Source organism: Schistosoma mansoni, chromosome 4 (assembly GCF_000237925.1).
Source record: "Schistosoma mansoni strain Puerto Rico chromosome 4, complete genome".
Taxonomy (NCBI): domain Eukaryota; kingdom Metazoa; phylum Platyhelminthes; class Trematoda; order Strigeidida; family Schistosomatidae; genus Schistosoma; species Schistosoma mansoni.
In genome coordinates, this window is record NC_031498.1 from 26172219 (window position 1) to 26238711 (window position 66493).

The 66493-nt window shown below is 40.0% G+C and overlaps 5 non-coding genes across 5 annotated transcripts; 1 reads left to right on the forward strand and 4 right to left on the reverse strand.

The window, feature by feature from the left end:
* Positions 1–1545: 1545 nt before the first annotated feature.
* Positions 1546–1625, reverse strand: Smp_tRNA_00823_Ser_CGA.1.1. Its single transcript has one exon. It is a non-coding gene (tRNA).
* Positions 1626–14509: 12884 nt separating this feature from the next.
* On the reverse strand, positions 14510–14590 carry Smp_tRNA_00811_Ser_CGA.1.1. Its single transcript has one exon. It is a non-coding gene (tRNA).
* A 14203-nt stretch (positions 14591–28793) lies between these two features.
* Positions 28794–28875, forward strand: Smp_tRNA_00803_Leu_CAG.1.1. The gene has a single exon. It is a non-coding gene (tRNA).
* A 2194-nt stretch (positions 28876–31069) lies between these two features.
* Positions 31070–31150, reverse strand: Smp_tRNA_01201_Ser_CGA.1.1. The gene has a single exon. It is a non-coding gene (tRNA).
* Positions 31151–34782: 3632 nt separating this feature from the next.
* Smp_tRNA_00217_Ser_CGA.1.1 lies at positions 34783–34863 on the reverse strand. The gene has a single exon. It is a non-coding gene (tRNA).
* Positions 34864–66493: the final 31630 nt, after the last annotated feature.

Here is a 66493-nt window from a genome sequence, read left to right on the forward strand (position 1 = left end):
AGTTTGAGGTAGTCAATAGGAAACCTTGTCTGACCAAGTTTTCGTGCCAGTTGGAACTCGTTAACAAGGCATTCTGAAGAGTTAGCGAAACTTATGTTCTCCGTGTAACTCGAACCAACACCATGCAGCTTCACAGCCTGAAACATCACCGCCGAGTTGTTTAGACCCAACCTATACCCTGTAGATCGGGCAAACCATTACACACAGCCTCCACAATCTCACTCCAACTAATCACCTATTCCACACTACCAAATATATTGCACTTTGATTCTTCTAACTAAACTAAGCAAAACAACACTACACTACACTACACTACACTACACCACACTAAACGAGCCTTCCGATTTCCCCATTTATTGTCCGTAATTACTTACAGACCAGATGAGGCACTGGACATAATTACACTGAGGCACAGTGAGTTTCATGAGACTGACTGTGTCAGTTGTAGATAGCACGACCAGATGAATATGTTGTAGTGGACATGGCCAACATGTCCTTATTGTTTAGTGGTGAGTGTGTTTTATGCGTTGTGTTCTCCATGTGCCAACATATGAGGAACATCTCTCTCGAGCAGAGCATTCAGACAACATCAATCTGTGACTGGTGACTAACCTCATCAATTTGTTTGTCGACAGAGAGTGGTCATCGGTTGTTGTTGTTGTTGTCGTGGTGGTGGTGGTGGTGGTGTGGGTGGTGTTGGTCGTCGTCGTCGTCGTAGTCGTCGTGATCGTCGTCAGCACCGACTGGCAGTTAGTGCCCAATCGATTGGAGGTGGATTATGGTGGAAATTCGATGAGGAAGTCTACAAGTGAAACACTGAGTGACTAAGAATGATCACGTCGAACTGAATGGTGTGTGCTGACTGATGTGAACTGAAGGCAGTTAGGTGGAGTGGTTTCTGTGCATGGAGGTGGTGATCGATTAGTTGGAACCAGTTGTGCAGAGTGGTGTGAACATGTGAGAGATCTTCCACACTGATGTGTTTGAATGAAGCTGATTTGTGACTGTTTCATCTGGTAAGAGGTTGGTTTGAATTGTGTTTGATATGGCTGGTTGTTTGAAGTGTTTAATAATGGAGTGGTGTGTGTGAGTTGAGAGGATCACATGGTGGTCAGGATGGCCGAGCGGTCCAAGGCGCTGCGTTCAGGTCGCAGTCCACTCTGTGGGCGTGGGTTCGAATCCCACTCCTGACACTAGACTTATGCACACGAACACAAACTCAATCACGCTCATCTAAACACGCACACACCAGTACAAACGGAAACACCCACTGGTCAATGTATGCATCAGATATGACAATGTGCATATTCAGCACATCGTGTACAACATAACATACATGCAGAGGAAGCGCATAGTAAACAGGACAACTGACCGCATCCTTATGACTAACATTAGTAGCAGATGTAGATCTAGTTGTTGTAGTAGCAGGCGGATCAGTGTGAAGTAATTTGCACGTGAACACATGACTAATCGACAATCTTAATCAAGAGTTATGCGTTGACAGAGTTGATCTATGCAATGGAGTGGAGTAGACTGGTAAAAGTTCGTCGCGAGCAGGATTTGAACCTGCGCGGGGAAACCCCATTGGATTTCGAGTCCAACGCCTTAACCACTCGGCCATCGCGACCATTCTCTCCACTATCAACAAGCGTCATCCACCCGTCAGTGAGAACACCGTCCATCTCTCGCATACTCACTACTTTCACAATACTCGCATAACATTGTCACTGACATCTAGCGTTCTAAACAACGACTAATCGCTCTGCTCCGACTACCAATCAGTCCGATTTCCACACCCCAATTTTCACTTGGTCATTGACAAATGCAGATTTGGTATGGTGCGTCTTTATGATACTAAAATAACACTGAAATTTGAATATTTAACATGTTAACTGAAACAAAAACTTGGTCGTCAACTGATGTTCTGAGTCTATCAGGCATTGTTCTGTCGACTGTAAATTCACACACGATTTGGTGCAATTCGCACTTCCTTTGTACAAGTTTACAAAACTCCAACTCCACCTTCAAGACTCGTGTCCATAGATCGGGCAAACCATTACACACAGCCTCCACAATCTCACTCCAACTAATCACCTATTCCACACTACCAAATATATTGCACTTTGATTCTTCTAACTAAACTAAGCAAAACAACACTACACTACACCACACTAAACGAGCCTTCCGATTTCCCCATTTATTGTCCGTAATTACTTACAGACCAGATGAGGCACTGGACATAATTACACTGAGGCACAGTGAGTTTCATGAGACTGACTGTGTCAGTTGTAGATAGCACGACCAGATGAATATGTTGTAGTGGACATGGCCAACATGTCCTTATTGTTTAGTGGTGAGTGTGTTTTATGCGTTGTGTTCTCCATGTGCCAACATATGAGGAACATCTCTCTCGAGCAGAGCATTCAGACAACATCAATCTGTGACTGGTGACTAACCTCATCAATTTGTTTGTCGACAGAGAGTGGTCATCGGTTGTTGTTGTTGTTGTTGTCGTGGTGGTGGTGGTGGTGGTGGTGTTGGTCGTCGTCGTCGTAGTCGTCGTCGTGATCGTCGTCAGCACCGACTGGCAGTTAGTGCCCAATCGATTGGAGGTGGATTATGGTGGAAATTCGATGAGGAAGTCTACAAGTGAAACACTGAGTGACTAAGAATGATCACGTCGAACTGAATGGTGTGTGCTGACTGATGTGAACTGAAGGCAGTTAGGTGGAGTGGTTTCTGTGCATGGAGGTGGTGATCGATTAGTTGGAACCAGTTGTGCAGAGTGGTGTGAACATGTGAGAGATCTTCCACACTGATGTGTTTGAATGAAGCTGATTTGTGACTGTTTCATCTGGTAAGAGGTTGATTTGAATTGTGTTTGATATGGCTGGTTGTTTGAAGTGTTTAATAATGGAGTGGTGTGTGTGGGTTGAGAGGATCACATGGTGGTCAGGATGGCCGAGCGGTCCAAGGCGCTGCGTTCAGGTCGCAGTCCACTCTGTGGGCGTGGGTTCGAATCCCACTCCTGACACTAGACTTATGCACACGAACACAAACTCAATCACGCTCATCTAAACACGCACACACCAGTACAAACGGAAACACCCACTGGTCAATGTATGCATCAGATATGACAATGTGCATATTCAGCACATCGTGTACAACATAACATACATGCAGAGGAAGCGCATAGTAAACAGGACAACTGACCGCATCCTTATGACTAACATTAGTAGTAGATGTAGATCTAGTTGTTGTAGTAGCAGGCGAATCAGTGTGAAGTAATTTGCACGTGAACACATGACTAATCGACAATCTTAATCAAGAGTTATGCGTTGACAGAGTTGATCTATGCAATGGAGTGGAGTAGACTGGTAAAAGTTCGTCGCGAGCAGGATTTGAACCTGCGCGGGGAAACCCCATTGGATTTCGAGTCCAACGCCTTAACCACTCGGCCATCGCGACCATTCTCTCCACTATCAACAAGCGTCATCCACCCGTCAGTGAGAACACCGTCCATCTCTCGCATACTCACTACTTTCACAATACTCGCATAACATTGTCACTGACATCTAGCGTTCTAAACAACGACTAATCGCTCTGCTTCGACTACCAATCAGTCCGATTTCCACACCCCAATTTTCACTTGGTCATTGACAAATGCAGATTTGGTATGGTGCGTCTTTATGATACTAAAATAACACTGAAATTTGAATATTTAACATGTTAACTGAAACAAAAACTTGGTCGTCAACTGATGTTCTGAGTCTATCAGGCATTGTTCTGTCGACTGTAAATTCACACACGATTTGGTGCAATTCGCACTTCCTTTGTACAAGTTTACAAAACTCCAACTCCACCTTCAAGACTCGTGTCCATAGATCGGGCAAACCATTACACACAGCCTCCACAATCTCACTCCAACTAATCACCTATTCCACACTACCAAATATATTGCACTTTGATTCTTCTAACTAAACTAAGCAAAACAACACTACACTACACTACACTACACTACACCACACTAAACGAGCCTTCCGATTTCCCCATTTATTGTCCGTAATTACTTACAGACCAGATGAGGCACTGGACATAATTACACTGAGGCACAGTGAGTTTCATGAGACTGACTGTGTCAGTTGTAGATAGCACGACCAGATGAATATGTTGTAGTGGACATGGCCAACATGTCCTTATTGTTTAGTGGTGAGTGTGTTTTATGCGTTGTGTTCTCCATGTGCCAACATATGAGGAACATCTCTCTCGAGCAGAGCATTCAGACAACATCAATCTGTGACTGGTGACTAACCTCATCAATTTGTTTGTCGACAGAGAGTGGTCATCGGTTGTTGTTGTTGTTGTTGTCGTGGTGGTGGTGGTGGTGGTGGTGGTGGTGGTGTTGGTCGTCGTCGTCGTCGTAGTCGTCGTGATCGTCGTCAGCACCGACTGGCAGTTAGTGCCCAATCGATTGGAGGTGGATTATGGTGGAAATTCGATGAGGAAGTCTACAAGTGAAACACTGAGTGACTAAGAATGATCACGTCGAACTGAATGGTGTGTGCTGACTGATGTGAACTGAAGGCAGTTAGGTGGAGTGGTTTCTGTGCATGGAGGTGGTGATCGATTAGTTGGAACCAGTTGTGCAGAGTGGTGTGAACATGTGAGAGATCTTCCACACTGATGTGTTTGAATGAAGCTGATTTGTGACTGTTTCATCTGGTAAGAGGTTGGTTTGAATTGTGTTTGATATGGCTGGTTGTTTGAAGTGTTTAATAATGGAGTGGTGTGTGTGGGTTGAGAGGATCACATGGTGGTCAGGATGGCCGAGCGGTCCAAGGCGCTGCGTTCAGGTCGCAGTCCACTCTGTGGGCGTGGGTTCGAATCCCACTCCTGACACTAGACTTATGCACACGAACACAAACTCAATCACGCTCATCTAAACACGCACACACCAGTACAAACGGAAACACCCACTGGTCAATGTATGCATCAGATATGACAATGTGCATATTCAGCACATCGTGTACAACATAACATACATGCAGAGGAAGCGCATAGTAAACAGGACAACTGACCGCATCCTTATGACTAACATTAGTAGTAGATGTAGATCTAGTTGTTGTAGTAGCAGGCGGATCAGTGTGAAGTAATTTGCACGTGAACACATGACTAATCGACAATCTTAATCAAGAGTTATGCGTTGACAGAGTTGATCTATGCAATGGAGTGGAGTAGACTGGTAAAAGTTCGTCGCGAGCAGGATTTGAACCTGCGCGGGGAAACCCCATTGGATTTCGAGTCCAACGCCTTAACCACTCGGCCATCGCGACCATTCTCTCCACTATCAACAAGCGTCATCCACCCGTCAGTGAGAACACCGTCCATCTCTCGCATACTCACTACTTTCACAATACTCGCATAACATTGTCACTGACATCTAGCGTTCTAAACAACGACTAATCGCTCTGCTTCGACTACCAATCAGTCCGATTTCCACACCCCAATTTTCACTTGGTCATTGACAAATGCAGATTTGGTATGGTGCGTCTTTATGATACTAAAATAACACTGAAATTTGAATATTTAACATGTTAACTGAAACAAAAACTTGGTCGTCAACTGATGTTCTGAGTCTATCAGGCATTGTTCTGTCGACTGTAAATTCACACACGATTTGGTGCAATTCGCACTTCCTTTGTACAAGTTTACAAAACTCCAACTCCACCTTCAAGACTCGTGTCCATAGATCGGGCAAACCATTACACACAGCCTCCACAATCTCACTCCAACTAATCACCTATTCCACACTACCAAATATATTGCACTTTGATTCTTCTAACTAAACTAAGCAAAACAACACTACACTACACTACACTACACTACACCACACTAAACGAGCCTTCCGATTTCCCCATTTATTGTCCGTAATTACTTACAGACCAGATGAGGCACTGGACATAATTACACTGAGGCACAGTGAGTTTCATGAGACTGACTGTGTCAGTTGTAGATAGCACGACCAGATGAATATGTTGTAGTGGACATGGCCAACATGTCCTTATTGTTTAGTGGTGAGTGTGTTTTATGCGTTGTGTTCTCCATGTGCCAACATATGAGGAACATCTCTCTCGAGCAGAGCATTCAGACAACATCAATCTGTGACTGGTGACTAACCTCATCAATTTGTTTGTCGACAGAGAGTGGTCATCGGTTGTTGTTGTTGTTGTTGTCGTGGTGGTGGTGGTGGTGGTGGTGTTGGTCGTCGTCGTCGTGATCGTCGTCAGCACCGACTGGCAGTTAGTGCCCAATCGATTGGAGGTGGATTATGGTGGAAATTCGATGAGGAAGTCTACAAGTGAAACACTGAGTGACTAAGAATGATCACGTCGAACTGAATGGTGTGTGCTGACTGATGTGAACTGAAGGCAGTTAGGTGGAGTGGTTTCTGTGCATGGAGGTGGTGATCGATTAGTTGGAACCAGTTGTGCAGAGTGGTGTGAACATGTGAGAGATCTTCCACACTGATGTGTTTGAATGAAGCTGATTTGTGACTGTTTCATCTGGTAAGAGGTTGGTTTGAATTGTGTTTGATATGGCTGGTTGTTTGAAGTGTTTAATAATGGAGTGGTGTGTGTGAGTTGAGAGGATCACATGGTGGTCAGGATGGCCGAGCGGTCCAAGGCGCTGCGTTCAGGTCGCAGTCCACTCTGTGGGCGTGGGTTCGAATCCCACTCCTGACACTAGACTTATGCACACGAACACAAACTCAATCACGCTCATCTAAACACGCACACACCAGTACAAACGGAAACACCCACTGGTCAATGTATGCATCAGATATGACAATGTGCATATTCAGCACATCGTGTACAACATAACATACATGCAGAGGAAGCGCATAGTAAACAGGACAACTGACCGCATCCTTATGACTAACATTAGTAGTAGATGTAGATCTAGTTGTTATAGTAGCAGGCGGATCAGTGTGAAGTAATTTGCACGTGAACACATGACTAATCGACAATCTTAATCAAGAGTTATGCGTTGACAGAGTTGATCTATGCAATGGAGTGGAGTAGACTGGTAAAAGTTCGTCGCGAGCAGGATTTGAACCTGCGCGGGGAAACCCCAATGGATTTCGAGTCCAACACCTTAACCACTCGGCCATCGCGACCATTCTCTCCACTATCAACAAGCGTCATCCACCCGTCAGTGAGAACACCGTCCATCTCTCGCATACTCACTACTTTCACAATACTCGCATAACATTGTCACTGACATCTAGCGTTCTAAACAACGACTAATCGCTCTGCTTCGACTACCAATCAGTCCGATTTCCACACCCCAATTTTCACTTGGTCATTGACAAATGCAGATTTGGTATGGTGCGTCTTTATGATACTAAAATAACACTGAAATTTGAATATTTAACATGTTAACTGAAACAAAAACTTGGTCGTCAACTGATGTTCTGAGTCTATCAGGCATTGTTCTGTCGACTGTAAATTCACACACGATTTGGTGCAATTCGCACTTCCTTTGTACAAGTTTACAAAACTCCAACTCCACCTTCAAGACTCGTGTCCATAGATCGGGCAAACCATTACACACAGCCTCCACAATCTCACTCCAACTAATCACCTATTCCACACTACCAAATATATTGCACTTTGATTCTTCTAACTAAACTAAGCAAAACAACACTACACTACACTACACTACACTACACCACACTAAACGAGCCTTCCGATTTCCCCATTTATTGTCCGTAATTACTTACAGACCAGATGAGGCACTGGACATAATTACACTGAGGCACAGTGAGTTTCATGAGACTGACTGTGTCAGTTGTAGATAGCACGACCAGATGAATATGTTGTAGTGGACATGGCCAACATGTCCTTATTGTTTAGTGGTGAGTGTGTTTTATGCGTTGTGTTCTCCATGTGCCAACATATGAGGAACATCTCTCTCGAGCAGAGCATTCAGACAACATCAATCTGTGACTGGTGACTAACCTCATCAATTTGTTTGTCGACAGAGAGTGGTCATCGGTTGTTGTTGTTGTTGTTGTCGTGGTGGTGGTGGTGGTGGTGGTGTTGGTCGTCGTCGTCGTAGTCGTCGTCGTGATCGTCGTCAGCACCGACTGGCAGTTAGTGCCCAATCGATTGGAGGTGGATTATGGTGGAAATTCGATGAGGAAGTCTACAAGTGAAACACTGAGTGACTAAGAATGATCACGTCGAACTGAATGGTGTGTGCTGACTGATGTGAACTGAAGGCAGTTAGGTGGAGTGGTTTCTGTGCATGGAGGTGGTGATCGATTAGTTGGAACCAGTTGTGCAGAGTGGTGTGAACATGTGAGAGATCTTCCACACTGATGTGTTTGAATGAAGCTGATTTGTGACTGTTTCATCTGGTAAGAGGTTGATTTGAATTGTGTTTGATATGGCTGGTTGTTTGAAGTGTTTAATAATGGAGTGGTGTGTGTGGGTTGAGAGGATCACATGGTGGTCAGGATGGCCGAGCGGTCCAAGGCGCTGCGTTCAGGTCGCAGTCCACTCTGTGGGCGTGGGTTCGAATCCCACTCCTGACACTAGACTTATGCACACGAACACAAACTCAATCACGCTCATCTAAACACGCACACACCAGTACAAACGGAAACACCCACTGGTCAATGTATGCATCAGATATGACAATGTGCATATTCAGCACATCGTGTACAACATAACATACATGCAGAGGAAGCGCATAGTAAACAGGACAACTGACCGCATCCTTATGACTAACATTAGTAGTAGATGTAGATCTAGTTGTTGTAGTAGCAGGCGAATCAGTGTGAAGTAATTTGCACGTGAACACATGACTAATCGACAATCTTAATCAAGAGTTATGCGTTGACAGAGTTGATCTATGCAATGGAGTGGAGTAGACTGGTAAAAGTTCGTCGCGAGCAGGATTTGAACCTGCGCGGGGAAACCCCATTGGATTTCGAGTCCAACGCCTTAACCACTCGGCCATCGCGACCATTCTCTCCACTATCAACAAGCGTCATCCACCCGTCAGTGAGAACACCGTCCATCTCTCGCATACTCACTACTTTCACAATACTCGCATAACATTGTCACTGACATCTAGCGTTCTAAACAACGACTAATCGCTCTGCTTCGACTACCAATCAGTCCGATTTCCACACCCCAATTTTCACTTGGTCATTGACAAATGCAGATTTGGTATGGTGCGTCTTTATGATACTAAAATAACACTGAAATTTGAATATTTAACATGTTAACTGAAACAAAAACTTGGTCGTCAACTGATGTTCTGAGTCTATCAGGCATTGTTCTGTCGACTGTAAATTCACACACGATTTGGTGCAATTCGCACTTCCTTTGTACAAGTTTACAAAACTCCAACTCCACCTTCAAGACTCGTGTCCATAGATCGGGCAAACCATTACACACAGCCTCCACAATCTCACTCCAACTAATCACCTATTCCACACTACCAAATATATTGCACTTTGATTCTTCTAACTAAACTAAGCAAAACAACACTACACTACACTACACTACACTACACCACACTAAACGAGCCTTCCGATTTCCCCATTTATTGTCCGTAATTACTTACAGACCAGATGAGGCACTGGACATAATTACACTGAGGCACAGTGAGTTTCATGAGACTGACTGTGTCAGTTGTAGATAGCACGACCAGATGAATATGTTGTAGTGGACATGGCCAACATGTCCTTATTGTTTAGTGGTGAGTGTGTTTTATGCGTTGTGTTCTCCATGTGCCAACATATGAGGAACATCTCTCTCGAGCAGAGCATTCAGACAACATCAATCTGTGACTGGTGACTAACCTCATCAATTTGTTTGTCGACAGAGAGTGGTCATCGGTTGTTGTTGTTGTTGTTGTCGTGGTGGTGGTGGTGGTGGTGGTGTTGGTCGTCGTCGTCGTAGTCGTCGTCGTGATCGTCGTCAGCACCGACTGGCAGTTAGTGCCCAATCGATTGGAGGTGGATTATGGTGGAAATTCGATGAGGAAGTCTACAAGTGAAACACTGAGTGACTAAGAATGATCACGTCGAACTGAATGGTGTGTGCTGACTGATGTGAACTGAAGGCAGTTAGGTGGAGTGGTTTCTGTGCATGGAGGTGGTGATCGATTAGTTGGAACCAGTTGTGCAGAGTGGTGTGAACATGTGAGAGATCTTCCACACTGATGTGTTTGAATGAAGCTGATTTGTGACTGTTTCATCTGGTAAGAGGTTGGTTTGAATTGTGTTTGATATGGCTGGTTGTTTGAAGTGTTTAATAATGGAGTGGTGTGTGTGGGTTGAGAGGATCACATGGTGGTCAGGATGGCCGAGCGGTCCAAGGCGCTGCGTTCAGGTCGCAGTCCACTCTGTGGGCGTGGGTTCGAATCCCACTCCTGACACTAGACTTATGCACACGAACACAAACTCAATCACGCTCATCTAAACACGCACACACCAGTACAAACGGAAACACCCACTGGTCAATGTATGCATCAGATATGACAATGTGCATATTCAGCACATCGTGTACAACATAACATACATGCAGAGGAAGCGCATAGTAAACAGGACAACTGACCGCATCCTTATGACTAACATTAGTAGTAGATGTAGATCTAGTTGTTGTAGTAGCAGGCGAATCAGTGTGAAGTAATTTGCACGTGAACACATGACTAATCGACAATCTTAATCAAGAGTTATGCGTTGACAGAGTTGATCTATGCAATGGAGTGGAGTAGACTGGTAAAAGTTCGTCGCGAGCAGGATTTGAACCTGCGCGGGGAAACCCCATTGGATTTCGAGTCCAACGCCTTAACCACTCGGCCATCGCGACCATTCTCTCCACTATCAACAAGCGTCATCCACCCGTCAGTGAGAACACCGTCCATCTCTCGCATACTCACTACTTTCACAATACTCGCATAACATTGTCACTGACATCTAGCGTTCTAAACAACGACTAATCGCTCTGCTCCGACTACCAATCAGTCCGATTTCCACACCCCAATTTTCACTTGGTCATTGACAAATGCAGATTTGGTATGGTGCGTCTTTATGATACTAAAATAACACTGAAATTTGAATATTTAACATGTTAACTGAAACAAAAACTTGGTCGTCAACTGATGTTCTGAGTCTATCAGGCATTGTTCTGTCGACTGTAAATTCACACACGATTTGGTGCAATTCGCACTTCCTTTGTACAAGTTTACAAAACTCCAACTCCACCTTCAAGACTCGTGTCCATAGATCGGGCAAACCATTACACACAGCCTCCACAATCTCACTCCAACTAATCACCTATTCCACACTACCAAATATATTGCACTTTGATTCTTCTAACTAAACTAAGCAAAACAACACTACACTACACTACACTACACTACACTACACCACACTAAACGAGCCTTCCGATTTCCCCATTACTTACAGACCAGATGAGGCACTGGACATAATTACACTGAGGCACAGTGAGTTTCATGAGACTGACTGTGTCAGTTGTAGATAGCACGACCAGATGAATATGTTGTAGTGGACATGGCCAACATGTCCTTATTGTTTAGTGGTGAGTGTGTTTTATGCGTTGTGTTCTCCATGTGCCAACATATGAGGAACATCTCTCTCGAGCAGAGCATTCAGACAACATCAATCTGTGACTGGTGACTAACCTCATCAATTTGTTTGTCGACAGAGAGTGGTCATCGGTTGTTGTTGTTGTTGTTGTCGTGGTGGTGGTGGTGGTGGTGTTGGTCGTCGTCGTCGTCGTAGTCGTCGTGATCGTCGTCAGCACCGACTGGCAGTTAGTGCCCAATCGATTGGAGGTGGATTATGGTGGAAATTCGATGAGGAAGTCTACAAGTGAAACACTGAGTGACTAAGAATGATCACGTCGAACTGAATGGTGTGTGCTGACTGATGTGAACTGAAGGCAGTTAGGTGGAGTGGTTTCTGTGCATGGAGGTGGTGATCGATTAGTTGGAACCAGTTGTGCAGAGTGGTGTGAACATGTGAGAGATCTTCCACACTGATGTGTTTGAATGAAGCTGATTTGTGACTGTTTCATCTGGTAAGAGGTTGATTTGAATTGTGTTTGATATGGCTGGTTGTTTGAAGTGTTTAATAATGGAGTGGTATGTGTGGGTTGAGAGGATCACATGGTGGTCAGGATGGCCGAGCGGTCCAAGGCGCTGCGTTCAGGTCGCAGTCCACTCTGTGGGCGTGGGTTCGAATCCCACTCCTGACACTAGACTTATGCACACGAACACAAACTCAATCACGCTCATCTAAACACGCACACACCAGTACAAACGGAAACACCCACTGGTCAATGTATGCATCAGATATGACAATGTGCATATTCAGCACATCGTGTACAACATAACATACATGCAGAGGAAGCGCATAGTAAACAGGACAACTGACCGCATCCTTATGACTAACATTAGTAGTAGATGTAGATCTAGTTGTTGTAGTAGCAGGCGGATCAGTGTGAAGTAATTTGCACGTGAACACATGACTAATCGACAATCTTAATCAAGAGTTATGCGTTGACAGAGTTGATCTATGCAATGGAGTGGAGTAGACTGGTAAAAGTTCGTCGCGAGCAGGATTTGAACCTGCGCGGGGAAACCCCATTGGATTTCGAGTCCAACGCCTTAACCACTCGGCCATCGCGACCATTCTCTCCACTATCAACAAGCGTCATCCACCCGTCAGTGAGAACACCGTCCATCTCTCGCATACTCACTACTTTCACAATACTCGCATAACATTGTCACTGACATCTAGCGTTCTAAACAACGACTAATCGCTCTGCTCCGACTACCAATCAGTCCGATTTCCACACCCCAATTTTCACTTGGTCATTGACAAATGCAGATTTGGTATGGTGCGTCTTTATGATACTAAAATAACACTGAAATTTGAATATTTAACATGTTAACTGAAACAAAAACTTGGTCGTCAACTGATGTTCTGAGTCTATCAGGCATTGTTCTGTCGACTGTAAATTCACACACGATTTGGTGCAATTCGCACTTCCTTTGTACAAGTTTACAAAACTCCAACTCCACCTTCAAGACTCGTGTCCATAGATCGGGCAAACCATTACACACAGCCTCCACAATCTCACTCCAACTAATCACCTATTCCACACTACCAAATATATTGCACTTTGATTCTTCTAACTAAACTAAGCAAAACAACACTACACTACACTACACTACACTACACCACACTAAACGAGCCTTCCGATTTCCCCATTTATTGTCCGTAATTACTTACAGACCAGATGAGGCACTGGACATAATTACACTGAGGCACAGTGAGTTTCATGAGACTGACTGTGTCAGTTGTAGATAGCACGACCACAGATGAATATGTTGTAGTGGACATGGCCAACATGTCCTTATTGTTTAGTGGTGAGTGTGTTTTATGCGTTGTGTTCTCCATGTGCCAACATATGAGGAACATCTCTCTCGAGCAGAGCATTCAGACAACATCAATCTGTGACTGGTGACTAACCTCATCAATTTGTTTGTCGACAGAGAGTGGTCATCGGTTGTTGTTGTTGTTGTTGTCGTGGTGGTGGTGGTGGTGGTGGTGTTGGTCGTCGTCGTCGTAGTCGTCGTCGTGATCGTCGTCAGCACCGACTGGCAGTTAGTGCCCAATCGATTGGAGGTGGATTATGGTGGAAATTCGATGAGGAAGTCTACAAGTGAAACACTGAGTGACTAAGAATGATCACGTCGAACTGAATGGTGTGTGCTGACTGATGTGAACTGAAGGCAGTTAGGTGGAGTGGTTTCTGTGCATGGAGGTGGTGATCGATTAGTTGGAACCAGTTGTGCAGAGTGGTGTGAACATGTGAGAGATCTTCCACACTGATGTGTTTGAATGAAGCTGATTTGTGACTGTTTCATCTGGTAAGAGGTTGGTTTGAATTGTGTTTGATATGGCTGGTTGTTTGAAGTGTTTAATAATGGAGTGGTGTGTGTGAGTTGAGAGGATCACATGGTGGTCAGGATGGCCGAGCGGTCCAAGGCGCTGCGTTCAGGTCGCAGTCCACTCTGTGGGCGTGGGTTCGAATCCCACTCCTGACACTAGACTTATGCACACGAACACAAACTCAATCACGCTCATCTAAACACGCACACACCAGTACAAACGGAAACACCCACTGGTCAATGTATGCATCAGATATGACAATGTGCATATTCAGCACATCGTGTACAACATAACATACATGCAGAGGAAGCGCATAGTAAACAGGACAACTGACCGCATCCTTATGACTAACATTAGTAGTAGATGTAGATCTAGTTGTTATAGTAGCAGGCGGATCAGTGTGAAGTAATTTGCACGTGAACACATGACTAATCGACAATCTTAATCAAGAGTTATGCGTTGACAGAGTTGATCTATGCAATGGAGTGGAGTAGACTGGTAAAAGTTCGTCGCGAGCAGGATTTGAACCTGCGCGGGGAAACCCCATTGGATTTCGAGTCCAACGCCTTAACCACTCGGCCATCGCGACCATTCTCTCCACTATCAACAAGCGTCATCCACCCGTCAGTGAGAACACCGTCCATCTCTCGCATACTCACTACTTTCACAATACTCGCATAACATTGTCACTGACATCTAGCGTTCTAAACAACGACTAATCGCTCTGCTCCGACTACCAATCAGTCCGATTTCCACACCCCAATTTTCACTTGGTCATTGACAAATGCAGATTTGGTATGGTGCGTCTTTATGATACTAAAATAACACTGAAATTTGAATATTTAACATGTTAACTGAAACAAAAACTTGGTCGTCAACTGATGTTCTGAGTCTATCAGGCATTGTTCTGTCGACTGTAAATTCACACACGATTTGGTGCAATTCGCACTTCCTTTGTACAAGTTTACAAAACTCCAACTCCACCTTCAAGACTCGTGTCCATAGATCGGGCAAACCATTACACACAGCCTCCACAATCTCACTCCAACTAATCACCTATTCCACACTACCAAATATATTGCACTTTGATTCTTCTAACTAAACTAAGCAAAACAACACTACACTACACTACACTACACTACACCACACTAAACGAGCCTTCCGATTTCCCCATTTATTGTCCGTAATTACTTACAGACCAGATGAGGCACTGGACATAATTACACTGAGGCACAGTGAGTTTCATGAGACTGACTGTGTCAGTTGTAGATAGCACGACCAGATGAATATGTTGTAGTGGACATGGCCAACATGTCCTTATTGTTTAGTGGTGAGTGTGTTTTATGCGTTGTGTTCTCCATGTGCCAACATATGAGGAACATCTCTCTCGAGCAGAGCATTCAGACAACATCAATCTGTGACTGGTGACTAACCTCATCAATTTGTTTGTCGACAGAGAGTGGTCATCGGTTGTTGTTGTTGTTGTTGTCGTGGTGGTGGTGGTGGTGGTGGTGTTGGTCGTCGTCGTCGTAGTCGTCGTCGTGATCGTCGTCAGCACCGACTGGCAGTTAGTGCCCAATCGATTGGAGGTGGATTATGGTGGAAATTCGATGAGGAAGTCTACAAGTGAAACACTGAGTGACTAAGAATGATCACGTCGAACTGAATGGTGTGTGCTGACTGATGTGAACTGAAGGCAGTTAGGTGGAGTGGTTTCTGTGCATGGAGGTGGTGATCGATTAGTTGGAACCAGTTGTGCAGAGTGGTGTGAACATGTGAGAGATCTTCCACACTGATGTGTTTGAATGAAGCTGATTTGTGACTGTTTCATCTGGTAAGAGGTTGATTTGAATTGTGTTTGATATGGCTGGTTGTTTGAAGTGTTTAATAATGGAGTGGTGTGTGTGGGTTGAGAGGATCACATGGTGGTCAGGATGGCCGAGCGGTCCAAGGCGCTGCGTTCAGGTCGCAGTCCACTCTGTGGGCGTGGGTTCGAATCCCACTCCTGACACTAGACTTATGCACACGAACACAAACTCAATCACGCTCATCTAAACACGCACACACCAGTACAAACGGAAACACCCACTGGTCAATGTATGCATCAGATATGACAATGTGCATATTCAGCACATCGTGTACAACATAACATACATGCAGAGGAAGCGCATAGTAAACAGGACAACTGACCGCATCCTTATGACTAACATTAGTAGTAGATGTAGATCTAGTTGTTGTAGTAGCAGGCGAATCAGTGTGAAGTAATTTGCACGTGAACACATGACTAATCGACAATCTTAATCAAGAGTTATGCGTTGACAGAGTTGATCTATGCAATGGAGTGGAGTAGACTGGTAAAAGTTCGTCGCGAGCAGGATTTGAACCTGCGCGGGGAAACCCCATTGGATTTCGAGTCCAACGCCTTAACCACTCGGCCATCGCGACCATTCTCTCCACTATCAACAAGCGTCATCCACCCGTCAGTGAGAACACCGTCCATCTCTCGCATACTCACTACTTTCACAATACTCGCATAACATTGTCACTGACATCTAGCGTTCTAAACAACGACTAATCGCTCTGCTTCGACTACCAATCAGTCCGATTTCCACACCCCAATTTTCACTTGGTCATTGACAAATGCAGATTTGGTATGGTGCGTCTTTATGATACTAAAATAACACTGAAATTTGAATATTTAACATGTTAACTGAAACAAAAACTTGGTCGTCAACTGATGTTCTGAGTCTATCAGGCATTGTTCTGTCGACTGTAAATTCACACACGATTTGGTGCAATTCGCACTTCCTTTGTACAAGTTTACAAAACTCCAACTCCACCTTCAAGACTCGTGTCCATAGATCGGGCAAACCATTACACACAGCCTCCACAATCTCACTCCAACTAATCACCTATTCCACACTACCAAATATATTGCACTTTGATTCTTCTAACTAAACTAAGCAAAACAACACTACACTACACTACACTACACTACACCACACTAAACGAGCCTTCCGATTTCACCATTTATTGTCCGTAATTACTTACAGACCAGATGAGGCACTGGACATAATTACACTGAGGCACAGTGAGTTTCATGAGACTGACTGTGTCAGTTGTAGATAGCACGACCAGATGAATATGTTGTAGTGGACATGGCCAACATGTCCTTATTGTTTAGTGGTGAGTGTGTTTTATGCGTTGTGTTCTCCATGTGCCAACATATGAGGAACATCTCTCTCGAGCAGAGCATTCAGACAACATCAATCTGTGACTGGTGACTAACCTCATCAATTTGTTTGTCGACAGAGAGTGGTCATCGGTTGTTGTTGTTGTTGTTGTCGTGGTGGTGGTGGTGGTGGTGGTGTTGGTCGTCGTCGTCGTAGTCGTCGTCGTGATCGTCGTCAGCACCGACTGGCAGTTAGTGCCCAATCGATTGGAGGTGGATTATGGTGGAAATTCGATGAGGAAGTCTACAAGTGAAACACTGAGTGACTAAGAATGATCACGTCGAACTGAATGGTGTGTGCTGACTGATGTGAACTGAAGGCAGTTAGGTGGAGTGGTTTCTGTGCATGGAGGTGGTGATCGATTAGTTGGAACCAGTTGTGCAGAGTGGTGTGAACATGTGAGAGATCTTCCACACTGATGTGTTTGAATGAAGCTGATTTGTGACTGTTTCATCTGGTAAGAGGTTGGTTTGAATTGTGTTTGATATGGCTGGTTGTTTGAAGTGTTTAATAATGGAGTGGTGTGTGTGAGTTGAGAGGATCACATGGTGGTCAGGATGGCCGAGCGGTCCAAGGCGCTGCGTTCAGGTCGCAGTCCACTCTGTGGGCGTGGGTTCGAATCCCACTCCTGACACTAGACTTATGCACACGAACACAAACTCAATCACGCTCATCTAAACACGCACACACCAGTACAAACGGAAACACCCACTGGTCAATGTATGCATCAGATATGACAATGTGCATATTCAGCACATCGTGTACAACATAACATACATGCAGAGGAAGCGCATAGTAAACAGGACAACTGACCGCATCCTTATGACTAACATTAGTAGTAGATGTAGATCTAGTTGTTGTAGTAGCAGGCGGATCAGTGTGAAGTAATTTGCACGTGAACACATGACTAATCGACAATCTTAATCAAGAGTTATGCGTTGACAGAGTTGATCTATGCAATGGAGTGGAGTAGACTGGTAAAAGTTCGTCGCGAGCAGGATTTGAACCTGCGCGGGGAAACCCCATTGGATTTCGAGTCCAACGCCTTAACCACTCGGCCATCGCGACCATTCTCTCCACTATCAACAAGCGTCATCCACCCGTCAGTGAGAACACCGTCCATCTCTCGCATACTCACTACTTTCACAATACTCGCATAACATTGTCACTGACATCTAGCGTTCTAAACAACGACTAATCGCTCTGCTCCGACTACCAATCAGTCCGATTTCCACACCCCAATTTTCACTTGGTCATTGACAAATGCAGATTTGGTATGGTGCGTCTTTATGATACTAAAATAACACTGAAATTTGAATATTTAACATGTTAACTGAAACAAAAACTTGGTCGTCAACTGATGTTCTGAGTCTATCAGGCATTGTTCTGTCGACTGTAAATTCACACACGATTTGGTGCAATTCGCACTTCCTTTGTACAAGTTTACAAAACTCCAACTCCACCTTCAAGACTCGTGTCCATAGATCGGGCAAACCATTACACACAGCCTCCACAATCTCACTCCAACTAATCACCTATTCCACACTACCAAATATATTGCACTTTGATTCTTCTAACTAAACTAAGCAAAACAACACTACACTACACCACACTAAACGAGCCTTCCGATTTCCCCATTTATTGTCCGTAATTACTTACAGACCAGATGAGGCACTGGACATAATTACACTGAGGCACAGTGAGTTTCATGAGACTGACTGTGTCAGTTGTAGATAGCACGACCAGATGAATATGTTGTAGTGGACATGGCCAACATGTCCTTATTGTTTAGTGGTGAGTGTGTTTTATGCGTTGTGTTCTCCATGTGCCAACATATGAGGAACATCTCTCTCGAGCAGAGCATTCAGACAACATCAATCTGTGACTGGTGACTAACCTCATCAATTTGTTTGTCGACAGAGAGTGGTCATCGGTTGTTGTTGTTGTTGTTGTCGTGGTGGTGGTGGTGGTGGTGGTGTTGGTCGTCGTCGTCGTAGTCGTCGTCGTGATCGTCGTCAGCACCGACTGGCAGTTAGTGCCCAATCGATTGGAGGTGGATTATGGTGGAAATTCGATGAGGAAGTCTACAAGTGAAACACTGAGTGACTAAGAATGATCACGTCGAACTGAATGGTGTGTGCTGACTGATGTGAACTGAAGGCAGTTAGGTGGAGTGGTTTCTGTGCATGGAGGTGGTGATCGATTAGTTGGAACCAGTTGTGCAGAGTGGTGTGAACATGTGAGAGATCTTCCACACTGATGTGTTTGAATGAAGCTGATTTGTGACTGTTTCATCTGGTAAGAGGTTGGTTTGAATTGTGTTTGATATGGCTGGTTGTTTGAAGTGTTTAATAATGGAGTGGTGTGTGTGAGTTGAGAGGATCACATGGTGGTCAGGATGGCCGAGCGGTCCAAGGCGCTGCGTTCAGGTCGCAGTCCACTCTGTGGGCGTGGGTTCGAATCCCACTCCTGACACTAGACTTATGCACACGAACACAAACTCAATCACGCTCATCTAAACACGCACACACCAGTACAAACGGAAACACCCACTGGTCAATGTATGCATCAGATATGACAATGTGCATATTCAGCACATCGTGTACAACATAACATACATGCAGAGGAAGCGCATAGTAAACAGGACAACTGACCGCATCCTTATGACTAACATTAGTAGTAGATGTAGATCTAGTTGTTGTAGTAGCAGGCGGATCAGTGTGAAGTAATTTGCACGTGAACACATGACTAATCGACAATCTTAATCAAGAGTTATGCGTTGACAGAGTTGATCTATGCAATGGAGTGGAGTAGACTGGTAAAAGTTCGTCGCGAGCAGGATTTGAACCTGCGCGGGGAAACCCCATTGGATTTCGAGTCCAACGCCTTAACCACTCGGCCATCGCGACCATTCTCTCCACTATCAACAAGCGTCATCCACCCGTCAGTGAGAACACCGTCCATCTCTCGCATACTCACTACTTTCACAATACTCGCATAACATTGTCACTGACATCTAGCGTTCTAAACAACGACTAATCGCTCTGCTTCGACTACCAATCAGTCCGATTTCCACACCCCAATTTTCACTTGGTCATTGACAAATGCAGATTTGGTATGGTGCGTCTTTATGATACTAAAATAACACTGAAATTTGAATATTTAACATGTTAACTGAAACAAAAACTTGGTCGTCAACTGATGTTCTGAGTCTATCAGGCATTGTTCTGTCGACTGTAAATTCACACACGATTTGGTGCAATTCGCACTTCCTTTGTACAAGTTTACAAAACTCCAACTCCACCTTCAAGACTCGTGTCCATAGATCGGGCAAACCATTACACACAGCCTCCACAATCTCACTCCAACTAATCACCTATTCCACACTACCAAATATATTGCACTTTGATTCTTCTAACTAAACTAAGCAAAACAACACTACACTACACTACACTACACTACACCACACTAAACGAGCCTTCCGATTTCCCCATTTATTGTCCGTAATTACTTACAGACCAGATGAGGCACTGGACATAATTACACTGAGGCACAGTGAGTTTCATGAGACTGACTGTGTCAGTTGTAGATAGCACGACCAGATGAATATGTTGTAGTGGACATGGCCAACATGTCCTTATTGTTTAGTGGTGAGTGTGTTTTATGCGTTGTGTTCTCCATGTGCCAACATATGAGGAACATCTCTCTCGAGCAGAGCATTCAGACAACATCAATCTGTGACTGGTGACTAACCTCATCAATTTGTTTGTCGACAGAGAGTGGTCATCGGTTGTTGTTGTTGTTGTTGTCGTGGTGGTGGTGGTGGTGGTGTTGGTCGTCGTCGTCGTCGTAGTCGTCGTGATCGTCGTCAGCACCGACTGGCAGTTAGTGCCCAATCGATTGGAGGTGGATTATGGTGGAAATTCGATGAGGAAGTCTACAAGTGAAACACTGAGTGACTAAGAATGATCACGTCGAACTGAATGGTGTGTGCTGACTGATGTGAACTGAAGGCAGTTAGGTGGAGTGGTTTCTGTGCATGGAGGTGGTGATCGATTAGTTGGAACCAGTTGTGCAGAGTGGTGTGAACATGTGAGAGATCTTCCACACTGATGTGTTTGAATGAAGCTGATTTGTGACTGTTTCATCTGGTAAGAGGTTGGTTTGAATTGTGTTTGATATGGCTGGTTGTTTGAAGTGTTTAATAATGGAGTGGTGTGTGTGGGTTGAGAGGATCACATGGTGGTCAGGATGGCCGAGCGGTCCAAGGCGCTGCGTTCAGGTCGCAGTCCACTCTGTGGGCGTGGGTTCGAATCCCACTCCTGACACTAGACTTATGCACACGAGCACAAACTCAATCACGCTCATCTAAACACGCACACACCAGTACAAACGGAAACACCCACTGGTCAATGTATGCATCAGATATGACAATGTGCATATTCAGCACATCGTGTACAACATAACATACATGCAGAGGAAGCGCATAGTAAACAGGACAACTGACCGCATCCTTATGACTAACATTAGTAGTAGATGTAGATCTAGTTGTTGTAGTAGCAGGCGGATCAGTGTGAAGTAATTTGCACGTGAACACATGACTAATCGACAATCTTAATCAAGAGTTATGCGTTGACAGAGTTGATCTATGCAATGGAGTGGAGTAGACTGGTAAAAGTTCGTCGCGAGCAGGATTTGAACCTGCGCGGGGAAACCCCATTGGATTTCGAGTCCAACGCCTTAACCACTCGGCCATCGCGACCATTCTCTCCACTATCAACAAGCGTCATCCACCCGTCAGTGAGAACACCGTCCATCTCTCGCATACTCACTACTTTCACAATACTCGCATAACATTGTCACTGACATCTAGCGTTCTAAACAACGACTAATCGCTCTGCTCCGACTACCAATCAGTCCGATTTCCACACCCCAATTTTCACTTGGTCATTGACAAATGCAGATTTGGTATGGTGCGTCTTTATGATACTAAAATAACACTGAAATTTGAATATTTAACATGTTAACTGAAACAACAACTTGGTCGTCAACTGATGTTCTGAGTCTATCAGGCATTGTTCTGTCGACCGTAAATTCACACACGATTTGGTGCAATTAGCACTTCCTTTGTACAAGTTTACAAAACTCCAACTCCACCTTCAAGACTCGTGTCCATAGATCGGGCAAACCATTACACACAGCCTCCACAATCTCACTCCAACTAATCACCTATTTCACACTGCCAAATATATTGCACTTTGACTCTTCTAACTAAACTAAGCAAAACAATACTACACTACACCACACCACACTAAACGAGCCTTCCGATTTCACCATTTATTGTCCGTAATTACTTACAGACCAGATGAGGCACTGGACATAATTACACTGAGGCACAGTGAGTTTCATGAAACTGACTGTGTCAGTTGTAGATAGCACGACCAGATGAATATGTTGTAGTGGACATGGCCAACATGTCCTTATTGTTTAGTGGTGAGTGTGTTTTACGTGTTGTGTTCTCCATGTGTCAACACATGAGGAACATCTCTCTCGAGCAGAGCATTCAGACAACATCAATCTGTGACTGGTGACTAACCTCATCAATTTGTTTGTCAACAGAGAGTGGTCATCGGTTGTTGTTGTTGTCGTGGTGGTGTTGGTCGTCGTCGTCCACATAGTCGTCGTCGTGATCGTCGTCAGCACCGACTGTCAGTTAGTGCCCAATCGATTGGAGGTGGATTATGGTGAAAATTCGATGAGGAAGTCTACAAGTGAAACACTGAGTGACTAAGAATGATCACGTTGAACTGAATGGTGTGTGCTGACTGATGTGAACTGAAGGCAGTTAGGTGGAGTGGTTTCTGTGCATGGAGGTGGTGATCGATTAGTTGGAACCAGTTGTGCAGAGTGGTGTGAACATGTGAGAGATCTTCCACACTGATGTGTTTGAATGAAGCTGATTTGTGACTGTTTCATCTGGTAAGAGGTTGGTTTGAATTGTGTTTGATATGGCTGGTTGTTTGAAATGTTTAATAATGGAGTGGTGTGTGTGAGTTGAGAGGGTCACATGGTGGTCAGGATGGCCGAGCGGTCCAAGGCGCTGCGTTCAGGTCGCAGTCCACTCTGTGGGCGTGGGTTCGAATCCCACTCCTGACACTAGACTTATGCACACGAACACGAACTCAATCACGCTCATCTAAACACGCACACACCAGTACAAACGGAAACACCCACTGGTCAATGTATGCATCAGATATGACAATGTGCATATTCAGCACATCGTGTACAACATAACATACGTGCAGAGGAAGCGCATAGTGAACAGGACAACTGACCGCATCCTTATGACTAACATTAGTAGTAGATGTAGATCTAGTTGTTGTAGTAGCAGGCGGATCAGTGTGAAGTAATTTGCACGTGAACACATGACCAATCGACAATCTTAATCAAGAGTTATGCGTTGACAGAGTTGATCTATGCAATGGAGTGGAGTAGACTGGTAAAAGTTCGTCGCGAGCAGGATTTGAACCTGCGCGGGGAAACCCCATTGGATTTCGAGTCCAACGCCTTAACCACTCGGCCATCGCGACCATTCTCTCCACTATCAACAAGCGTCATCCACCCGTCAGTGAGAACACCGTCCATCTCTCGCATACTCACTACTTTCACAATACTCGTATAACATTGTCACTGACATCTAGCGTTCTAAACAACGTCTAATCGCTCTGCTCCGACTACCAATCAGTCCGATTTCCACACCCCAATTTTCACTTGGTCATTGACAAATGCAGATTTGGTATGGTGCGTCTTTATGATACTAAAATAACACTGAAATTTGAATATTTAACATGTTAACTGAAACAACAACTTGGTCGTCAACTGATGTTCTGAGTCTATCAGGCATTGTTCTGTCGACCGTAAATTCACACACGATTTGGTGCAATTAGCACTTCCTTTGTACAAGTTTACAAAACTCCAACTCCACCTTCAAGACTCGTGTCCATAGATCGGGCAAACCATTACACACAGCCTCCACAATCTCACTCCAACTTATCACCTATTCCACACTGCCAAATATATTGCACTTTGACTCTTCTAACTAAACTAAGCAAAACAATACTACACTACACCACACCACACTAAACGAGCCTTCCGATTTCACCATTTATTGTCCGTAATTACTTACAGACCAGATGAGGCACTGGACATAATTACACTGAGGCACAGTGAGTTTCATGAAACTGACTGTGTCAGTTGTAGATAGCACGACCAGATGAATATGTTGTAGTGGACATGGCCAACATGTCCTTATTGTTTAGTGGTGAGTGTGTTTTACGTGTTGTGTTCTCCATGTGTCAACACATGAGGAACATCTCTCTCGAGCAGAGCATTCAGACAACATCAATCTGTGACTGGTGACTAACCTCATCAATTTGTTTGTCAACAGAGAGTGGTCATCGGTTGTTGTTGTTGTCGTGGTGGTGTTGGTCGTCGTCGTCCACATAGTCGTCGTCGTGATCGTCGTCAGCACCGATTGTCAGTTAGTGCCCAATCGATTGGAGGTGGATTATGGTGAAAATTCGATGAGGAAGTCTACAAGTGAAACACTGAGTGACTAAGAATGATCACGTTGAACTGAATGGTGTGTGCTGACTGATGTGAACTGAAGGCAGTTAGGTGGAGTGGTTTCTGTGCATGGAGGTGGTGATCGATTAGTTGGAACCAGTTGTGCAGAGTGGTGTGAACATGTGAGAGATCTTCCACACTGATGTGTTTGAATGAAGCTGATTTGTGACTGTTTCATCTGGTAAGAGGTTGGTTTGAATTGTGTTTGATATGGCTGGTTGTTTGAAATGTTTAATAATGGAGTGGTGTGTGTGAGTTGAGAGGGTCACATGGTGGTCAGGATGGCCGAGCGGTCCAAGGCGCTGCGTTCAGGTCGCAGTCCACTCTGTGGGCGTGGGTTCGAATCCCACTCCTGACACTAGACTTATGCACACAAACACGAACTCAATCACGCTCATCTAAACACGCACACACCAGTACAAACGGAAACACCCACTGGTCAATGTATGCATCAGATATGACAATGTGCATATTCAGCACATCGTGTACAACATAACATACATGCAGAGGAAGCGCATAGTGAACAGGACAACTGACCGCATCCTTATGACTAACATTAGTAGTAGATGTAGATCTAGTTGTTGTAGTAGCAGGCGGATCAGTGTGAAGTAATTTGCACGTGAACACATGACCAATCGACAATCTTAATCAAGAGTTATGCGTTGACAGAGTTGATCTATGCAATGGAGTGGAGTAGACTGGTAAAAGTTCGTCGCGAGCAGGATTTGAACCTGCGCGGGGAAACCCCATTGGATTTCGAGTCCAACGCCTTAACCACTCGGCCATCGCGACCATTCTCTCCACTATCAACAAGCGTCATCCACCCGTCAGTGAGAACACCGTCCATCTCTCGCATACTCACTACTTTCACAATACTCGTATAACATTGTCACTGACATCTAGCGTTCTAAACAACGTCTAATCGCTCTGCTCCGACTACCAATCAGTCCGATTTCCACACCCCAATTTTCACTTGGTCATTGACAAATGCAGATTTGGTATGGTGCGTCTTTATGATACTAAAATAACACTGAAATTTGAATATTTAACATGTTAACTGAAACAACAACTTGGTCGTCAACTGATGTTCTGAGTCTATCAGGCATTGTTCTGTCGACCGTAAATTCACACACGATTTGGTGCAATTAGCACTTCCTTTGTACAAGTTTACAAAACTCCAACTCCACCTTCAAGACTCGTGTCCATAGATCGGGCAAACCATTACACACAGCCTCCACAATCTCACTCCAACTAATCACCTATTCCACACTGCCAAATATATTGCACTTTGACTCTTCTAACTAAACTAAGCAAAACAATACTACACTACACCACACCACACTAAACGAGCCTTCCGATTTCACCATTTATTGTCCGTAATTACTTACAGACCAGATGAGGCACTGGACATAATTACACTGAGGCACAGTGAGTTTCATGAAACTGACTGTGTCAGTTGTAGATAGCACGACCAGATGAATATGTTGTAGTGGACATGGCCAACATGTCCTTATTGTTTAGTGGTGAGTGTGTTTTACGTGTTGTGTTCTCCATGTGTCAACACATGAGGAACATCTCTCTCGAGCAGAGCATTCAGACAACATCAATCTGTGACTGGTGACTAACCTCATCAATTTGTTTGTCAACAGAGAGTGGTCATCGGTTGTTGTTGTTGTCGTGGTGGTGTTGGTCGTCGTCGTCCACATAGTCGTCGTCGTGATCGTCGTCAGCACCGACTGTCAGTTAGTGCCCAATCGATTGGAGGTGGATTATGGTGAAAATTCGATGAGGAAGTCTACAAGTGAAACACTGAGTGACTAAGAATGATCACGTTGAACTGAATGGTGTGTGCTGACTGATGTGAACTGATGGCAGTTAGGTGGAGTGGTTTCTGTGCATGGAGGTGGTGATCGATTAGTTGGAACCAGTTGTGCAGAGTGGTGTGAACATGTGAGAGATCTTCCACACTGATGTGTTTGAATGAAGCTGATTTGTGACTGTTTCATCTGGTAAGAGGTTGGTTTGAATTGTGTTTGATATGGCTGGTTGTTTGAAATGTTTAATAATGGAGTGGTGTGTGTGAGTTGAGAGGGTCACATGGTGGTCAGGATGGCCGAGCGGTCCAAGGCGCTGCGTTCAGGTCGCAGTCCACTCTGTGGGCGTGGGTTCGAATCCCACTCCTGACACTAGACTTATGCACACAAACACGAACTCAATCACGCTCATCTAAACACGCACACACCAGTACAAACGGAAACACCCACTGGTCAATGTATGCATCAGATATGACAATGTGCATATTCAGCACATCGTGTACAACATAACATACATGCAGAGGAAGCGCATAGTGAACAGGACAACTGACCGCATCCTTATGACTAACATTAGTAGTAGATGTAGATCTAGTTGTTGTAGTAGCAGGCGGATCAGTGTGAAGTAATTTGCACGTGAACACATGACCAATCGACAATCTTAATCAAGAGTTATGCGTTGACAGAGTTGATCTATGCAATGGAGTGGAGTAGACTGGTAAAAGTTCGTCGCGAGCAGGATTTGAACCTGCGCGGGGAAACCCCATTGGATTTCGAGTCCAACGCCTTAACCACTCGGCCATCGCGACCATTTTCTCCACTATCAACAAGCGTCATCCACCCGTCAGTGAGAACACCGTCCATCTCTCGCATACTCACTACTTTCACAATACTCGTATAACATTGTCACTGACATCTAGCGTTCTAAACAACGTCTAATCGCTCTGCTCCGACTACCAATCAGTCCGATTTCCACACCCCAATTTTCACTTGGTCATTGACAAATGCAGATTTGGTATGGTGCGTCTTTATGATACTAAAATAACACTGAAATTTGAATATTTAACATGTTAACTGAAACAACAACTTGGTCGTCAACTGATGTTCTGAGTCTATCAGGCATTGTTCTGTCGACCGTAAATTCACACACGATTTGGTGCAATTAGCACTTCCTTTGTACAAGTTTACAAAACTCCAACTCCACCTTCAAGACTCGTGTCCATAGATCGGGCAAACCATTACACACAGCCTCCACAATCTCACTCCAACTTATCACCTATTCCACACTGCCAAATATATTGCACTTTGACTCTTCTAACTAAACTAAGCAAAACAATACTACACTACACCACACCACACTAAACGAGCCTTCCGATTTCACCATTTATTGTCCGTAATTACTTACAGACCAGATGAGGCACTGGACATAATTACACTGAGGCACAGTGAGTTTCATGAAACTGACTGTGTCAGTTGTAGATAGCACGACCAGATGAATATGTTGTAGTGGACATGGCCAACATGTCCTTATTGTTTAGTGGTGAGTGTGTTTTACGTGTTGTGTTCTCCATGTGTCAACACATGAGGAACATCTCTCTCGAGCAGAGCATTCAGACAACATCAATCTGTGACTGGTGACTAACCTCATCAATTTGTTTGTCAACAGAGAGTGGTCATCGGTTGTTGTTGTTGTCGTGGTGGTGTTGGTCGTCGTCGTCCACATAGTCGTCGTCGTGATCGTCGTCAGCACCGACTGTCAGTTAGTGCCCAATCGATTGGAGGTGGATTATGGTGAAAATTCGATGAGGAAGTCTACAAGTGAAACACTGAGTGACTAAGAATGATCACGTTGAACTGAATGGTGTGTGCTGACTGATGTGAACTGAAGGCAGTTAGGTGGAGTGGTTTCTGTGCATGGAGGTGGTGATCGATTAGTTGGAACCAGTTGTGCAGAGTGGTGTGAACATGTGAGAGATCTTCCACACTGATGTGTTTGAATGAAGCTGATTTGTGACTGTTTCATCTGGTAAGAGGTTGGTTTGAATTGTGTTTGATATGGCTGGTTGTTTGAAATGTTTAATTATGGAGTGGTGTGTGTGAGTTGAGAGGGTCACATGGTGGTCAGGATGGCCGAGCGGTCCAAGGCGCTGCGTTCAGGTCGCAGTCCACTCTGTGGGCGTGGGTTCGAATCCCACTCCTGACACTAGACTTATGCACACAAACACGAACTCAATCACGCTCATCTAAACACGCACACACCAGTACAAACGGAAACACCCACTGGTCAATGTATGCATCAGATATGACAATGTGCATATTCAGCACATCGTGTACAACATAACATACATGCAGAGGAAGCGCATAGTGAACAGGACAACTGACCGCATCCTTATGACTAACATTAGTAGTAGATGTAGATCTAGTTGTTGTAGTAGCAGGCGGATCAGTGTGAAGTAATTTGCACGTGAACACATGACCAATCGACAATCTTAATCAAGAGTTATGCGTTGACAGAGTTGATCTATGCAATGGAGTGGAGTAGACTGGTAAAAGTTCGTCGCGAGCAGGATTTGAACCTGCGCGGGGAAACCCCATTGGATTTCGAGTCCAACGCCTTAACCACTCGGCCATCGCGACCATTCTCTCCACTATCAACAAGCGTCATCCACCCGTCAGTGAGAACACCGTCCATCTCTCGCATACTCACTACTTTCACAATACTCGCATAACATTGTCACTGACATCTAGCGTTCTAAACAACGACTAATCGCTCTGCTTCGACTACCAATCAGTCCGATTTCCACACCCCAATTTTCACTTGGTCATTGACAAATGCAGATTTGGTATGGTGCGTCTTTATGATACTAAAATAACACTGAAATTTGAATATTTAACATGTTAACTGAAACAAAAACTTGGTCGTCAACTGATGTTCTGAGTCTATCAGGCATTGTTCTGTCGACTGTAAATTCACACACGATTTGGTGCAATTCGCACTTCCTTTGTACAAGTTTACAAAACTCCAACTCCACCTTCAAGACTCGTGTCCATAGATCGGGCAAACCATTACACACAGCCTCCACAATCTCACTCCAACTAATCACCTATTCCACACTACCAAATATATTGCACTTTGATTCTTCTAACTAAACTAAGCAAAACAACACTACACTACACTACACTAAACGAGCCTTCCGATTTCCCCATTTATTGTCCGTAATTACTTACAGACCAGATGAGGCACTGGACATAATTACACTGAGGCACAGTGAGTTTCATGAGACTGACTGTGTCAGTTGTAGATAGCACGACCAGATGAATATGTTGTAGTGGACATGGCCAACATGTCCTTATTGTTTAGTGGTGAGTGTGTTTTATGCGTTGTGTTCTCCATGTGCCAACATATGAGGAACATCTCTCTCGAGCAGAGCATTCAGACAACATCAATCTGTGACTGGTGACTAACCTCATCAATTTGTTTGTCGACAGAGAGTGGTCATCGGTTGTTGTTGTTGTTGTTGTCGTGGTGGTGGTGGTGGTGGTGGTGTTGGTCGTCGTCGTCGTAGTCGTCGTCGTGATCGTCGTCAGCACCGACTGGCAGTTAGTGCCCAATCGATTGGAGGTGGATTATGGTGGAAATTCGATGAGGAAGTCTACAAGTGAAACACTGAGTGACTAAGAATGATCACGTCGAACTGAATGGTGTGTGCTGACTGATGTGAACTGAAGGCAGTTAGGTGGAGTGGTTTCTGTGCATGGAGGTGGTGATCGATTAGTTGGAACCAGTTGTGCAGAGTGGTGTGAACATGTGAGAGATCTTCCACACTGATGTGTTTGAATGAAGCTGATTTGTGACTGTTTCATCTGGTAAGAGGTTGATTTGAATTGTGTTTGATATGGCTGGTTGTTTGAAGTGTTTAATAATGGAGTGGTGTGTGTGAGTTGAGAGGACCACATGGTGGTCAGGATGGCCGAGCGGTCCAAGGCGCTGCGTTCAGGTCGCAGTCCACTCTGTGGGCGTGGGTTCGAATCCCACTCCTGACACTAGACTTATGCACACGAACACAAACTCAATCACGCTCATCTAAACACGCACACACCAGTACAAACGGAAACACCCACTGGTCAATGTATGCATCAGATATGACAATGTGCATATTCAGCACATCGTGTACAACATAACATACATGCAGAGGAAGCGCATAGTAAACAGGACAACTGACCGCATCCTTATGACTAACATTAGTAGTAGATGTAGATCTAGTTGTTGTAGTAGCAGGCGGATCAGTGTGAAGTAATTTGCACGTGAACACATGACTAATCGACAATCTTAATCAAGAGTTATGCGTTGACAGAGTTGATCTATGCAATGGAGTGGAGTAGACTGGTAAAAGTTCGTCGCGAGCAGGATTTGAACCTGCGCGGGGAAACCCCATTGGATTTCGAGTCCAACGCCTTAACCACTCGGCCATCGCGACCATTCTCTCCACTATCAACAAGCGTCATCCACCCGTCAGTGAGAACACCGTCCATCTCTCGCATACTCACTACTTTCACAATACTCGCATAACATTGTCACTGACATCTAGCGTTCTAAACAACGACTAATCGCTCTGCTTCGACTACCAATCAGTCCGATTTCCACACCCCAATTTTCACTTGGTCATTGACAAATGCAGATTTGGTATGGTGCGTCTTTATGATACTAAAATAACACTGAAATTTGAATATTTAACATGTTAACTGAAACAAAAACTTGGTCGTCAACTGATGTTCTGAGTCTATCAGGCATTGTTCTGTCGACTGTAAATTCACACACGATTTGGTGCAATTCGCACTTCCTTTGTACAAGTTTACAAAACTCCAACTCCACCTTCAAGACTCGTGTCCATAGATCGGGCAAACCATTACACACAGCCTCCACAATCTCACTCCAACTAATCACCTATTCCACACTACCAAATATATTGCACTTTGATTCTTCTAACTAAACTAAGCAAAACAACACTACACTACACTACACTACACTACACCACACTAAACGAGCCTTCCGATTTCCCCATTTATTGTCCGTAATTACTTACAGACCAGATGAGGCACTGGACATAATTACACTGAGGCACAGTGAGTTTCATGAGACTGACTGTGTCAGTTGTAGATAGCACGACCAGATGAATATGTTGTAGTGGACATGGCCAACATGTCCTTATTGTTTAGTGGTGAGTGTGTTTTATGCGTTGTGTTCTCCATGTGCCAACATATGAGGAACATCTCTCTCGAGCAGAGCATTCAGACAACATCAATCTGTGACTGGTGACTAACCTCATCAATTTGTTTGTCGACAGAGAGTGGTCATCGGTTGTTGTTGTTGTTGTTGTCGTGGTGGTGGTGGTGGTGGTGGTGGTGTTGGTCGTCGTCGTCGTCGTAGTCGTCGTGATCGTCGTCAGCACCGACTGGCAGTTAGTGCCCAATCGATTGGAGGTGGATTATGGTGGAAATTCGATGAGGAAGTCTACAAGTGAAACACTGAGTGACTAAGAATGATCACGTCGAACTGAATGGTGTGTGCTGACTGATGTGAACTGAAGGCAGTTAGGTGGAGTGGTTTCTGTGCATGGAGGTGGTGATCGATTAGTTGGAACCAGTTGTGCAGAGTGGTGTGAACATGTGAGAGATCTTCCACACTGATGTGTTTGAATGAAGCTGATTTGTGACTGTTTCATCTGGTAAGAGGTTGGTTTGAATTGTGTTTGATATGGCTGGTTGTTTGAAGTGTTTAATAATGGAGTGGTGTGTGTGAGTTGAGAGGATCACATGGTGGTCAGGATGGCCGAGCGGTCCAAGGCGCTGCGTTCAGGTCGCAGTCCACTCTGTGGGCGTGGGTTCGAATCCCACTCCTGACACTAGACTTATGCACACGAACACAAACTCAATCACGCTCATCTAAACACGCACACACCAGTACAAACGGAAACACCCACTGGTCAATGTATGCATCAGATATGACAATGTGCATATTCAGCACATCGTGTACAACATAACATACATGCAGAGGAAGCGCATAGTAAACAGGACAACTGACCGCATCCTTATGACTAACATTAGTAGTAGATGTAGATCTAGTTGTTATAGTAGCAGGCGGATCAGTGTGAAGTAATTTGCACGTGAACACATGACTAATCGACAATCTTAATCAAGAGTTATGCGTTGACAGAGTTGATCTATGCAATGGAGTGGAGTAGACTGGTAAAAGTTCGTCGCGAGCAGGATTTGAACCTGCGCGGGGAAACCCCATTGGATTTCGAGTCCAACGCCTTAACCACTCGGCCATCGCGACCATTCTCTCCACTATCAACAAGCGTCATCCACCCGTCAGTGAGAACACCGTCCATCTCTCGCATACTCACTACTTTCACAATACTCGCATAACATTGTCACTGACATCTAGCGTTCTAAACAACGACTAATCGCTCTGCTTCGACTACCAATCAGTCCGATTTCCACACCCCAATTTTCACTTGGTCATTGACAAATGCAGATTTGGTATGGTGCGTCTTTATGATACTAAAATAACACTGAAATTTGAATATTTAACATGTTAACTGAAACAAAAACTTGGTCGTCAACTGATGTTCTGAGTCTATCAGGCATTGTTCTGTCGACTGTAAATTCACACACGATTTGGTGCAATTCGCACTTCCTTTGTACAAGTTTACAAAACTCCAACTCCACCTTCAAGACTCGTGTCCATAGATCGGGCAAACCATTACACACAGCCTCCACAATCTCACTCCAACTAATCACCTATTCCACACTACCAAATATATTGCACTTTGATTCTTCTAACTAAACTAAGCAAAACAACACTACACTACACTACACTACACCACACTAAACGAGCCTTCCGATTTCCCCATTTATTGTCCGTAATTACTTACAGACCAGATGAGGCACTGGACATAATTACACTGAGGCACAGTGAGTTTCATGAGACTGACTGTGTCAGTTGTAGATAGCACGACCAGATGAATATGTTGTAGTGGACATGGCCAACATGTCCTTATTGTTTAGTGGTGAGTGTGTTTTATGCGTTGTGTTCTCCATGTGCCAACATATGAGGAACATCTCTCTCGAGCAGAGCATTCAGACAACATCAATCTGTGACTGGTGACTAACCTCATCAATTTGTTTGTCGACAGAGAGTGGTCATCGGTTGTTGTTGTTGTTGTTGTCGTGGTGGTGGTGGTGGTGGTGGTGGTGTTGGTCGTCGTCGTCGTCGTAGTCGTCGTGATCGTCGTCAGCACCGACTGGCAGTTAGTGCCCAATCGATTGGAGGTGGATTATGGTGGAAATTCGATGAGGAAGTCTACAAGTGAAACACTGAGTGACTAAGAATGATCACGTCGAACTGAATGGTGTGTGCTGACTGATGTGAACTGAAGGCAGTTAGGTGGAGTGGTTTCTGTGCATGGAGGTGGTGATCGATTAGTTGGAACCAGTTGTGCAGAGTGGTGTGAACATGTGAGAGATCTTCCACACTGATGTGTTTGAATGAAGCTGATTTGTGACTGTTTCATCTGGTAAGAGGTTGATTTGAATTGTGTTTGATATGGCTGGTTGTTTGAAGTGTTTAATAATGGAGTGGTGTGTGTGAGTTGAGAGGATCACATGGTGGTCAGGATGGCCGAGCGGTCCAAGGCGCTGCGTTCAGGTCGCAGTCCACTCTGTGGGCGTGGGTTCGAATCCCACTCCTGACACTAGACTTATGCACACGAACACAAACTCAATCACGCTCATCTAAACACGCACACACCAGTACAAACGGAAACACCCACTGGTCAATGTATGCATCAGATATGACAATGTGCATATTCAGCACATCGTGTACAACATAACATACATGCAGAGGAAGCGCATAGTAAACAGGACAACTGACCGCATCCTTATGACTAACATTAGTAGTAGATGTAGATCTAGTTGTTGTAGTAGCAGGCGAATCAGTGTGAAGTAATTTGCACGTGAACACATGACTAATCGACAATCTTAATCAAGAGTTATGCGTTGACAGAGTTGATCTATGCAATGGAGTGGAGTAGACTGGTAAAAGTTCGTCGCGAGCAGGATTTGAACCTGCGCGGGGAAACCCCATTGGATTTCGAGTCCAACGCCTTAACCACTCGGCCATCGCGACCATTCTCTCCACTATCAACAAGCGTCATCCACCCGTCAGTGAGAACACCGTCCATCTCTCGCATACTCACTACTTTCACAATACTCGCATAACATTGTCACTGACATCTAGCGTTCTAAACAACGACTAATCGCTCTGCTTCGACTACCAATCAGTCCGATTTCCACACCCCAATTTTCACTTGGTCATTGACAAATGCAGATTTGGTATGGTGCGTCTTTATGATACTAAAATAACACTGAAATTTGAATATTTAACATGTTAACTGAAACAAAAACTTGGTCGTCAACTGATGTTCTGAGTCTATCAGGCATTGTTCTGTCGACCGTAAATTCACACACGATTTGGTGCAATTCGCACTTCCTTTGTACAAGTTTACAAAACTCCAACTCCACCTTCAAGACTCGTGTCCATAGATCGGGCAAACCATTACACACAGCCTTAATTTATGTTTTCTACTCATTGAGATATTACAAATATTTTACTTTAATAATTTTTGGATTTAACATTTTACCTGCTTGATTGTTGGCATAAACTACGCCTAACTGTAAAATCCACTCATGTAAATTTATTTCCGTACCTTTCATATAACTAAGTTTTCACGCTCTTAATTCTTATTAGCTCACAGGTCTGTGCTAAATATATCAGGAAGGAGAGTTGCCTCAATACAGTTTACGGTCGTTCTTAAAGTGATAGGTACCATAGAGAGAAGTTTGCAAACAAATAGCTAGTAGGAACTTAGATGCATCGACTTAGGGTTAATAGTGCTTGTTTGGTGTAACGTTTACCAGTTCCGAGAAATTGGATTGTAGTACTAATACGAGACATGTAATATGCAAGAATTGGAACTAGGATTCTGATTGATTAGTTGACGAGTGATATTGTTCAGTGGCCTCCTAGATACATGAAACTACACAGCAGTGGGTTTCGGAACAATAAAATAAAACTAGTTGCAGAAGTTGTTATTCTTATTATTGACCTGAAAATTTGTACTAATTTAAGTAATATATTTATATTATCTCAATGTGTCGTAAAATAAATTTTCTGACGTTTCTTTACTAAGTGTAAGCCACTTCTTCTGAGAATTATTAATTAAATGTAAAGCAATTCAATTGTATGTCGTACAAATGGTCAATGAAGGAATATCATGTTCGAATGATCAAAAAACATGCTACACAGTAGATCTAGATTGTTATTAAAACGACAAAGTTCATTCACTTCTAAATAAATTGGAAAATGAAAGAGATCTTCTAGACTCATTTATTCCTGAAATGAAAATAATTATATCAACGGTCATTACTTCCGGTTGGCAAACATCTACGAAAAGTAAACCTCGACGCCTCTATCTAGAAAGAAAGAATTAGATCTCTGAATACTATTTGATGAGATAGTAGAACTGTATTAACCCAGATCGAATGAAAGTGATCGGAAAAATGACATTTATCGACTACGTGGTATAATTCACAACTGACGATTTAGTTAATTTCGAAAATACTGAGATAAAACTTAAACAACTCGAATGATACCAAAATATATAAACAAAAAATTATAAAGTAATTTTATGCCATCTGCATTGTGAAAAGCACCATCATAATGAATATGTAGTGAAAATAAAAATACTCAAACTTGCTTAACTTACTTACGCCTATTACCCCCATTGGAGCATAGACTGCCGACCAACATTCTCCAATCCACTCTGTTCTGGGCCTTCCTTTCTAGTCCTATCCAACTTTTGTTCATTCTTCTCATATCTGTCTCTATTGCTAGGTGTAATGTGTTCGTTGGTCTTCTCCTCTTCTCTTTCGGCCTTCAATGTCTATGGAACTCTAATAATCAAGTTGCTATGTGTAATCACTTGTCTAGCTGAATAGATTATTATTATTATTTAAACACATAAATATTGGTACAAAGGGGCACCACATATATATGCACCGCACAGACCTCATTTGATTTGTGTGAGGGCTGTGATACTGTCCAGGTGACCAAACCGAACCAGGTGGTTTTCTCAAGGGGCCCCACCCGGAGCCTTTGATCTAAAGGTCTAGTCCACAAGGCAGTGGAGCATCGTAAGCAGATGCAGTCCCATGGTAACCGGTAACCAACGATTGATTCATACGCCATTTGTTCCTTCAGGATACTGGAGCCCATGTGAACCATTGGTTTGGAATCAGGGTTTTCCAACTCCGCTAGGTGAACTTTCCATGTCCACCAACCCGGTTAAAACGCCGGACACTCGATTTTCGTCCTCTCAATATCGTAAACAACACCCGCGCCACGAGAAGGTAGTGAGTAGGACTTCCCTTGCAGAGGCTATATACGGGTGGCCATGTTAGGGCATTTCGAGAGGAAGAGTGGACTCTCTCCCCTCTCGGCCGTACCAGGGCATTTGGGGGCAACTACTACTCACAGGATTTATTATTCTACTTGTTAAACTAGTAATAGTTTAATATTTTGCAATCATATGTAATATTAATTAATATAGATGAAGTATTTATTTCAACCATTATTATTAAGAAGTTACAAATCCTAAGATGTTAGTTTCTTTATTAATGCTAATTATTAAAACTATATTCTACTCTCCGCTTAAAATTCCCCCGATCAGCTTGTAGCTTTGTGGCCTGCATCATTTGATAATAAACTGTAGTTGGAGCTTTTCTTCGCCTTCTGATTTCATGTACCGTTAAGATTCGTAGTCTAACGGTTATCGAAGCGAACGATTAACGAAGCAAGACCATACAATTATATACCATCGATGGAGTATTTATTACAACCATTATTATTAAAAAGTTACAGTTCTTAGATGTCAACTTCTTTATTATTGCTAATTATTAAAACTACATTTTACTGTTATGAACATACACACACCCACACACAAAACAAACTTCGACTAATGAGATGTTATTTTGCAGAACATTTCAGTAGTGAAGTAATAATTAAACTTTTTATGATTTATTTCTAACTAAATAGGCCTAACCATTTTGATCATCACATATTTTCTTGTCAGTAGATTTATCCGTATCAACTGCACTACATCAACAGTTACTGATTCCTGATAATATAAAGCGGATAACTAAAGTGAACGATCATTTCAGCAAAAAATAATGTTCCATTCGTTATCATATGATATCACTGTGTTATTCTTGATGATGCTTGTTTTCATACAAGTTGGTAAGTCTTAAAGTACTATTTGATTACATTGACATAATTATCCTATTTATAAAGTGTATAATACAATGTCAAAAGGATCATTGAGCAGAATGTTTATCAGTGTTAAATGATACAGTTTTGAATAATATTATTGTCTAAACGTTTTACATAAGGTTTCTTATTTATTTACTTACTCCTGTTATTCACGATGGAGCATAGACCGCCGACCAACATTCTCCAATCCACTCTATCCTGGGCATTTGTTTCTAATTCTATCTAATTTTTGTTCATTCTTCTCATATCTGTCTCTATTTCCCGGCGTAATGTGTTCGTTTGTCTCCCTCTTTTCCTTCGGCCTTCAAGACTCCATGTGAGGGCTTGTCTTGTGACGAAATTGTGTGATTTCCTCAATGTGTGTCTTATCCACTTCCAGTGCTTCTTCCTCATTTCTTCCTCCACTGGATGGAATCTGGTTTGTTCTCTCCCACAGTAGAATGTTACTGATAGTGTCTGGCCAACGGATCCGAAATATCTTGTGTAGACAACTGTTAATAAACACTTGTATCTTCTGGATGATGGCCTTCACATAAGATTTCACTTAATTACAAATATTGTAGAGCATTAATTCCTCTATATTTGACTCCAATAAATAAATAATGTCCCGTTAACTGAATATTTAATGCAGGCTAAATCTTCTAATAGAATTATGGGTTTACTCGAGATTACTCAAAAGTCTGAACACCAGTTATAGAGATAGTTTATTGTTGAAGTTTGGTAAAAATCCGCAAGTGTACAGATATCAAGCGCACAGGGAAAACAAGTGAGTGAGTGTGCGTGTGTATCAATGAGTGTTAAAAATCGTTATATATTTATGATTATTAATGGATTGTGGATTAATTATTGATTGTCTCTGCTTCCAACCAATGAGAGAACAGATTAGAGATGGATGTACAGACACATGCGCTAAATCAGACTCACACATAAATTTACAAACTCGATTAAATGTCTAAATTACAGAGAATACACAAATAATACAACAATTGGATGGGCTTCTCTACAATAGTTTATCTGAAGATTCAGATGTTACATTTTAGTTTCCTCATTTAACCGATGGAATAGAAACCATGTTTTCAGTCAATAGATTCATGGTAATGAATAACGGTGGAAATGCCTGAATTGTATAGAGGCAAAGCTCAAACATTGTTTACGAACTTATTTGATGTTCAAGTCAAATATAGTGGATATACAAATAGTGAATTTTCTAAGTCGAAAATGATTCTTGTCAAGAGTAAATGATTCACTTTGAAATGAATTTGAATGTGTTGTAGTGGTCGGTATTCAATATCATCCTTAAACTTCTTAAACAGTCCATCGTGATAACCGTTACTAGATAATGTCTTCAACAGTGTGTAAATCAGAAGACGAGTACGAAGTGTTGATTGCGTTTATTATTGCACGACAGTTAGATCACCAAAACCACAGACATGCTAAACAAGAATGAAAGGCTGGTGCCGTAAGGCAAGCGAGAGAGCGAGCCAGAGTGCGAGTTCGCGAGTCAAAATGAATAGCATTAAAATGTACATATATATATATATATATATATATATATATATATATATACATAGGGGAATGAATCAATCATCGGATCAATTAGGCGACTAATATTAAAGCTACCAGAATACATATGTGCGTAGGCGATAATCAATGCTCAAGCATACCTATTCATACAAACCCAACAATGACAAAGGTACAATGGTATAGATGAGTTGTTACCGTCGGTATGACTCTGTTCGTTAAATAGGTTAACAAAAGGGCTTAGCCAAATTAAATGTGAACAAACGCAATTGCACGGATGCTCCTATAGTGTTTCTGTGACGATTAATTTTGGATATATATATGAATATATTGATTAACGTATTGATGAATGTAAAATAACAGGTGATTATTAATGGAGAGTATGTGAACACGGTTGATAGTATTGAGTACCATCCACCTCAGAGAATAAAACTTCATCAAAATCATCCACCTGAGCTACAATCTTCTCCATCATCTCAAAGTACTTAGTTGTATTATTACAATTTACATGTAGCTAGTACATGGTTTATTAGGTGATCTTCAAAGTCCACAATATACTACTTGATTAACACTATTCAAACCTGAGTTCTCCACCTAAATCTCATAGAAATTAAGATAAAAGCAAAGAATAGCCCGTTTAAAATGCAACCATGTCTCAGAATTCAAATACTCACATTTTCAAATAATCTTATTTATGTTCAATTTGTAGATGGTACAAAACAGGGGCTAAATGATTTGAAAACGGCTGAGAACACTTTAAAAAACCTAATAGGTAATTAAACGATAGACTGATGAATGTGTTTAAACTTCATGTGGTTCCTGTGAGTGGACAGAACAACATATATCAACAGATGTCGTTACTAACACATAAAATTACATGCTGAATGCACTTTTGAATCAGGATAGTGATTAAATGATTTTGTTCGTATTTTGACAGGAAATTAATAAATGTATTTTGAGCAAATACATAACTAAGCTACATAATCAGTGAATTATGGTTCTATTCCTATCTCAGTTATACAGTTTAGTCTTCATGTTTGACAACACTCTTAAATCACCTACCTGACTTACCCCTCTAAGGATTCGATTTGTATTCGAAATACAAACAGTCAAGCTGGGTATGTATCATTATGTAATTTTGTGGAGACAGCTAAATGTGGAATGATAGGTCAGTCAAAAATCCTGACATCCACATTCATTATGGAATGTATAGAACAATGTAAATGAAGACAGAACAACTGTTATCTTACAGATCGGGAGAATTTTCTAAAGTACACGATAAATATACATATATTTACAACAGATAAATAGGAAAATAAATGGGTCAGAATAAATGAATCTCCTAAGCCAGTCACTCAACTGATATCATTTCAACATATGTTCCATGAATATGTTTCATGTCAAATGAAATGGGATTGAAAGCAAATATCTAAACTGATACACTTTAACCAGAAGTAATTGATCAAGGTGTTAAGATGAACCTACATTTAATTTGTAGATATTTTACGGATAGACGAATTGGATCTACGCAATGCTAAGGAAGACATAAAGAAACAAATAGGTAATTTATTCATAATTTCGTATACAAATAACTTTTACCTGACAAGCTGATTTTCATTATTAACACTTTAATTTTGACACGAAGAATATCAGTAGTATTGTGACTTTAAGTTCGGATAGTTATCACGTGATTTATTCTTCAATCAAAATACGACTTATTCAATCTCGGTACTGTGCCAAACCAATAACGTTCGACCGGAGTAAGCAGTCTAGCGTCCTTATTGATCCCTTGTTCGCCTAGTCAGTCCAATTGAGTCCAGAACATCAATAACAGTATGCACCATGCCAATAATTTATTCCAAACATACTTGTTTTATATAACAGCCAAACAGACCGCATCACAACATAAAATATTAAATAACATTTGTACCAGATCAAGTCAAAAAGTGACTATGAATGTGGGAGACTGTAATCAATAAACTGAACAATGTTTATCAAGAAAGTTTATTTCATTTGCGAGACTGATAGGTTTTGGGTTCATATCTCGTGATGTGGGATCGTGGATGCCCATTGCTGAGGAATCCCACAATTCGACGATACGGCCTCCTAGTGTTTCCAGGTTTCCCATGGTGGTCTAGCTTCAATTGACTCATTATCGTAAAATCATTATGCAATAACAATGATATTATATATATTGACCAGTTATAATATGTTTTATATTATATTAAATTTTAGATAAACTTGTTGAAATACTTCCAAATCAAAGAGAAGTATACACTGAATGTATGTGAATATACAATTAGTACTCTAATAATAATAATAATAATAACGATGAATTTTAGATGTCAATTGTTTAGATTTTTTTAACAGAACTTACTTTCACAAGTAATCTTGTACAAGGTATGGAAAATATTTTCCAAATACGTTTTAATTAAAAATAAGTGTTTCACTTTCCATTTGCAATTAACTTAACTTTTATGATCTATACTGTCAGACAACATGTAGGAATTATTGTTTGATTGAGATCATGAATGTTAGACTAATATTGAAAATCAAGAAGCATTGGATAGTTATCTGTTCCTAGTATTGGACTCTTCAGTAGTACGCATCTACGACCTTACACGCGAGAAGATGGCCATGCAACTTCATGGATTAACATTAACGCCGTTGGATGATAGCTGAGTGGTCTAGAGGTTAAGCGCTCGCTTGCGTGACTGATAGGTCCTAGGTTCGAATCTCGCGATGCGGGTACGTGGATGCGCACTGTTGAGGAATCTCACATCCGTCCAGTGCTTCTAAGTATTGCACAGTGGTCTAGCTTCAATTGACTAGTGATATGAACTATTGAACTTTCTATAATATCCACAAAACCCCTTCTGATTTTAATAAAATATCTTAAATGGTAAATAATTGAAATGCAAATAGTTTCAAACCTTTACATAGTCTAAGTATCAATTACATCTAATGATTGACTGAATAAGTGAATTTTTTGGTAAAAATATGAAATTGTAAAACCAATTTCTTAATTAAAATCTTTTAGATTTGGATGATCTATTTGTATCAGCGAAAAATAAATACAGTATGTCTTTTTAATTAGTTAATAAATAATGTATTATTGAAAGATAATATTGTTTGAATGAAGGCTAACAGTTGAATCCAGGACACTGGTTTCGTCCAATTTGGAAATCGTCAGGTGGATGTACCTGCATCACTGAGTTGATGTTTACTCCAGGACTGGAATCCAATACAATTCGCTTCAAACGTCATTGTATTTGTTAGCAGGACATAGATTGGATTAAAGCATGTTCCAGACACGATTGTGTTGGTGCACTCTGATTGGCTAATTCTTATCCAATCAGCTATAGTTGATGCTTGGAGAAGATTCTTGAAACTTCTCATGTTAAAATTATAATCATACTAACGTATTTCTTATTGCGCTTCTTACTTCCATCTATCCTTGTTATTCGGAATATAATTTCTTCCCTGTTTAACCATGTTCTGATTTGGGGACTCATCGAGTGTATTGGTGTTCAAGAATAGTTAGCAATAAGAATAGCTAAGTAGTAATAAGAAATATATATAACAGTTATAACAGTGTTATTCACTTAGTTAATGAGTCTTGATAACCACCTGCTTGTAAAGTGGGTTGATACAGGAAAACAATACCAAATGAATTTAGTAATTATAATCTATTACAAATGTATGAACATTAACATAATTATGTAATGTTGAGAAAAAATGTTCTTTGTGTAAATTTTTGTATTATGGTGGGTCAAGATGATCTATTGTAGTAAACAAGAACACGAGTAGGGACAATCGAATGTATTTAGGTAAAAAATTACAGAATATCTCATTAAAATATGACAACCATATAGTGAATTGTTAATTTGCAAACTGTCAATCAATTGTCTCAATCTTGAATATTCCTTCTGCAAATATCATCACATACCGTCATTGATTATTTTTGTTCATGCATTCTCATACCCATTCCATTCCGAAAACGTTCTCTGCTTATCGATATTCTATTAAAATACATTCAATGCCCGACCACCGCTATATACTACTTATGTGGATATAAGTAGCCGTCACAACACTATATTTTCTGTTTGATTATATTCAATTTAGGCGTCAAAGTTTCAAAATCTTCAACTTTCTATCAATGTTTTGTCAAGAAAAAATCCGCCACTAACGGTAAGAGTAAATATTCAAAACTATTTAGTTAAATGTTTCAAAAGTCTATTTAACATGACTAAGTTGCATAATCTATTGTTGTCATGAAACTCACATACGAAGAATTTCAATTCCTTGTTCATCTACTTACTAAAATATGATGTAATACTCAGATGAACATGAGTAGTATGACTTGAATTAACAAATGTCTCGTATATTCTAAATCTTAAGAGTTACTTGAAGTAATGAGTCCCTTTGATAAGAAAGAACGAGGTTCATGCTTCATCTAAAACCTAAAAGACATGAAAATGATTGTGTCACATCCCACTGTGTTTACCAATTTCAATATGTGTGTGGTCACACATACATAGAGAGGAGCAATCGTGATCTCAAAATTAGGGTGTATGAATATATACCAAAATGGTTGCAGAAATAAATAGAATCCAATGACCCGATAAGAGTAGAGCATAAACATCCATCATCCTTTATTGCTAAACATACAATCGAAACAGGTTATAAGATTGATCTTAACTCGGCTTTTGTGGTGTTGTATAAAAGTGTAAAAAGGCGTCTATCAAGGCTTTTTGAAGCCTTAGCCATACAAAATTCAAACCGCCTTTATGTATTCAAAAACACTTTGTTCTCACTTTAAACCTACCCTGGTAATATTAGCACATTATCCCGAGTGATTAGGTTTCAAATTGTTTTCACATTTTCATTATTATTATTATTATCATTATTATTACCCTTGTCTCCACTTACCCCCCTCCCCATTTCCAGTCTAGTTCACCATTTATTTTTATATATAAATGATCTAAACAACTATATGTGTGATCAGATTGTTCGAAATGTATTACGCTAATATATCATCACATAGTTCTGATAACCGTCGTCTTCTTGAAAGTGATCTTTATTTCGAAATTCGCAATAATAATTGTACTCACAGTTGGAATGGTTTGTTAACGGATTCAGTATCCTGTATAACATACAAATATCTTAGATTTGCCAACTAGTGATGGTGGTATTTTAAACATCGAAATTAATTAAACTAAATCAGATGATAGAGAGTTTTGTAACATGTTGTGTGTGTAATCCATCAAGAGTAAGCTGATCACATATACAGAATCAATTTCGTTTGTTAGTAATCGAAAACTAACTCTCTAATGTAATTCAACACTGTAGCTCGAACGGAAGATAATTTCCAAATATAATCAGTCGGTTTGCTGAAGAGGACGAGAAATCTATGCAATAAGTGCTTCAACATTATTTCGGTTCAATAACTGATAATTTTGCAAACAATTTACAATTATAGACTGTAGAGTAGTTATGTTTTTTTCAATCAACCTCAGTTACATAACATAACAGCATAATGTTTTAAAAGAGCTGAATCTACTGACCGCTTGTTACTTTCCAAACACAGACTCTCTTCTCCTGATTGAATTATAAAATTATCCTCATTTTATTCTGTCTGGTAACAAAATTCATTAATGTAAGCAATTACGACATCTGGAGTTACGGCTTATTCACATTGGTAATCTTGTACTTATACGTACATGAATGGGAGTTGAGTTTGAATGTCCGTAACCCATAGCAATCTGTTTTGTAAACAAATTTCGAATAGCTTGTAATAAGCAGCTTCCTTCGTAAATTTTTTGCAATTATGTAGCATTGGCGTCTGAGAACGACAAAAAGTCTTGTACAAGCCCCGAACCAAGAAATCACATTGGTAAGCCGAAGTGAACTATCCATTTAACTATTTTACAAGTCACTGTTGTAATTGCATATGGAAACTCATTTTCAAAAGTCTTTCTTCAAGTACTGACTAAACAATACGGCAGTAAAAATGTGGAGTTCAACCAGGTCTGTTGTGAGATATCAACTCACTGAAAACATTGGTGAACGGTTGCTCAATTTCGTGGATTGGTTGAAGTTAGACATTAACACCGTTGGATGCCGGTCTGCTCAGTGGTTTATCGGTTAAGTGCTCTGGCGCAAGACTGGTAAGTCGTGGGTTTGAATCTCTCGAGGTGGGATGGTGGATGCTCATTGCTGAGGAATCCCACAATAGGACGAGTTGGACGTCCAGTGTTTCCAGGTATTCCCTGGTGGTCCAGCTTCAATCCGCCCATTATCTAAACTATATAAAACTACTAAAATCTCCACAAAACCCTATTCCGATAAGAATAATAATTTACTTAAACAGAAGATTCACTAGATAAAACCAACATTAGGTATTTTTATGAGGTTGAAATACAGCTACCAGTTCAATTGACTTGATACGAGCTATGAAGAGGTATCTTTGCAGTTGATACAAAAATTGTTGTCATCAAAGACCACAAAGAAGCTGAATATTATGATAGACTGTAGACTGGAATGAAATATAACACTCTGGATAATTTTGGAACACTGTAATTTGACTGACTTCGTCATGTAACTAAATTGACTTCAATGCCATGATATTTTTAAAGTCTGATAAGAACTATTTCGAGGATACTTATTTGTTAGGCACACATCTCAGCATACAAATCATATTTAAGTAAGATGAATAAATGAATGCTGACTAATAACCGAATCACAGAATGAATTTGATACTCAGTTTATATATCTTTTCATTGAGTACGATGAATAGATATAAAAGTGTATGTGCAGATACACAGAAATATAAGGAAACTGATAAAGTTATGAGATTGACAAGGACACATATTACATGGTTAACAAATAAAAGTTATTTGTCATAAGATTTCAACACATGGTCTTAGCTCAGAGAGCCGCCTGTAGCTCCTCCGGGGGCTACTGCCGGTTCCAAGCCCGGGTAAAGGGGGGAGGATTGGGCATGGGGTTAGGGACTCCATCCCGTAGAAAACCAACTCGCTAAAAAATAACGCTAACCAGAAAACATTTATGCTTGTCGGCGGACTATGCTCCATTGGGAGTAACAGGCGTAAGTAAGTAAGTAACCGGAAGTCATAAGATTTATCTAGTATCCTATTTACTCGAACTATAACAGGTTCACATATGGATATAATCAAATAATGTATTTGTCACAGTTTGTTATTTCGTAAATCATTTTAACATATACTGGTAACTTGTTCACAACAAAGTGAATTAGTTCACTAACAGCAATATTATCCCAGTGTTTGTGTATAGTTTCAATAGTATATATACATGTTTTCATATATTCCAGATATTACGTCTTTAACTATTATGGCTGTAAAAAAAATACAGATTTTGGGTCGTTACAACGATCATTTATGTAAGTAATATTCAACGAAATTTCATTTGGTAAACTAAATGCTCTTTATTGAATAGTATATTCATTAAACTTACAGTAGTATATGAGTATTTATACAAACTACATATTGTAATTCAATTTACTTAACGTACATTGTTCTCCTTCGGTTTGGGCACCCAGGCAGTATTACAGGCCTCACACAAATCAAATGTGATCTGTGTGGCGCATATGTATCTGGGTACCCCTTTGTATCAATATTTATGTGTTTAAATAAATAAATAATAAACGTACATTGTAGACCAAATGAAATAGCAGAGTGTACAAGTAACATTAAAGGACTTCGTAAGATTAGTTAATGAGATTACATTATTTGTTACAACCTACAATGATATACTCAATGTTTATTTACAAACATTTCAGTCGAACATGGACTTATATTTGATTTTATTAACAAAACAAAAAAGAGTAAACCGTGAGTTAATTTCATATCGTATTATGAATTAACTAATTTGTTCATTTAGAAAATGGGTGAAGAGATTCAATGACAGTTTCGAAGAATCCAGGTGTATAAAAAGGAATGTGAAAGGTGATTGTTCAGTATAAGCTTATTTACTTACTTACTCCTGTTACTCCCAATGGAGCATAGGCCGCAAATCAGCATTCTCCAACCCACTCTGTCCTTGGCCTTCCTTTCAAGTTCTATCCAGCTGTTGTTCATTCTTCTCATGTCTGTTTCCATTCCTCGGCGTAATGAGTTCTTTGGTCTTCCTCTTCTCCTTTGGCCTTCAGGATTCCATGTGAGGTTTTGCCTTGTGACGCAGTTGGGTGCTTTCCTCAATATCTGTACTACCCACTTCCAGTGCTTCTTCCTGATTTCTTCCTCCAATGGATGGAATCTGGTTTGTTCTCTCTCACAGTGGGTTGTTGGTGGTAGTGTCCGGCCAACGGATCCGAAGTATATTGTGTAAACAACTGTTGATAAACACTTGTATCTTCTGGATAATGGCTTTCGTAGTTCTCCACGTCTCCACCCCATACAGTAGAACTGTCTTGACATTTGTATTGAAAATTCTGACTTTATTGTTGGTTGATAATTGTTTTGAGTTCCAGATGTTCCTCAATTGTAGATATGCTGCTCTTTCTTTGCCAATCCGCGCCCTCACATCTGCATCTGATCCACCGTGTTCATCAATGATGCTGCCCAGATATGTAAAGGTTTTCACATCTTCCAAAGCTCCTTCGTCAAGTGTAATTTGATTGGTGCATATTGTATTGTATCGGAGAGTCTTGCTTTTCTCTTTGTTTATATTGAGACCTACTGCTGCTGAGGCTGCTGCTACACTGGTCGTTTTCTCCTGCATTTGTTGTTGCGTGTGTGATAGAAGAGCCAGATCATCCGCGAAGTCTAAATCGTCAAGCTGTATCCTGCCTGTCTTTTGCGTCTCGTGCTTTCCTCCAGCTGTTGACGTCTTCATGATTCAGTCGATCACCAGGAGAAAGAGAAAGGGTGAGAGTAGGCAACCTTGCCTAACACCGGTCTTTACCTCGAATGAGTCGGTGAGTTGTCCTCCGTGGACGATTTGGCAGTTTAATCCGTCAAAGGAGTTCTGTATGGTATTGACTAACTTCTCAGGCACGCCGTAGTGTCGAAGAAGCCTCCATAGTGTTGTCCTGTCCACGCTATCAAATGCCTTCTCGTAGTCGATGAAGTTGATGTAGAGTGATGAATTCCATTCGATTGATTGTTCCACAATGATACGTAGAGTTGCGATTTGATCTGTGCACGATCTATCCTTACGAAATCCAGCTTGTTGATCTCGAAGTTGGGCGTCTACGGAATCCTTCATCCTGTTTAACAATACTCTGTTGAAGACTTTCCCTGGTATTGAGAGGAGAGTGATGCCCCTGTAGTTGTCGCACTTGCTAAGATCACCTTTCTTTGGTACTTTGATCAGAAGTCCTTTATTCCAGTCTGTTGGTACTTGTTCTTCGTTCCAAATCTTACTGAAGAGGATGTGTAGTATCTTGGCAGTTGCTGCTACATTTGCTTTCAGTGCCTCTGCCGGGATGTTGTCTGGTCCCACTGTTTTGCCGCACTTGATGTGTCTAATGGCCATGCTGATCTCTTCAATTGTTGGTGGGCCAATATCGATTGGGAGGTCCGTGGGTGCTGCTTCGATGTTGGGTGTGTTCAGTGGAGCTAGTCGATTCAAGAGTTCTTTGAAGTGTTCTATCCACCTGTTTCGTTGTTCTTCAATGTTGGTGATTACTTTGCCTTCCTTGCTTTTCACTGGTCTTTCTGGCTTACGGTAATTTCCAGCAAGTTTCTTACTTGTATCATACAGTTGTCTCATGTTTCCTTCTCTTGCCGCCTTTTCTGCTGTCACTGCTAAGTCTTCCACATATTTAAGTTTGTCGGTTCTGATGCTCCTCTTCACTTCCTTGTTTGTTTCTGTGTAATCGGCTTATGCGTTGGCTTTTTCTGCTCTTGTTCGGCTGATATTGATTGTTACCTTTTTGTTCCTCCTTTCTTCAATCTTATCCAGTGTATCAACAGTGATCTATTCCTTGTGGTGGTGCTACTTGTGGCCTAGAACCTCTTGACATGTTGAAACGATTGCCTCCTTGATACCTTTCAAGTTGCTCTCCATAGTAATTCCATCTCCATTGAGTAGATCATGAGAGGCCTGGAACCTGTTGCTGAGGGCTATCTTGAATTTGTTGAGTTTGTCAGTATCCCGAAGAAAAGCCGTATTAAGCATTTGTGATGTTGTCCGCCCCGTTGTCCAGTGCTTCTTAAGTTTTAGTTTCATCTTGGCGACCAGCAAATGATGATTTGATGCTATATCAGCTCCTCTCTTGGTTTTCACGTCCTCCATAGTCCTCCTGAACGTTTTGTTGATGCAGATATGGTCGATTTGGTTCTGTGTAATGTGGTCCGGTGGAGTCCATGTGGTTTTGTGAATGCGTTTGTGTGAAAATATGGTGCCACCTATGAACAGTTTACTGAAGGCACATAGGTTTGCAAATCTCTCACCACTTTCGTTCCTTACTCCCTGTGAATGTCGTCCCATGTAGTCTTCGTAACCAGTGTTGTCCATTCCAACCTTAGCATTGAGATCTCCCATCAGAATTGTCAGGTCTTTGGTTGGGCACTTCTCGAAGACTGCAGCTTATCGTAGAATTGGTCTTTAGCGTCTTCATCGTGGTCGTTGGTAGGCGCATAGCATTGGATGACGTTAATTGTAATGCCCTCTCTCTTTGTTTTGAAGGAGGCTTCGATTATCCTTGGTCCATGAGATTCCCATCCAATAAGTGCATTTTGTGCTTTTCTGGACAGCATCAATGCCACTCCTTGTGTATATGGAGCGTTTTCCTCTCCATGACCGGAGTATAACAGAAGTTCAACTGACGATAGTTATTATTGTCCAACCTGCATCCAATGTGTTTCACTGATTCCAAACACCTCCAGCTTGTATTTCCTCATTTCTGCAGCTATTTTGAAGACTCTTCCGGTCTCCCACATTGTCCCGACATTCCATGTGCCTATAAAAATTGTTGCTCTGGTTGTTAGAAGGTGCGTCCGCCTCATGACTTCCGAAGCAACTCGGCTTTCATCATGAGACGTCACAATTACTCCTTTTAATCCCAGGGCAGAGTTTAAATGGTTTGAATAATTTTTTCTGGTTAGCGTTTTCTTAGCGAGTTGATTTTCTACGGGATGGGGTCGCTAACCCCATGCCCAACCCTCCTCCTTACCCAGGCTTGGGACCGGCAGTAGCGCCCGGAGGAGCTACAGACGGAGTTTGTTCAGTATTAGACTTCAATGAAAAACAATGAGATTTAAACTAATGTATTTGCTTTCATCTCTGTTGAGTGAATGAATGACCACTGAAACTGTAGATAATAAGTTCATGTTTCACCATAAGCATCAACAATATGAAGTAAATATATTCAAATGATGCAGTGAAAGTAAACAAAACTCAATTCGAGGATTCCACTATTAGTCACAATCTAAGTGACAGAATACTCCTTGACTATTATTAGTCGTATAACAGATATACAACTTCATTCTTTTGACTTAATTCACAGAAAATAACAAGCATTTTGTAACTGTGATCATTTTGCTTGATTTTACTAAAATCCATGATTTTGTTTATTATAGATGATGTATGAAAGTGATCAAATTCACAATCCCTTATGATGGGGATCAGTATAAATTCTATAATTTATGTCATTTGAAAATCGTATCAATAAACGGTTTCAATGAAATTTCGTCAATTTCATTTTCCTTCCTTTTAAACTTGATATACAGTTTTGGTGGCCCTAGATCTAAGTCCAGTCAGATCATATGAATGATTGTCATTGAATTACATATTTCGCAAATCCTCTCATACAATTATCGACTTAATAGGCGTTAGTGAATAACGGAATTAACCAAGTCAAATATAAGATTGAATCTCGAATACGTATATTTCATACAATCGTTGATCCGGATAAACGATCGAAGGAACGAATCGAAGAAAGAGAAGAGGTCTAGACGAAACGTCGTACGGTGGAGAGGGCATGTAATCCAACTCAATTTAATCAAGCGTTCATCGGCATTTATAGTCAGATAAATATAAGTTATAGGCAAGTGATGAATAAGATAAGAAATGCAGATGCATACGCTTACATAAAAACAGTCAAAATTACTAGGTGAATAATTGACAAGGTCAAAATGTGACTAAAGAATGATGAATAAATTGACTTGTCCGGAAGCCAGAGTAAGATCTGAAGTAGTAGAACTTATTCAGGATCGAAATGGTAAACAGGTCACTTATCTTTGTATAGTCTCCTTTACGATAAAAAATTATGACTAGGAATATAGTAAAGTGTGGAGACGTGACAGGAACTGTTTCCTATAAGTTCTTTGTGATTGTATTTTTAGCTTCACTATATATACAACTTGTAAACTGACTTTTCTGCATTAATTGTTGCTCTTCCTTTCCCAGTAGTAATGATAATTCAATAAACGTTTGCCCAATTCTTATTTCCGTCATCTTTGGTAGTTATATAGGGAGATATACCGATAATCTTAACGGCTAAATGGATTTTAAATTGAGAAACAACTAAGTGTTTACTTTATAAGTACCCGTTTTGTTATGAAAGCTTGTAGTACTGTATCTGTTTAGAACTTTCGCCAAAATATTGCGTTTTCTTCAATACGACAGTGTATTCGGATAAATACTAGTAATATTTATTGTGCAAAAGACTGAGTACGTTTGTGATGTTTATATTTGAATAATTCATTAGATGAAAAAATATGGAAGTAGTCTATGTTAAACAAAGTTATCGTCAACTTGTCAATTGTTTGTTCACATGCTATGTTATATCCAGAAGTTCGTCAAGTTGTTCACCGGTATAGACTAGATTATTATAAAGATGTAGGCCTTTCAATTAGTTGACAGAAATCCTAAGTTGCATATCAGAAGACGTATGGATAGATTCCCAGCCTAATCAATGCAATTCTGAAGAAAAAAACATGAAACAAACAGTCTATCTTCTTTATGAGTATCGAATTCCATAAGTAAATGGAATAGCAGCTAACGGAATTTATCTTCAAGTGTCTTACTTCTTGTAAACAATGTTCTTCACCTTCTAACACTCCCAGAAGTTCAACTAGTCATTTGGTGTTTGCAAAGGAATTGCAGGCACCGGATAATCCGATTTAATAATAATAACAACATTGGGGAGCACCATTTAGATATTCCTCATAAATACGCATCAGATATTTGTTTATAATTTGGTCGATTGTTGGAGATTCTGTGTACAAAAATCCATTCTCAATCTCTATAACAGGTACATCATAAATTCGTATTCACTAACAACATAGTCCAGTTACCATGCTCGAAACATGCAAGCATCGATTTACTTATGAAGAGTATGTCACTAATTAATGTGACACTTAGAGTAATGCTACGCACATTCCCTGTACCTGTTCAGAAAGCGGACTGAAAAGGCTATCAACATCGATTGTTACTCATATAATTTTTCTTTCTCAGATAGTTTACATAAAAACATGTCAGTTCCGTCAAAATGATGCGTAGAACTGTTTATCGTTGTATGCCAGAAACTTGTATAATGTTCAACAATAGGTAACATATACTCGAGAACCCGTAGAATGCCTTTTTTTACCGTCACTATGAAAATTACATTTGGCAGTCAAACGACTAACAATCATGTTAATTGATCAACATAAATTTTGAGTCATTTAAATATTCAGGCCTAAAGAAATGCATAATCGGAATTGTATTCGGTAGGACTGAGTTACACACATTTGACAGTCCATTTGAAGAATAGGTATTTACACTTCACAACAGGCGATATGGCGCAATAGTTCTAATATATATTCACTTCATGGTGTGGCAATCTATCATATCACATATGATATACTTCTTTACATATTACTTCTTTACATAAAAAAATCACGAAGTGGAAAATATCAGTCAGATGAAAAGATAAATAAGGGAAACATCGTCCATCCAGTGTATTGGGTAAAGTTGATCATATGAAATTGAAATGAACGGGTAATGAAAAGATGATGAGAAGAAGCATAATAGAGAAACGATGCATATAGCACACTCACCACTAAACAATAAGGACATGTTGGCCATGTCCACTACAACATAATCATCTGGTCGTGCTATCTACAACTGACACAGTCAGTCTCATGACTGCCAAAATACATTCTACGTCTAACCATCACTATATTCTACTTATATGGATATAAGTAGGCCATACTAGATACTGAGAAATATGAGTAGTGAAGTTGAAGAATTAGGTAACATTTACAAGTTAAACAGATTTTAACTGGCTTAAAACATTCATCTGCTTCAGATAAATAATGATGAAACATTTAAAGCAGATAATGATTGACATTTTCAGTATTCAGTGTTGTTTAGATTTAAGTCATGGAGTGACTGTCAAATATCTCTCTGTGTCAGTTAATATTAGATGTTTGTCAAGAAAATTCATTTCCTTTTCACAATTGTTTTCTAACTGACCTTGTAGAAAAGTTGGTTTAAGGTATACTTAAAGCTCAATGATGTTACTAGGGTAGTGAAAACTAAACGGTAATAATACGCTTTATGTTACATTAAATTTCAGGTAAGGTCGTTGGGATATTTCAATGTGATTTTGGAATATTCACTGAATGTATTTGAAAAGCTCAATAATATTCTAATAATGTTGATGAACTCTATTTGTGACCTGCTTGGACACTTTATCTTAATGATCTACTGCATTCAATAATGGTTTAGATGGAGAAAACATCTCACAAACATCTTTTTCATTATCAATAACATAAATTAATAATTCTTCATCTGTCGCTCATGCCTGAATTAGATTCATGTATATCTTACGACATAATTTTGAACTCGGAACTTCTTTTTGACTCATTATTCAACATTGTTCTCGGGTTTACACTTTTCAGTCAATGAGATTCATCTCTGATGAATTCTATATATAGTGGTGAAGAAAGACTATGAGATAGACTTATTGGATTTACAGTGAAATCTCCAGAACGTCTAAATCCAATGATACTGTTTGATTTTGACTGAACCCTTCAACTTCAAAATGATTTAAAGTAGATTTGTAAATACTAAAGGACACTTTGACAGTAGGTAACTACCAGTTTAACATTGGTTATCAACGTTTAAATATAACAGCGTCTTATGTTTTACTTACAGTTTTTATATCTGAATTTCTCTCGTTCTACCTTCACACTTGATATTTCCGTAGGTACCATTATGTAGCCATCTCAGTAAAAGTTTTTTACATTTTAATGTTAGAATATTCACAGTCTTAAGATTCCAATAACCAATTACTTTAATTATTCTCAAAGTTCTTTCATACTTGATGCATTTTAGTAACAGACCTATATATCATATGATACTAACTTATCCGTAAACATGAAATTATGTCCAATTTACAACACAACAGATAGATGCACTGGGATTCTAAGTTTTATGTTCATATTCTGATCGTAAGAATAATTACCATTTGATCACTGAGAAAATACTTTGGTCCAATCGATAATGCAGAGCATTCTATGGTATTGTATGAATATGTCTCTTAAGTATATTCATTTAAGCAGTTAATTTATTGAAGTCATTAGGAAAATCCCAATTCATCGTAATCTCAATTGCATTCATTATTAAATACAGGGAAGAGTACCCTGCCCTCTTATAGATCTTAGCATAGCGATATCCTCAAACATAACAGAATGATATTAGTTTCTTCAGTTTACAGATTCAACTCAGACGTGAAATTCATCAATGTTATTAGAGTACAAATAAGTTAATTCACTAGAAGTTCTATGAAAGTGTTGAAACATCTCGACAATCATACTTGAAAGTTAATGCAAGATAAACTAGATTATAATCGATTAGTGTTTAATATTCTTGTCATTTGATTGGGATTTCAGCCTTCTGTGAACAGACTGTTCTTTAGAATCATTTAGAAAATATGTTTAAAAGTGTCGTCGAAATCCACGATATATATTTATATACTGATTTAGATAATCATTTGCAAGTCATTTCCTTCCGATATTTGTATATTCGATTCCTAATCTTTTCTATTATGACTGATAGTGATACTAACTCTTCCATTTGCGGGATTTGTTTTTATGATTTCGTCTCGCTGTGCTAGTGGGGTATGGCAACTTGAACCGATGTACATAAAAACCAGGTTCTACGTAACGACTAACTGAATGGCTGAACCAAGTCTACTGAACATTTAAAATGTCAGAGCAATCTAATCATTGAATATCTGCTTTAAACGTTTCATAGTAAGTGTAATCTACTTATACAGTTTCACTGACCATATTATTTAGTAGTGTACTACTGCGATGATTAGGAGTATTTGAATTATAGTATATACTAGTAATCCCAGAAACAACGCAATTTAATCAAGAAGTATTAGATGAGCACGAACGAATGTATTGTATTTAGAAATTAAAATTAAATAATCATCAGTACAAAAAAATCATTGGTTTATACAAACATCACAACTACACACATCTATCACATTGATATCTATGATGTGGAAATTTATAAATATATTGCGATGATTTCTGTCAATGGAGGCGAGATGTTGAACCATTTATCTCGTTTAGTTGTGCATACATTCCGTTTTCCAACCCGAGTATCACCATATTGTGACCTTGTTTGAGGTTGTATCGTTTAGGATCTGCAGTTCGTTGTTGGAATCCAGAGTCAGTTAGAATATCCAATAAAAGTATGAAGATGTTTCTTTCGTTACTGTTGTTTAGGCAGTTATAATTAACATCGTGCCAGTATTGTTGTGCCAGTAAATGGACTTACTCACTTAGTAATTTTGCTAGTTGTATCTAGTCAACTATAAATATATATATTTGCATGCTTCCTTATATTTTTGAAATTCTTTCAAAATGTAGGGAAGATATTTTCAGAGAATTACTATTCTGAACTTGATAACCTGCTTGCTGTGTGAGTGTATATTTATGTATTTATGTACGTAGGTTACTCGCTAGTCGAGCACATGCATATATTCATTCATAATCATTGAATTAGACTCAGAAACATTTATATATCTACGAAGTAATTACTTGTTAGATTTTGTAAAATAATCGAAACATTCGTACCATTCGACTTCTCACTCAAACTATCTACAATTTGAACTTAAGCAAGGAAGATTCAACCAAACATTACCAAGTGATTTTAAACTTCTCCCCATTGCACAAGTAAGTGACTATCAGGACTCAGTAGCTAACGGTACTGGGTCTGAGTTCCTGAGTGAACATCAACTCTGAGATGCAAGTACATCCAGCTGACGAGTCGCAAACAGGACGAAACGCGCGTCCTTGATTCCACTGCAAGCCACTATCCATCTTTGCTTATAATGCTTGTGAATTAGGGCTATATCGAGGCAATACACACAGTATGCACGTATGGCCAATAAGAGGCTGACCAGTTGCAGTCCTAACACATCGATGGGAAGATTCAACCAAACAATACCAAGTGAATATAAGCAAGTTTAGTTGAAAATTTAAATATTTATATCTGTGTATAAGATAATATTTCCGTTCATTATTTTCACTTTTATTTTACTTCTAATAAGAATCAGTTATAGAACAAAAGTTTCAGTAGTATTAATCCATTAGCAAGTTGAGTTTAATCATGTTCTTTAAATAAATCAAACAAATAAAAATGGTGTAAATATTTATTCTCATTGTTTTGGATTTAACTCTGTGATTGAGGGTAATATGTCAAATTGTTTAAAGTAAATCATGTGTTAAAACTGGTTTTGTTACTATATGCTGACGTTTATTTTTGTTTTCAGAATGCAAAACTACAAACTATTTGATTACTACTTACTTACGCCTGTTACTACTAATGAATAATAAGCCGCCGATCAGCATTCTCCGACCCACTCTGTTCTGGGCCTTCCTTTCTAGTTCTATCCATTTGTTGTTCATTCTTCTCATATCTGTCTCTTATGCTCGGTGTAATGTGTTCTTTGGTCTTCCTCTTCTCCTTTGGCCTTCAAGACTTCATGTAAGGGCTTGCCTTGTGACGCAGTTGGGTTATTTCCTCAATGTGAGTCCTATCCACTTCTAGCGCTTCTTCCTCATTTCTTCCTCCACTGGAATCTGGTTTGTTCTCTCCTACAGTAGGTTGTTGCTGATAGTGTCTGGCCAACGGATCCGAAGTATCTTGCGCAGACAATTGTTAATAAACACCTGTATCTTCTGGATGATGGCTTCCGTAGTTCTCCACGTCTCCACCCCATACAGTAGAACTGTCTTGACATTTGTATTGAAAATTCTGACTTTGGTGTTGGTTGACAATTGTTTTGCGTTCCAGATGTTCTTCAGTTGTAAATATGCTGCTCTTGTTTTGCCGATCCTCGCCTTCACATCTGCATCTGATCCACTATGTTGGTCAACGATGCTTCCCAGATATGTAAAGGTTTTCACATCTTCCAAAGCTTCTCCGTCAAGTGCAATTCGATTGGTACATGCTGTATTGTATCGGAAAGTCTTGCTTTTCCCTTTGTTTATATTGAGACCTACTGCTGCTGAGGCTACTGCTACACTGGTCGTTTTCTCCTGCATTTGTTGTTACGTGTGTGATAAAAAAGCCAGATCATCTGCGAAGTCTAAATCGTCCAGCTGCATCCTGCCTGTCTTTTGTATCTCGTGCTTTCCCCCAGCTGTTGACGTCTTCATGATCCAGTCGATCACCAGGAGAAAGAGAAGGGGTGAGAGTAAGCAACTTTGTGTATTATTTGATAATGACCAGTAATCGGAGTTTTACTCACCTACTTAAATAATTCGAAATATGTGATGCAGTGGATTGTAATGTCACAAATAAATAACATCATCCGATTGTCAAAATTTGATTCGCGATCCAATATTAACTATGCTGAAACAGAATATTCACTTCAAAAGTGCTAATGAGTGCAATGATCGCTTGTCGAACATCGCAAGTCCGATAAGCATGCCTAATCAACGCACAGGCGACGTACAGGATTAGTCTATTCACTAGTGTAGATTCCACTCCTACTCTGCATATAAGACTAAATAAACAAACAGACATAGATAGGCGGATGGAAACACGCACACATAAATGGATACAAAACTGAAACACCTACTCAGTCGTCAACTGACGATCTTAGTCTATTACGCATTGTTCTGGTGGCTGTACATTCATACAAGATCTAAAGTAATCCTCACTTTATTTGTACAAGTTTAAAAAGCTCCAACTCTACATACATCTTCGAATCTATCTTTAAGTCTCTCACCTATAGATTGGTCAAACTATCACACAAAACTTTCACAATGTTACTCCAACTAATCACCTATTCCACAATGAAATTCATGAGACTCACTGTGCTAGTTAAAGATAGCACAACTAAATGATTATGTTGCAGTGGACATAGCCAACATAGTTTACATTGTTTAGTATGATTATTTTTAGTGCGTCATATTTTCCTTGTACTACATTATTACACATTTTCAGGAATTATATAGCTGCCATACAAATAATGGGTTTTGAGTTTAAATCTTTTCGGAATATGCCACTGTTAGTCTACCCTTTATTTTTCTTCCGTTTTTTCTTTCATGTGTATGTGTTTGTGTTGTGGTGGGTATTTTGTATTTGAACTTTACGGTACTTCCATATGCATGCATGCATTTTTTGTGAGGTGCGGGGACGAAAACACACATTCATATATTGGATTTCGACACAAATTCAGAATATCGAACTGGTCGGCTATATGAACACATTTATCACTCGAGTAAATCTGCATTTTCTAGATTTATCTGTTATGTTTTGTGATATATTGTCATACGATAGGCAGGACAAATCTTGATAATCCCAAACCGTCATTTTACGACAGAGCACGTGTTCATCCAACGTGCAACATAATCAAATTTTAGCGTTATCCCAGTCTATCTCCAAAGCGCGCTTATTTGATACGTGTCTTTCTAACGATTGTTGTTATTATTCTCGACACAATAACTACGATATATCTTTATCTGTATCATCACATTTACCGATCACTTTCATTTTATGGACTAAAGATCTCCACTTCTTGCTTAACTTACTCCTTAATGTTCGGACTTTAAATACAACTATTGACCCAGTATTTCAGTATTCAAGGCAATAGACAGGAACATCACTATTTCAAGATTTATAACATCGAATAATTTAATTATAATCTTTACCAATATCTTTTAATATAATGTTTATTGTATCACGATATTGACTAAAGTATAACTCAGGGAGTCTAAAGAGGAGGTGACAAAGAAACACTGTGCTTAAGTGTGCTTGATTTGTAAATTTGCGTTTTGTAGATGTAACCTTGCCTTCACTCATTTATTTCATCTCTGTGAGCTGGTTGTTGCCATCTTGTGTCTAAATTTAGCATGAATGCTTCCACTTACTGAATCCTATATTTTGTTGATTGTTCGATATCTCCTAACGTTGTGATTATCGTTCATATGATTACTGTGATCGTATTTCATTTGTGGGCCAAATGTTATGGGATGAGACTACTTGTGATTATTCTCAAACTGTTTAACAAAGTTATACTCTTCAACTTATGAAAAAACTGGTGAAAGACTGAGTTGTGATGACATAGCCGGTATTCATTTGGATAGTAAACACATTGACCACATTTCATCTCAAACTCAGTATTCTTCCGCAACACTGACAGAAAAACATATTTGCATTCACTATTTGTAGTGAACTCCTGGAATAGTTGAATAATTCGTGTGTCTGTATAGTTGTGTGAACGACGGTGGTAGCATGGTAAATAAGACAAATCTATGGGAATAGTTAACATGAAATTATATTATAATGAGTTCTTGTTAATATTCGGAATTAAAAAAGTAAATAATAACAAAGACTAATAACAAAATAAGTCTATGTTAGTTACCTTCACAAACCCTAGTGAAGTGAAACGTACAGTGAGTTTTGCTAGCTTACATGAAAACTGAGGATGTTGTGCGACATTCTGTATAGGATCACAGTTACCTTCGAGGTTTTGCTCACATATTAGTAATGCTAAGATGTATCAATGTATGTTATGGATGAGTGACAATAGTTGGAATGATGTCACCACTTTCAAACATCTAATTAGAAATTGCGCATTACTTGATGACTTTTTTACTGAGTGGAATAGCTACATCCTATGGCTCTGTGACACGCAAGACAACAGCATATAGCTGATAATTGTTGGTCAAACATGACTTATTATTTCAACTTCAATCGATTATGAATTGAGACGCTAACAAATATGGTTCAGCAATGAAGCTAGTTAAGGAGTGAAATTTCAATGGTGACAAATCGTCAACGATTCAAAAATTGATTCCCATGCAGTGTTTTGAGTGTTACTTGCCTTCAGTTACTGTGTAGTGTCGGTTGCTATGTCAAGCCGACATAGCTTATTCTGGCTTCTGGACAAGTCAATTTATTCATCATTCTTTAGTCACATTTTGACCTTGTCAATTATTCACCTAGTAATTTTGACTGTTTTTATGTAAGCGTATGCATCTGCATTTCTTATCTTATTCATCACTTGCCTATAACTTATATTTATCTGACTATAAATGCCGATGAACGCTTGATTAAATTGAGTTGGATTACATGCCCTCTCCACCGTACGACGTTTCGTTTAGACCTCTTCTCTTTCTTCGATTCGTTCCTTCGATCGTTTATCCGGATCAACGATTGTATGAAATATACGTATTCGAGATTCAATCTTATATTTGACTTGGTTAATTCCGTTATTCACTAACGCCTATTAAGTCGATAATTGTATGAGAGGATTTGCGAAATATGTAATTCAATGACAATCATTCATATGATCTGACTGGACTTAGATCTAGGGCCACCAAAACTGTATATCAAGTTTAAAAGGAAGGAAAATGAAATTGACGAAATTTCATTGAAACCGTTTATTGATACGATTTTCAAATGACATAAATTATAGAATTTATACTGATCCCCATCATAAGGGATTGTGACTTTGATCACTTTCATACATCATCTATAATAAACAAAATCATGGATTTTAGTAAAATCAAGCAAAATGATCACAGTTACAAAATGCTTGTTATTTTCTGTGAATTAAGTCAAAAGAATGAAGTTGTATATCTGTTATACGACTAATAATAGTCAAGGAGTATTCTGTCACTTAGATTGTGACTAATAGTGGAATCCTCGAATTGAGTTTTGTTTACTTTCACTGCATCATTTGAATATATTTACTTCATATTGTTGATGCTAATGGTGAAACATGAACTTATTATCTACAGTTTCAGTGGTCATTCATTCACTCAACAGAGATGAAAGCAAATACATTAGTTTAAATCTCATTGTTTTTCATTGAAGTTTAATATTGAACAATTACCTTTTACATTTCATGTTTTATACACCTGGGTCCTTTGAAAATGTTATGGAATCTTGTTATCATTTTTCTAAATGAACAAATTAGTTAATACGTAATACGATATGAAATTAACTTACAGTTTACTCTGTTTAGTTTTCTTGACAAAATCAAATATAAGTCCATGTTCGACTGAAATGGTTGTAAATAAGCATTGAGTTATACATTGTAAGTTGTAATAATTAATGTAGTCTCATTAACTAATCCTACGAAGTCCTTTAATGTTACTTGTACACTCTGCTATTTCATTTGGTCTACAATGTACGTTTATTATTTATTTATTTAAACACATAAATAGTGGTGCAAATGGGCACCCGATACATATGCGCCACACAGATCTCATTTGATTTGTGTGAGGTCTGTAATACTGCCCAGTTGCTCAAACCGAAGGAGAACAATGTACATTAGTAAATTGCATTACAATATATAGTTTGTATAAATACTCGTATACTACTGTAATTTTGTTGAATATTACTTACATAAATGATCGTTGTAACGACCCAAAATCTGTATTTTTTTTACAGCCATAATAGTTAAAGACGTAATATCTGGAATATATGAAAACATGTATATATACTATTGAAACTATACACAAACACTGGGATAATATTGCTGTTAGTGAACTAATTCACTTTGTTGTGAACAAGTTACCAGTATATGTTAAAATGATTTACGAAATAACAAACTGTGACAAATACATTATTTGATTATATCCATATGTGAACCTGTTATAGTTCGAGTAAATAGGATACTAGATAAATCTTATGACTTCCGGTTACTTACTTACTTACTTACGCCTGTTACTCCCAATGGAGCATAGTCCGCCGACAAGCATAAATGTTTTCTGGTTAGCGTTATTTTTTAGCGAGTTGGTTTTCTACGGGATGGAGTCCCTAACCCCATGCCCAATCCTCCCCCCTTTACCCGGGCTTGGAACCGGCAGTAGCCCCCGGAGGAGCTACAGGCGGCTCTCTGAGCTAAGACCATGTGTTGAAATCTTATGACAAATAACTTTTATTTGTTAACCATGTAATATGTGTCCTTGTCAATCTCATAACTTTATCAGTTTCCTTATATTTCTGTGTATCTGCACATACACTTTTATATCTATTCATTATACTCAATGAAAAGATATATAAACTGAGTATCAAATTCATTCTGTCATTTGGTGATTAGTCAACATTCCTGTTTCTTCCATTTATTCATCTTACTTAAATATGATTTGTATGCTGAGATGTGTGCCTAACAAATAAGTATCCTCGAAATAGTTCTTATCAGACTTTAAAAATATCATGGCATTGAAGTCAATTTAGTTACATGACGAAGTCAGTCAAATTACAGTGTTCCAAAATTATCCAGAGTGTTATATTTCATTCCAGTCTACAGTCTATCATAATATTCAGCTTCTTTGTGGTCTTTGATGACAACAATTTTTGTATCAACTGCAAAGATACCTCATCATAGCTCGTATCAAGTCAATTGAACTGGTAGCTGTATTTCAGCGTCATAAAAATACCTAATGTTGGTTTTATCTAGTGAATCTTCTGTTTAAGTAAATTATTATTCTTATCGGAATAAGGTTTTGTGGAGATTTGAGTAATTTTTTGTAGTTGAGACCATGAGTCATTTGAAGTTAGACCACCATGGAAAACCTGGAAACACTGAACGTCCAACTCGTCCTACTGTGGGATTCCTCAGCAATGAGCATCCACCATCCCACCTCGAGAGATTCAAACCCACGACTTACCAGTCTTGCGCCAGAGCACTTAACCGATAAACCACTGAGCAGACCGGCATCCAACGGTGTTAATGTCTAACTTCAACCAATCCACGAAATTGAGCAACCGTTCACCAATGTTTTCAGTGAGTTGATATCTCACAACAGACCTGGTTGAACTCCACATTTTTACTGCCGTATTGTTTAGTCAGTACTTGAAGAAAGACTTTTGAAAATGAGTTTCCATATGCAATTACAACAGTGACTTGTAAAATAGTTAAATGGATAGTTCACTTCAGCTTACCAATGTGATTTCTTGGTTCGGGGCTTGTACAAGACTTTTTGTCGTTCTCAGACGCCAATGCTACATAATTGCAAAAAATTTACGAAGGAAGCTGCTTATTACAAGCTATTCGAAATTTGTTTACAAAACAGATTGCTATGGGTTACGGACATTCAAACTCAACTCCCATTCATGTACGTATAAGTACAAGATTACCAATGTGAATAAGCCGTAACTCCAGATGTCGTAATTGCTTACATTAATGAATTTTGTTACCAGACAGAATAAAATGAGGATAATTTTATAATTCAATCAGGAGAAGAGAGTCTGTGTTTGGAAAGTAACAAGCGGTCAGTAGATTCAGCTCTTTTAAAACATTATGCTGTTATGTTATGTAACTGAGGTTGATTGAAAAAAACATAACTACTCTACAGTCTATAATTGTAAATTGTTTGCAAAATTATTAGTTATTGAACCGAAATAGTGATGAAGCACTTATTGTATCGATTTTTTGTCCTTTTAAGCAATACCGACTGATTATATTTGGAAATTATCTTCCGTTCCAGCTCCATTGTTGAATTACATTAGAGAGTTAGTTTTCGATTACTAACAAACGAAATTGATTCTGTATATGTGATCAGCTTACTCTTGATGGATTACACACACAACATGTTACAAAACTCTCTATCATCTGATTTAGTTTAATTAATTTCGATGTTTAAAATACCACCATCACTAGTTGGCAAATCTAAGATATTTGTATGTTATACAGGATACTGAATCCGTTAACAAACCATTCCAACTGTGAGTACAATTATTATTGCGAATTTCGAAATAAAGATCACTTTCAAGAAGACGACGGTTATCAGAACTATGTGATGATATATTAGCGTAATACATTTCGAACAATCTGATCACACATATAGTTGTTTAGATCATTTATATATAAAAATAAATGGTGAACTAGACTGGAAATGGGGAGGGGGGTAAGTGGAGACAAGGGTAATAATAATAATAATAATGATAATAATGAAAATGTGAAAACAATTTGAAACCTAATCATTCTGGATAATAATCTTATATTACCAGGGTAGGTTTAAAGTGAGAACAAAGTGTTTTTGAATACATAAAGGCGGTTTGAATTTTGTATGGCTAAGGCTTCAAAAAACCTTGATAGACGCCTTTTTACACTTTTATACAACACCACAAAAGCCGAGTTAAGATCAATCTTATGACCTGTTTCGATTGTATGTTTAGCAATAAAGGATGATGGATGTTTATGCTCTACTCTTATCGGGTCATTGGATTCTATTTATTTCTGCAACCATTTTGGTATATATTCATACACCCTAATTTTGAGATCACGATTGCTCCTCTCTATGTATGTGTGACCACACACATATTGAAATTGGTAAACACAGTGGGATGTGACACAATCATTTTCATGTCTTTTAGGTTTTAGGTGAAGCATGAACCTCGTTCTTTCTTATCAAAGGGACTCATTACTTCAAGTAACTCTTAAGATTTAGAATATACGAGACATTTGTTAATTCAAGTCATACTACTCATGTTCATCTGAGTATTACATCATATTTTAGTAAGTAGATGAACAAGGAATTGAAATTCTTCGTATGTGAGTTTCATGACAACAATAGATTATGCAACTTAGTCATGTTAAATAGACTTTTGAAACATTTAACTAAATAGTTTTGAATATTTACTCTTACCGTTAGTGGCGGATTTTTTCTTGACAAAACATTGATAGAAAGTTGAAGATTTTGAAACTTTGACGCCTAAATTGAATATAATCAAACAGAAAATATAGTGTTGTGACGGCTACTTATATCCACATAAGTAGTATATAGCGGTGGTCGGGCATTGAATGTATTTTAATAGAATATCGATAAGAAGAGAACGGGAATCGGTATGAAAATGCATGAACAATAATCATCAATGACGATGGATCGGTATTTGCAGAAGGAATAGTCAAGATTGAGACAATTGATTGACAGTTTGCATATTAACAATTCACTATATGATAAGCAAAGATGTATAGTGGCTTGCAGTGGAATCAAGGACGCGCGTTTCGTCCTATTTGGGACTCGTCAGCTGGATGTACCTCCATCTCAGTGTTGATGTTTACTCTGGGACTCGTAACCAGTACCCTCGCTTCAAACGCCATAGCGTTATCCACTCGGCCACTGAGTCCTGATAGCTACTTGCTTGTGCGATGGGGTGGAGTTTAAATTCACTTAGTATTGTTTGTTTGAATCTTCCCATCGATGTGTTAGGACTGCAACTGGTCAGTCTCTAATTGGCATATGTGCATACTGTGTGTATTGCCTCGATATAGCCATGATTCACAAGCATGATAAGCAAAGATGGATAGTGGCTTGCAGTGGAATCAAGGACGCGCGTTTCGTCCTGTTTGCGACTCGTCAGCTGGATGTACTTGCATCTCAGAGTTGATGTTCACTCAGGAACTCAGACCCAGTACAGTTAGCTACTGAGTCCTGATAGTCACTTACTT